The 64,663-nt window shown below is 32.7% G+C and overlaps 3 protein-coding genes and 1 pseudogene across 5 annotated transcripts in view; 2 read left to right on the top strand and 2 right to left on the bottom strand.

The window, feature by feature from the left end:
* The first annotated feature begins 6,849 nt into the window (after positions 1 to 6,849).
* LOC134244380 (mitochondrial inner membrane protease ATP23 homolog) lies at positions 6,850 to 10,744 on the top strand. Its single transcript, XM_062726658.1, has 6 exons — positions 6,850 to 7,033; positions 7,564 to 7,609; positions 7,806 to 7,887; positions 9,127 to 9,258; positions 9,416 to 9,499; positions 10,525 to 10,744. Exons 1-6 carry the CDS (start codon positions 6,850 to 6,852, stop codon positions 10,738 to 10,740), a joined length of 744 nt encoding a protein of 247 aa, XP_062582642.1. The 3' UTR covers positions 10,741 to 10,744.
* Positions 10,745 to 11,525: 781 nt separating this feature from the next.
* Positions 11,526 to 12,434, bottom strand: LOC134244381 (uncharacterized; annotated as a pseudogene).
* A 2,922-nt stretch (positions 12,435 to 15,356) lies between these two features.
* On the bottom strand, positions 15,357 to 30,104 carry LOC134244384 (optineurin-like). Its single transcript, XM_062726662.1, has 12 exons — positions 30,001 to 30,104; positions 29,216 to 29,457; positions 28,667 to 28,842; positions 28,181 to 28,339; positions 27,247 to 27,624; positions 26,651 to 26,824; positions 24,253 to 24,377; positions 23,093 to 23,233; positions 18,121 to 18,229; positions 17,533 to 17,712; positions 15,765 to 16,109; positions 15,357 to 15,545 (listed from the first exon to the last, which is right to left on the bottom strand). The coding sequence occupies exons 2-12, from the start codon at positions 29,424 to 29,426 to the stop codon at positions 15,417 to 15,419; spliced, it is 2,127 nt and encodes a 708-aa protein (XP_062582646.1). The 5' UTR covers positions 29,427 to 29,457; positions 30,001 to 30,104; the 3' UTR covers positions 15,357 to 15,416.
* A 19,256-nt stretch (positions 30,105 to 49,360) lies between these two features.
* Positions 49,361 to 64,663, top strand: part of LOC134244383 (receptor-type tyrosine-protein phosphatase alpha-like) — a 16,218-nt gene continuing 915 nt past the window's right edge. Inside the window, exons 1-14 of one of the 3 annotated variants that reach the window (XM_062726661.1) lie at positions 49,361 to 49,517; positions 57,633 to 57,830; positions 57,980 to 58,162; positions 58,631 to 58,822; positions 59,824 to 60,054; positions 60,477 to 60,573; positions 60,765 to 60,996; positions 61,233 to 61,320; positions 61,449 to 61,525; positions 61,654 to 61,690; positions 62,255 to 62,355; positions 62,550 to 62,669; positions 63,191 to 63,336; positions 64,584 to 64,663. The exon at positions 64,584 to 64,663 is cut by the window's right edge and continues 56 nt beyond it. In XM_062726661.1, coding sequence (XP_062582645.1) covers positions 49,415 to 49,517; positions 57,633 to 57,830; positions 57,980 to 58,162; positions 58,631 to 58,822; positions 59,824 to 60,054; positions 60,477 to 60,573; positions 60,765 to 60,996; positions 61,233 to 61,320; positions 61,449 to 61,525; positions 61,654 to 61,690; positions 62,255 to 62,355; positions 62,550 to 62,669; positions 63,191 to 63,336; positions 64,584 to 64,663 — 1,885 coding nt within the window. In that variant the 5' untranslated portion in view covers positions 49,361 to 49,414. Of the gene's footprint in view, positions 49,518 to 53,184; positions 53,506 to 57,632; positions 57,831 to 57,979; positions 58,163 to 58,630; positions 58,823 to 59,823; positions 60,055 to 60,470; positions 60,574 to 60,764; positions 60,997 to 61,232; positions 61,321 to 61,448; positions 61,526 to 61,653; positions 61,691 to 62,254; positions 62,356 to 62,549; positions 62,670 to 63,190; positions 63,337 to 64,583 lie in introns of those variants that run through there. The other 2 variants (XM_062726659.1, XM_062726660.1) reach the window with 2 other exon arrangements.

The following is a 64,663-nucleotide window of genomic DNA, read 5'->3' as shown; positions in this document are numbered from 1 at the left end:
TCTCAAAACATAGATTGACCATAGAGTATACTAAGCATTCTGACTGTCAAATGTTTCTTTTAATCAAAAGAGTGTGAACTACCCCCAAAAGGGTGCCTATCAAATTTGTTATGTGTCTTAATGTCAATCATCAGTGATAATTTGCTGAATAATGCCCATTATATTATTTTTGTTCATTGAAATCCACTTGCTCACGTGTCTATAAAACAGACATTGGTTACTGTAAATTTCACATATTTCAGTGAATATTTGTGGGATTCTTAACAAGTTTTACAGAAGCTTTATTGAAGCGTTTAATTTCACTCAAGATCATTGATTCTTTACCATTCATTTTTAATGCATTGTCTCGAGTAGCCCTTGTTTTCCAGCTTCTCACATTGAAACTATGTGATGAAAAGTGGACAATAAACTGTTATCAATTCATTAAAGATTTAAACCTGGACTTTAATCTATCGTGTGGAATGGTTGTATATGAAGTTGAAAATTCTTCAGTTTTAATGTTGTAAATTTTGGTAAAGTTTTTCAAAATTTCTAAAAGTCTCTTGGAATTTTTTAGTACTAGTTTTATGTGAAATCTTTCGTAAAGGTATTTTCGTTAGCTTAATCCCAGTACCTACTATATGGTATTTAATTACGAATTCATAGTGTTACATTGCAAATGTGTTGCATGTTTAAATATTAACAATATGTGTATAATTCACTGAAATGAAAACGAAAAAATAAAAAGTAGTTCCAAGCGAAAAGTGCGAATCAAGGGCTGATGACCTGTAGAAAAACTTATTTTTGTTCATATTTGCTGTACAGGGGCGCGTCACCATGATAAATGAGTTACTTGTTGTTTGGTATTGGATACATGTTAAAATAGACAAGGTCAAACACTGGCCTTCACGTAAAAGAGGACTCAACCTACGTCACAACATTTTTCAGCTAGTCGTCTGTCCCATCAAATAAGGATATAATACACATGCCACTACATTTCCTCAAAATTTTGTGTATGAACTAAAAATACTTCATACTATAGGAAAAAAATGTTGCGTATATTTTAAATTCTTAGCAGGGATTTGAAATTGATCGTAAATTTTCTTACTTCCCCTTCCTATGATGAACTTACAAGTTTGTGAACATCATAGTAATTTAGATATTTTAAATCTACACCAGAAGTTTGAATATTGACAGTTGTCAAGTGCCTTTCTCTTAGTATGCTGTATAAAAAGTCATGTAAATATTCAGGTGAGGAGAAATTTTAAAAGTCATCTTTTTATTGTGTCATGATTTAAATGTATGTCCTTTCTATCCCAAAGACGTAAAACTAAAAATAAACTTTATAAAGAGCTTCAGTTGCAAAGATATTGGAATGTCCATATTTTTTCCAACGATATGATCCGTTGAGTAATAATTTTAACACACATATTTGTATCTAGCTTTTCAGGGAAAAAAACAGTCCATAGCAAAATAAAAAGTCGACCATTTCATAGACCAAGTCAGCCTTTTTTATACAGAAAAAATAAATACTTAAGGTATTCAACTAAAAAAAATAATAATAATAGCCCTATCAATAAATTTTCGAACAATTAATGTCAAATAAACTGAAGTTATTTTAGCCACGCCAATCCACTAATCGTGCGTGAACAATAGGAGCCAAGAAGGGCTGTTATAGACCAAAAATGTGGGACTATGACCGTTGAAGAACTAGAAAATCTTCATGGAAAGATTCTTGATGAACAGATCTGGGCAGGTGAGAGATTGACACCTGTCACTGTGGGACCAGACTTGGCCCCGGGGGTGAGGTTTACGATCCTATTGTGACCAGAAAGTGTTATCGTTTGGTCGAGTGTGTACTCCGATTGATTTGAAGTGTATCGATTTATGACCAACTATTCACCGCGGAGCTGGCAGGGAATTGTAACACTGTCCTATACTGAGAATCTAAGAGTACAACATTAAGGAATGAATGTCAAACAAGAGAGAGAGAGAGAGAGAGAGACAGAGAGAGAGAGAGACAGAGAGAGAGACTCGAAAAGTGTTAAGTAAACACGTGCTCGATTCTCTGAAATATTGGGGATCAGATTACGGATTTCTTTTGATAAAAAAAATCTTTGCTCAATTGAAATCTCAAGACGTAATTGTATAGTCAGAACACAGACGAGTCAAATATCGAAATTAAGCAATAAATGTTGATTTTTTATAAAGTATCTGCATTTTCTCAAGAATTTTATAGCGCATACAAGTGTATGTTTATTTTGTTTTTCATCAAAAGTATTTTCCCCCATTTTTTCCCATTGTGTTGACATACTTTTGCTTTCTGACAATGAAAGCATTAAACAGAAATTAAATAACTTTTTTTTCAAATGAAAGTCTTCAATGGATAATAAATACCATTGCTTTCTGGATCAATCTGTCATCATACATCTCTTTAATTAACCCCTTCTTTACTGAGATATAATTAATCAACTTTTTTCACTTAAGTGTTAATAAAATAAAGCCAAGAAAATGTTAAATCAAGGCGGAAAAATTTAGTCGTAGGTAAATTTAATTCTCGCTTAATTAGTTTATGTTGATGATGCAATTGCTCCTACTGTTATTTTGTTTATCAAAAGAAACGTGTTGTGACCTGTAGAAAACGAACAAGAGATAAATTCTCTACTTAGCAGCTTAACTGTAATTAACTTGCTTCTATGGGTAGCCAAATACATGAATGACATGTACTTCTTCAAACTTGTGCCGGAGCAGATGTCAAAATGCAAGACTTCGATCTACAATTTTTTAACTTTTTTATGAACACATACAAGTATTATGTAGAATCCTAATTAAAACAGTCCATATTATGTGTAGCTGTGTATACACCAGTATACTTCATTTCAATTCGCATTGGATACTTAAAATCCTTTATTACACCAGGTCTATGGCACGCCAAATTCACAAAAATGAGATAAACCTAGTTTCACATTTGATAAACTAGGTTTATCGACTGTAAACTATAGTTTACAAACCGTAAACTATAGTTAACGATTCGTTAAGTATAGTTAACGATTCGTTAAGTATAGTTTTCATCTCTAAAACTATATTTAACGGTTGTTAACTATAATTTACGAATGATAATCTAAGTTTATCTGTCTGTAATAAGGGTTAACAATAGATTTTGTTGATAAACATAGATTCACGTTTGTTAACTATAGTTTACAATCGTAAACTATAGTTAAGAGTTGTTAATCATAGTTTCACAAATCGTGAAACTATATTTATCAGATCGTTAACTATAGTTAACGGTTTGTAAACTATAGTATACAAATCGTGAAACTGTATTTATCAGATAATCTATGTTTTGCAATCGCAAATGATTGTTTTCGGTGTTAAGTATAGTTTACGGTTGTGAAACAAAGATTATCGCGTTAATTAACTATGGTTTACAGATGTGAAATATAGATTAATGTTGTTAACTATAGTTTAACTATAATGTATTTCCGCCATTTCACGTGTATCTTGTATTTTATTTTTTGTATATATTGTACATATATTGTTGAACCTCATGTACCATTGATATGGTTTGAGAGAATAAATTGAACTTGAACTTGAACAGTCCGTTAACTATAGTTTACAACCGATAAACCTAGTTTATCGATTGTGAAACTATGATTATCTCATTTTTGTGAATTTGGCGTGCCATACAGGTCCCACCTCTGATGGTTTAAGGAGTCCGTGTTTGCTTTGCTCCAACATGGTATTTAATTTTAATTAATAGTTTCGATCGACTTTTGAGTTTGATTACTGTTCATTATATATCTACATTTTTCATGAACATGTTTTGATAATTGTTAAAATTTTGATTTCACCATATATTTTACATATAAGTAACAGTGAAATCAAAATTTTAACAATTATCAAAACATGTATAATGTATGAATATCAACTGAAAACCTCAACTGTCTGCTTCCTCGGTTTCTAAAACAATCACCTTTTGTAAAAAGAGATTGGCACTTCCTGTTGATATTTTTTTTTTCAAATTAAATGGCGAAGGTCTTAAAATTGCTAATTAATTCAAATCATTATCTCCTATTTTTAATTTTGCGGATTTTAATGTTCAACGTATATAAATTACCCTTAAAAACAATGAAAGTTAAATTATTCCGATGTCGCTAAATTTAATTTTATCAAACGCTTATGTTGAGAAACGGTTGATTTTTAAAATAGTAATAAAGATAGTTATATGACACCGGTTATACTATAACTTAATTATAAAATAGAATTCAATGAATGACTATATATAAATTATACCATATCTTAGAATGACGCACACTGTATGAACTGACCAATAAACATGTAAAGGCACTGTACATGTATGTGTTTTGAATATCATTATTATAAGGATAAACTCTATGAAGAATGAAAGAGAAGACACAAATCGATATTTACGACAATATAGCCACAGTATGTGCATATAACAAACTTTGATACAGGCAAAAGAGGGATGGTTATAAACAAAGTATGTATTTTTACATTACAACGGCTGAATCCAAGGGCTGAAAACATTAGATAGGTCCCAAGTCATTTCATTGTCCTTTTTACTTATATCCTTTAAAAAAAACAAAAGGAAAAAAATACATGTAATACTTCTGGGCCAGTGGGAAAATCGTAAGTGGAACATATTTGGCAATGCCTTCTTTGCATCCGCACCTACGTCTAAGGTTTTATGAGAACTTACAATATAGTCCTTAGACAAAATAACACCTTCTTTGCAATATTACAGACAATATTATTACCTGGTAATAATAACATATATTGTCGGCCATCTTGAAATGAGAAAAATGTGTATTTATGATAGTTGGCGTTACCTCTGGCGCTGAAGAAACAGTCTAATGATTACATTATTGTGTCACGTCACACGAGGAAGTCGTGAGAGCTTTTCTTAATTATCGAATGTCATTATACACATTTCGTCAATCAAATTTGAATTCACTTATTTAAATGGTACTTAAAGAGACATTCAGATTTCGTGTTTTTGGTATAATAATATATTTTTATTTGATATTGTCTTTAACATCAAATTATAATTACATATAAGTATAAATTTATACTAAATGTTTGGCATTTTTAGTATTATAAAACAATATTTCTCTTTAATTTGTTTTTCTCGTCATTTGGCGTTCGACAAGGAAGTCTTTTGGGGTATCAGATATTTAAATTTTTAAATGACTTGAAGATGTCTTCTTGAATCAGCCTTTTCTCCATTATAACAGTTGATTACAAAGTTACGAATCTTGACCGTCTCTCTATATTTTTTTAAAGAAAAGGTACATGTATATACCTTCAAGATACTGATCTACTGATCTACAGTAAGACATTGATCTACACTGTATCAGTGTATCAGTGTATAGATAGATTGTATTTAGTTCATAATCTGTAATTATATTTTATGTGATATACTTACAAACCAAATATTTCGGTAGTTCTTTAAGGTTCTTCTGTGAATTGGTCTATAACGTTAGTGGATTAAATCATTCACATCTACAACCTGTTAATCCAATTAAAACAAAATCCAGAAGAAAATATAGAAAAGAATTCACAGATAACTTCCCTAAAGAATTCACACACTGTTCTTTCTCCTGTCACAGATCCTCAAAAACAACAGTGCTAGTTTTTACTTATCTTTTGCATAGTAAGACCGCAATAATCGCCCGGGGGCCAGAAAATGACAATTTTGATGCATGACTCTATGACAAGTAACAGCGACCGTGTTTTACCGTATCACCAGGTTTTGAGTGTTTTCCTAGCCTTGTTTTGTTGTCTTTATATGTAAAACAATTAACATTGCAAACTACTTTGGCGGATAGCAATCATTAATGTGCAACCCCGCGATGCACTGTGGGCGAATTTTATGATAATTATGCATTTAATATCACATTATACGAAATGATTTGTGTAGATTTGGAGTTCGAAATATTAACGAATGAAAAGAATACTGATGCTTTTTTTGGGAATTCCAGTTCAAAGAAAAAAGAAAATATTGCTGATTTTGGCTAATGACTAGGGATATGTAATAAGGTAAGATATAGGTGGACACATCCAAGGAAATCAAATTCGCTCAAGGGAGGGAATGCAGCTGTCCAGAACATTTAAATTGAACAGAACTTGACCCCCCCTCCATATTTCTCGGGCTGTTGTCTATTTTTGTATTACTAAAGTATTACAAATTGAAAAATATATTTAAAAAAAAATAATAAAACCCTAAAGTAATAACTAGCCAGTTTGAATTTCGTAAAATATTCAAAATAAAAAGTAAAAAATATAATTTATTAAAAACAGTAAAGTTAAACATGCTTGGAAGAGAAAAGAAAATGGAAATCAGTCTTCGTGCACCCATGGAACCGAAAAGAAATTCATCAATTAGCCCCCCTCGCCCACCTGATTTAATACCACCCCCACCCCCACCCCCCAAAAAAATACAAATTAAAAAAAAAACATTAAGGGGACATAGCCGTAAATAATTATAAAATGCAAGACATGAATAAACTTATATTGATACGTCTATAATAATAAAAAATAACATTTTGTAAAATAAGGCTTTTTTTTTTTAATTTTCATAACAAATTTACCTAGCCTATCATATTTTTTTTTGGGGGGGGGGGATACACGAATGTAATACATAAAATTGTACATAAGACAAGCACATTAAGGTAAAAACAATGACGCTTCAGTGAAACGTTGCTAGAAGCATCGAATCATTCCAGTTCTATGAAAGAATTTTAGCAGTCCGTTGTACATGTTGTGGTAAAAAACAGGTGAAAGAGCGAGAAAGAAATGCCCAAATCGACATCTTAAGGAACGAAGTGACAAAAACAAATTATTGTGAACATGAAGGACGAGTCCGATGGAAAATCAACGAAAAATGAAAAACTACGAGAATCATTTGAAGAAGACTACGGGTATCCACTCTACCCAGAGCGAAAAAATCCAGAACTTTATAAAGAATATTCTATGTTAAACAGAAGATCTGTAACTGTGATAGAAAAGAAGATAGTGAAATGTTTTACACATTGTAAGTTCCCGAATTTCCTCGAAGAAATACAGTAAATGGAATAAATCATATAATTCTTTTGAAGGATAGACTCATATACGTGAAAATATGAATAGCATTGAAATATTGAATGAGAATTCTTTATTAGTTCTAACCTTTTTAGGATATGTCTGCAAAAGCTTTATAATTTTGTCACTATATTGGCATGTGACGAGTAAATTCGAACTGCTGTGACTATTCTGTCAGTGTTACATGTAATCAGAGACATGTATGATGTAATTCAGCCATAGATTATCCTGACTCAGCGTATATTATGAAATTCCATCTCTATTTTAAGTCATTGTACTCAATTATCACTGATTATACATGTAAAATTTTGCTAGGCTTAGATATTTTGTTATGATGATTTTGTTTAGTTTTAAAATTCGACGGGATCCTTTGATGGTCCTGTAAAATGCTTTATAATATTGGGGACTTTGGTTATTGCTCAAAATCTACATGTACTGTCATATATACAAGTATATGCTTACACACTTATTTGTTGTATGTAGGCCCAGAATTAAGGATATTAAGAGAAGCTCTTAGGGAGCATGGATGGTAAGTAATAAATAAGTAACACAACAAATAAACTTTCTGTGTGTAATTTACTTCATGATTTCCAGAATTCACATGATTAAGATTTCGTGTAAATGGTTACATTAGTGATGTTGATCGATTCATACAACATAACATACACTTGAAAAAATCCTCATTTATTTAAGATTAATGAATATAGTTTGATTCATTTTTCCAGTGACTTTAATTTGAGAAGAAACATATCTGTTGAGAAATGTGAGAAAAAAGTCAGTGGTGGTTATGACCCAAACACAAATCAAGTAAGAAAAAAAGTTTGGTTGAACACAAACAATGTTAGAAAAATTTAAGGTAGATATGACCCCAACCCCAACCAAGTGCAAGTACAATGCAAGTACTATGCAAGGGATAATATGTTGGATATCACTTAAACCTTTATTTAAACCTTGTATTTCTGTTAAGTGGGAGACTTGTACTCTAATTATTACTAAAATACAGATTCTCCAGAACAGAAATGATAAACAGAACTGTATGCTCAAAGAGGTCAAAGTTTTTTTTGTAGCAGATCTATCCCCATGCAAGTACACGTGTACCCTGAAATGAAATAAGCCTTAAGCTGAAACAAACCTGTAAAGATGGTGCACTTTACCAGAACATTTCTTTAGCATGAGAATCTTTCTTCTTTACTTTTTACATTTTTTACTTCTTCTTTATAATAGCCATGACATCAATTTCAACCAAACTTGCCACAAAGCATCCTCGGTTGAAGGGAATTCAAGTTTGTTCAAATGGAGGTCAACACCTTTAAGGGAAGACAATTAAGAATTTTTGAAAATATACTGTCATCTTTCAAAATCTCAAGAACCATAATGATTGAGCAAGAAAAGTTTCACTGATATGAAACCCTTATTACATAGACATTTATATTCAAGTTTCTTCAGATCATGGCCTCCAGGGGTAGGGTAGGACCACCATGGGGGATCAAATTTTTACATTATGAATATTGTATAAGAAACAATAAAGAGCACTTAACCTTAAAAATCAAGAACAGCAAATTAATGGTCAGTCTTCTTGATATAGAAGCATATGGAAACATTCTCAGGTAGTGTAAATTCAAGTTTGTTCAAGGAATTACTCCCAGTGGTATACCCTCAGGTAGTTTAGATCGAAGTTTTTTTTTTAGTATTTTTTTTTCAAATCAAGACATCCCCCATAGTTTTATTTGTAGAACATTTGATATGAAAATAAATATTGTATTTAAATTTGATTTGGCCATCTTTTAAAATTGTTGGTTGCCCTCTCCTGACCAACTGGATATGAATGATGTTGGCAAGACTCAAAACTTTTTTTTTAACCTCCAGGATTTCTTTAATGTACTCTGGATAATACAATTTTAAAAACTGGCATTGAATTTTTTTTGAAAAAAAAAAATAATTTTCTTAACTACCTCATTTACCTACTGACCCAATATTTTCACCCTAAATTGGGCAACCAAACATTTTTCTAAAGTTGGCCTAATATCTATTTTTTGTCATTGATAGATTGTACTTTGTCACACAAACATCCCTCCCTCTGCCACTTGTAAACTCTTGTTCCATGAAATGACACACGCCTTTGATGATTGTCGAGCTAAAGTTGATTTTACCAAGATTGAACACTTAGCCTGTACAGAGGTATTTCCTGTTCATATTCTAAATCAGTGTTTGTTACCATCATAATTGTTGAGCTTGATTTCATTGCATAGCATGCAAAATGTGCAATTAAACTACCACCATTGTACGAAATTAGAAATGATGTTCTTGATTTGATTGCATTATTTTTGTTTTACAGATTCGTGCTGCAGCTTTTGCGGACTGTGGAATCATAAGTAGCCTCCTGAACAATACGGGTTTTGACATCAGGAACAAACACAAGGTACATGTACAAGTATTGTGGAAGAGGTCTTATACTGTTTTCTGTCTTGGTATGGTTGTACATACAAGTAAATATGGTTTTATATTAAGTGCATGTATTGAAATGAAAGGAACTAACCCTGGTTAATAACCATGAAATGCCTATTTATTGGTTGTCAAACTGGTTATAAAAATCATAACATGTCTGAATTCTCCACATACTTTGGATCACTTTTGAACAAGCAAAAAACATGATCTTAGAATAACTGGGTTTAGACCAGTTCAAATGCATTGTTTTGCACAATCCTCTTCCAAGGGAGATAATTAAAATTTCTTAAAAAAGGGCTGGTTCACTATGTTCAAATTATATTGCTCCAACCATAGGATAGGAAAACAATAGGGGGTTCTATGTTTCACTTAAGAATTTTTAAAAAGTCAGATAAGTATATTTTATTAAAGATGCAGTAAAATCAATGCCCTGTTCACACGGAGAGTTTAATTCAAATTAAACGTAAGTTTACTGCGAATTAGCTTCGCTTAGCGTTCACACGAGAATTTAATGCGCATTAGTTTAATTCGAATTAATTTACTGCGCATTAAATTACTTCGCATTAGCTCCGTGTGAACGCTAAGCGAAGCTAATTCGAATTAAATTTTGACGCATGCGTAAGGCTAGAATTAAGTCACAGGACACGTGTTGGTGGTTATATATAGGTATTTGTGCTATACTTGGTTCAAAAATTGAGGGAAAGTATGTTAATCACTAAAATCAATGAATACCTGTAGCCACTACATGATGTATCAAAGGATGGCTCTGCATATACATGACGTGATTTACAAATGATGTCATAATAGACTTACTGTAGAAGAAGAAATCTAATTCGCATTAGTTTACTTCGCATTAGCTGTCGTGTGAACGCAATTTAATTCGCATTAATTTGATTCGCATTAGTTTACTTCGCATTAATTTACTGCGAATTAAACTCGTCGTGTGAACAGGGCACAAGACCAGCACTAACCTTTGGTTTATTTTTGTACCTTTGACAGGACTGTGTGAGGAAGCATGCATTACGATCCATCATGACAACAAGGAATATCACAGAAGAGAAGGGGAGACAAGTGATAGACAGAGTGTTTGATAAATGTTATAATGACGTCACACCGTTTGATTCTCATAAACTCTCGGATGCAGGCTACTATGATAAATATCTCAGGATGAAAAACCAAGAAGAAAATAGATTTCCTAAATTTAGATTCTTCTAATAAATTTATTAAAAAGGTCATTTGTGTCACTCTGTTTTTTTCGCAGAATGTTTAAATTTTTCAATGAAACTACAGTTACATGCTCTAGAATTATTGTTATAGCAGAGTTTATGTTGAGATCCAGACTGACTATGGGCTCTAGGGTTTGCTTAAATTCATAAGCAGATCATTATGCAACCCCATTTTCTACAATGTTGATGATGAACAGCTAGTTTTTGTCTCCCTTTCCCATTACAAACTGTCAATGAGTGAATTGTTTAATTCCATGTTAGGAACAGGGAAAGACTTGTAAGTTTTAGCAGCTTATGAAAGATGAAGAGACAATCATACATATTTTATAAGAGCATCCAATATTAATCTTGGTTTAGAAATCAATTTTGACGCTAACCATTATATTTCTCTCTATGCAACACAATTTTATGAATCATGGAAACAAAAAGTACAAATTTGAAGACAATGAAAAAATGAGTTTATTTACCCGGTACATGATTGTTCCAAAATGAAGATGAGTACGTGTATGATGAATGAATGGAAATGTGTGTATCATTTGAAAAACATGAAATTTGAATGGAAAAGAAAAAAAATAAATGCTTAATCAAATGAATATTTACAAAAATGAAAAAAAGTTGATTTTAGATTAGATGATGCAAGATTGATGATAATGCTGTTGACTAGTTGAAGATGACAATTGTTGGTCAGTGAAGGTCACGGTTGATTGGGCAGAATCAAAGTCTCTATTTCTAGTCTCTATCTCAATGTCTCTGACAATTCTGCATTTCCACTAGCTAGTTCAAATCATGAAAATTTATCATGAAGAAGTCCTGCGGATCTTGCTGGCCCAACAGCTTTCTCAATTTTATGGCTGTCCTCTCAACAAAGTTCGATCTTCTAAACCAGAATGTGGAGCTTAGTGTCTGTAGCTGGGGATCCTTGTTCAGGGCGAAGTAAGCTCTAGTTTTACTAAGGTGGTGCTGAAATCTTTTGATCTGTAATGATAATAGAATTTAAATCTTTAAAAGCGATACAATCCCTGGATTTTGATTAATATCGGTGAGAGGAAAAAATAGAACTTGTGAATATTTACATTAAAAAATTGTTTCCTCAGTGTCCTCTAAGATTCTTTGATACTTTTCAGCTGCTTCTACGTTGCCTAAATATAAAAATAAAAATTTATTATACAAATAATTTATGTGAATTAGACGTTTCCATAAAATGAAGAAATTATTGGGGGTATTTGATTTCAAAAAAAGTCAAGGAGAACTAAGTACATATACCCGGTTTATTTATACTTAATTAAAATCATGTGCTTTTGTCAATAAAAGTCTATCGTTGAGATTTTCTAAGTCTAACGGTTAAAACAGAAGCCATCGTTAAGAATTGAAAAATAAAGCTATAAATAATTTAAAGATCGAGAAGAATTTAGTGTATTTTTTTTTCAATATCTTGTTGCTATTATGTACACCTGGATTTGAAAACGACGATTTAATATACTTTCTTGATTTTAATTCTACATAGCTCTCTAATGACAGAGAATTATCAACATTAGCCTCTATGTAACATTTACATGTACAAAGAACAGAAGTATATATATATAACTTACCGTTGTTGGCCAGATCTAGTACATGTTAGTCCCACATTCTTTGAAGTGTAAACAAGTCTGTCGCTGTCACAGAATTCTTGTTCAAATCCTCCATAAATAAAAAGGCAAACAAAATGTACTTCTTTTGTTGATCTATAAATAAACGATAAATTAAACAAATGATTAATTGTCTTAAAAAACACACATTTCTGTCAACGCTCGTTGTACAATATTCTTGTACAAAGAACTTTATTTGGTAGTATCCAATATGAATATTTGCCCCTCAAATCAAACTTTGATGGAGAAATATTTTATTATGTTCTTAAACAGGGGAATATATATTGACTTCAAAGCACTGAATATCTTTATAAGAAATGACGTCATATGTTTGTAATGACGTCACGAAAATGATGTAAATTTAAAATTTCCATGAATTCTACAGAAAAATGTATATGTTACGTCGATATTTTGAGTAAAAGTCACCGAGCGCAGGTCTGATCAGGATCAATATTTTGATATAATGTGTAGACTGATAATATCAATGAAATATGTAAACATCGTTCCTGAGCAAGCTTGCGCTCTATGAATTTTAAAGCTAAAATTGTTGAAAGAACAAGGTTCACTTTTGCGTTATTTGGCCCTGTGTATTTCTGAAAATCTGAAACACCATAGTTTATTTAACAATGCATTGAATATCACCTAGATCTTTGCAATTGGTGACACTGAAAAAGTGTACAAAAACGGCCAATTTTTAAAGCTATTTTTTAATATTTAATATAGAGCGCAACCTCTGATCTAAAATATGCAGCTAGTAAATGATAGAACCGTTTCTGGAGATTAAAAGACATTTTTATTTTTTAAATCAGAGAGTGCGCTCATATTATTTTTCTTCCCTGAAAGTCTCAATTATACCTGTTTACCTAAAAATTCAAGAACATAGCAATTTCATAAAGCCAGTTCTCCAAGACTTTTAGGAGATAATTTTCAATACGATATGAAAGCATCAAGTCTCTATTTTATTTCAATGCTTCAAATAGAAAATCAAGTGTTGATCAATCAGTTGGTATATTTACAGGACCATTTTATGCATAAAGTGAACCGACTTCTTTTGTCCATTTTGTCCTCTTTCTGAAAAAATGATATAAAATCGGACTAGTTTGTGACGTCATAAAAACAAAAATTGTCAATAAACTACTTTGAAACTTTAAAATGTTCTGTTACTTTATATATTTCTCATACAATTTATAGAATTCAGCACATATTTCAAGAATTTTTCAAAATTTGACTTTTGTGGGGGCAAAGATATGCAATAAACCGTATATTGTTCTTTTAAACGGTGGAAATTTGATTGATTGATTGATTGTATATTGTTTAACGTCCCTCTCGAGAATTTTTCACTCAAATGGAGACGTTTAAATTTATAGTAATGAATTTATTATATTGTAATTATCGATGAAGATGATAATTCATCATCTATTTTAGATTTATAATCCCTCAAAACGACTTATTTTCAATGTTTTAAGGGAACTATATTTTGCGGAGTAAAAATTAAAATCTTAATTAAAAAATACTTTTAAGGCGTAATAAATTAAAATAAATAATGTTTTCTGATAAGAAATATGATTAAAACAATTATTAATACAACTTTCAATCTTTTACAATTTTTCTAAGAATCTTGTAAAACAAGCGTTGACAAATGTGCATGTGGTAGCAGGAACGACAACTCTGGATCGAGAATGGGGGAGGGGGTCTCCTAGTTCGATATATTTGACATTTTCTAGGCTTTTACACAATTTTGATATTTTGCGTGACAGGAAAACGTAAAATATCAAACTCCTGAAAAAGTCTGGGAAACCGAAACGAAGATATTTCGGACTACCCCCCCCCCCCTCCCCCCCGATACATGTAATCTTAAACCCACCCATTCCTTCGAAAACGCGGACCCGTGTTAAGTGGGTATGAAAAGTCATAGATATAAAGCTTTCGTAGAAGTAAGCGGCCACAATCACACGGACTCTTGACAATTGGGCCACCAACCAGATTGGTCCAGGACAGGACCCACTTCATTTCTTCAAAATATATAATTATTAATTGATTATTTTAATGAAGTAAATAAAATCCAAAGCTATATAAATCAACGTGAAAGTATTGTGAAATATACATGTATCAGTAAGTAAATTTATCAAATTTTGAACTGCTCATGATCAATGTAGTCTTTAAGAGATGCATCAAGAGTATAGATAAGTATTAATAATTTTATTCTCTCTCCGAGTGAAGACACATACACATGTATACAAAACGTACAGTAATCATTATAAAACATATCACAGTTTCCATATAAATTTTGGACACAACATGGAAAAATTACCATTCTTATTCAAAAAATTTTTAATTAATTAAATAACATTTTTTTTCATATATGTAAGAGTTTCATCGGACCAATCACATCTGAGAAGATTCAATAGAAGGAGCTTCATGTAATTCAGTCAGTTTTGTTATAAAGTAACATGGTATATAATATTATATAAATTTTTTAGGTCAGATATGCCACATATAGCTAATAAATGAGTGAATATAAAGGAAAGCAATTAAAATTAACAAAATAAATAATTATACATTGTACATATATGCACATTTTAGATCATATCTGATTAAATTTTTTTTAATAAGCACTTGTCATCAACTTTACTGTAAGTTTGAAAGTAAACATTTTGAAAAGAAATCAAAATTTTGTCAAATTAACTGGTATTAAAATGGATACAAATATGAAAAAAATCACATTATCAGATCATATGTATCAATCTTTAAGGTTTTCATTTATCTCATAATTGTATCTAAAAGGTCGAGAGTTAATCAAGTAAGTGTTATTTCTACATTGTCAAATTTCATGAAAACTTTAAGAGTGATTATGATTTTGTTAACATATTCTTTCTCTCAAGAATCCATTTTAACAGTGTGTATCAGAAATGATGTCACATTTTTATATTGGTTGTACTGATCAATACAATTCAAAATAAGTTTTGCTGTGAGTCAATCAAGTAAATGAAAGTACTGGTCAAGGGTTGTCCTGGTCGATACAGTCCAGTACATGTATCTGTCAGGGGTTGTCCTGGTCGATACAGTCCAGTACATGTATCTGTAGAGTGTCCATGTCAGGACAGGTCTGGTTACACTTTGGACATTCAAACTGATGGGGCTCCTCTCCCTCCTGGGAATCACCATGAATCTAAAAATAAATCAAACCATTAAAAATTTCATATTAAATTTATCGCTTTTGTTTGAATATTGCATATCAGACAAGCAAAAGGAATAAGAATTTATTAATTTCAAATGTTCAAGATCATAACAGCACACTGGAGCTTAAAAACCGCCACTTGAATTTAATAACGCAAAAAAAAGAAATCTACTTGCTATGTGAGAACATGTTCTTCACTTTATATTTTACCTGACTTGGAACAGAGGGAGGAGATCTGCCATCATTATACATTGCCCCAGCCCCTGGGGCCTGGCTTGGGTACCCCTGAGGAGGGTACTGGGGGATCTGGTACGGACTCCCGTGGTTCTGATGCCCCACTCTCAGGTGTTGTTGGAGTGTGTGCTGGTAGTTCTGGCTGGAGTGTCGCTGCTGCATCTCCTGGAACTGTCGTTTAGAGAAATTCTCCATTTCGTCCAGTAGCTGCTGGTTGCGTAGCTGGAGCTGTTTGAAGTCATTCTCCATTTGAGTTTTCTCTGCATGAAGGCGTTCCCTTGCGTCTCTCTCAGCATCAAAATCTGACTTCCATACCTCAGCCTACAACAGAAAGTCATCAGGTTTATTTCAATATTGCAGAGATCTTGCAATTACATTAACAAAGTTTTTTTTCTTATAAATACATGTACATGTATCTATACCTAAATCAAAGTTAATGATTGTACACAATTATTGTGGATCAACCTTTTCCTTATGTCACACTAGACTTTTAATAATTGAGTTCTGAGTAATTAACCACACTGAGTTAAGAACCTGAGCATATAGATTATATTAATTTACACACCTAAGCACACTTAAAATTATATTACACACCTAAGCATATTGCCTTAACACACCTTAGATTTGAGAATGGGACCTACATTTTGGAGTACATCAGATCGATACCAGAATAAATGAATTTCACAAGGGACCAAATTGATGAGGTAAACTATGTATATTCTTTTGAAAATTGACAAGATCAAACATACACTCTTCTATATTTCATGGCCATTACATATGTAAAGCATGAACTTTGAGCACAAAGACCACAATAATGAGTCATAAATCTGAGCCTTGAGAACATGAATCACACCGTTGAGATGTATACACACCTGAACCTTGAATACATGGACATCATTTAGAATTAAACACCTGAGCTTTTAGTACTGGGTCCACATTGTTGAGTTACCTGAGCCGTACCAAAGGGGGCCACATTGAGTACCTGAACCTTGAGTATAGGAATCTAATTGCTGAATTACCTGAGCCTTGGATACAAAGAACATATGGTGGAGTTATCTAACCCTTGAGTACAGGGATTACATACTGAGTTACAAACCTCAGCTTTTAGTACAGGGTCCACATTGTTGAATTACACACCTGAGCCTCAAGTACAGTGACCATACTCTTGAGTGTTCTGAGCATCTAGTACAGTGACCACATTGCATTGTTGAGTTTGCGTAGCCTTGAATACAGGGATCATACTTAGTCTACCGAATTACAAATCTGACCCTCAAGTACAAGGACCACATTGTTGAGTTACCTGAGCCATGAGTACAGGGACTACATTGTTGAGTTACCTGAGCCTTGAGTACAGGCACCACATTGTTGAGTTACCTGAGCCTTGAGTACAGGAACCACATTGTTGAGTTACCTGAGCCATGAGTACAGGGACCACATTATTGAGTTACCTGAGCCTTGAGCACAGGCACCACATTGTTGAGTTACCTGAGCCTTGAGTACAGGAACCACATTGTTGAGTTACCTGAGCCTTGAGGACAGGAACCACATTGTTGAGTTACCTGAGCTTTGAGTATAGGGACCACATTGTTGAGTTACCTGAGCCTCTAGTACAGGAATCACATTGTTGAGTAATCTGAGCCTTGAGTACAGGGACCACACTGTTGAGTTACCTGAGCCTTGAGTACAGGGACCACATTGTTGAGTTACCTGAGCCTTGAGGACAGGGACTACATTGTTGAGTTACCTGAGCCTTGAGTACAGGGACCACATTGTTGAGTTCCTCTGTGATCTTTTTGTTTTCCTCCTGTACTTTGTTGAGTTTCTCCTCACGGTAATTAATGGCCTCCTCCCCGGCGTACACCTGGGCCGTCAGCCGACCGATCTGGTCCAGTAACTTCTGTTTCTCTGTCTCTGTGCAACCACCCTAGTACAAATAATATAAAATGATTACAAAAATTTAATATTGTATTTATAAACAAAATTTTAATAAACGATTAGTGCATAATTTGCAAGAGGGTTCTAAAGATCAGTAACATTTTATATCGCTAACAATTCATTCTATTTCAGTAGAGATGTCTACCCCTTATGGCAGTATAAAATGGTTAAAATTCCTTCTCCTTGAAAATATGTACCAATTGTTATGCATGAATTGCAAAATTTGCATCTAAAGTCTTGCATTACATTCCCCTTATATGGTACATGCATGTAAGTAGAATGTAATAATTTTATATAATACTAAGGAGTCAATGCATTAAGGAAAAATGAGTTTCTCTAATTTAGTTAAATGTAGATAACCATTATAAGTTTTATGTAAATTAAAAGTTATATATACCTGTGGTCGTGTTTGTTCTTGCAGCTTGATTCTGTCATATTTCTCAGACAAATTCTTGTGGTCTGACACTAGCTGATTAAATGACTGTCTCAGATCAGCTGATGTTTTCCTACAATGTCCAAAATAACATCATAGCTACATCTGTATTCAAACTATGAAATAACCTTCAAATTACACGTAACATTGCAAGTATTTATTAACTCAACTAGTCCCATCAATGAGATTTTTTTTTACAATATCACACTTCAAATTTTTAAAATCATGAGTACCACATTTTTTTCTTACATGTCACATTTGTTTGGTTTTTTTTTTCAATCACTAACATCATACTTTTTTTTACTCTCTTTCCACTGATATCACACTTCGTATTTTTTTTTTTAATTTACACTTAACTAAGTCTTTTAGTTATTTCTTACATATCATACTTTGATTTTTTTGTTAAAGTGATACCATTCTTGGAATGTTTTTTGTTTAGATATCAACCTTGTTTGTTTTTACACTGTTATAATTTTTGCACTGTTTTTATAAACATAGGTAATCAGAGATTACAGAGCTCACCTCAACGAATGTTGTCTTTAAGTAAGGCAAAGTCACACAATTAACCAAAAAAAAAAAGTGTACATCCAGAAATGCAAAATTTATGCAATATCGATTTGATACTTTGGAATAGACCTATATAAAACTTCAAACTAGTTCTTCATCATGAAAACGTAATTAAAATCCAGCATCTGAAGCAATTTTGAGAGTTTTCATCCCTTGATGCATCATTTGTGCAAGTTTGGTTTATATAAGCTTTACAGTTTCTTGGTAATAGACCTGCATGCATAACTTTTATGAGGTCCATTATCTGGAAAATGTATGTCAAATTCAGCATCTGAAGCAAGTCCATTAGTGTGCAACCTAAGATGTATCATCCATGCAAGTTTGCTCAACATAGAGCTCAAAGTTACTTGGAAATGAAACCTGTATAAAAAACTGACCTTTTCACTAATGCAGAAATGAAACCTGCACCAAAAACTTTAATCTGTTCACTCATCCAGAAAATGTAGGTCAGATTCAGCATCCAAAACAAGTCTGGTAGTTTGCATCCTAAGATGTACCATCCATGCAAGTTTGGTCATTATATGGCTCATAGGAACTTAGAAATGAAACATGCACCAAAAACTTTAACCTGTTCACTCAACCAGAAAATGTAGGTCAAATTCAGCCTCCGAAGCAAGTCTTGTAGTTTGCATCCTACGATGTACCATCCATGCAAGTTTGGTCGCTATAGTGCTCATAGTTACTTGGAAATGAACCTACACCAAAAAATTTAACCTGTTCACTCAACCAGAAAATGTAGGTCAGATTCAGCATCTGAAGCAAGCCTGGTAGTGTGCATCCTAAGATGTACCATCCATGCAAGTTTGGCCAACATAAGTCTTATAGTTACTCGAAAATGAGACCTACACCAAAAACTGCACCAAAAATGTTAACCTGCTCCAAAAACATTAACCTGGTCATTCCTTTGCTGAAATTGCAGCATCTGAAACTTTGACTGGTACAATGAAACACACTAGAAACATCTTCCATGCATGTCTAATCAATATAGGACATAGAAGTACTTAAAAAGAAAACTGCTCCAAACAAGAGGTCCATGGGCCACATCGCTCACCTGAGTAACTTTGGTGATGCAGTTCTTTACAAGATTTCCCCTGCACTTACCAAGGTACATCTATTGTGCCCCCTCCCCCCTACCAACCCCAATCTTTATTTTAATAATTTAGAATCTACACTATCCCAGGATGCTTCCACATAAGTTTTAGGTTTCCTGGCCCACTGGTTCTTGAGGAGATTTTTTCCTATGTATTTCTATGTAAAACTTGGATTCCCTATTGTGGCCCTGCCCTACCCCCAGGGGACATGATTTTTACAATTTAGAATCTACACTACCTGAGGATGCTTCCACATAAGTTTCAAGCTTTCCTGGCCCACTGGTTTTCGAGAAGGAGATTTTTAACGATTTTTCCTGTATATTTCTATGTAAAACTTGGATTCCCTATTGTTGCCCCGCCCTACCCCGGGGGGTCATGATTTTAACAATTTGGAATCTACACTACCCCAGGATGCTCACACATAAGTTTCAGCTTTCCTTGTCTACTGGTTCTTGAGAAGAAGATTTTGAAAGATTGTTCCTATATATTTCTATGCAAAACTTGGATTCCCTGTTGTGGCCCCTCCCTACCCCCGGGGGTCATGATTTTTACAATTTAGAATCTACACCATCCCAGGATACTTCCACATAAGTTTCAGCTTTCCTGGCCCACAGGTTCTTGAGAAGAAGATTTTTAAAGATTTTTCCTATATATTTCTATATAAAACCATGACTCCCTAATGTGGCCCCCCCCTACCCCTGGGGGTCACGATTTTTACAATTTAAAATCTACACTACCTAAGGATGCTTCCACATAAGTTTCAGGTTTTCTGACACACTGGTTCTTGCGAAGAAGATTTTTAAAGATTTTTCCTATATATTTCTATGTAAAACTTACATTCACTATTGTTGCCCCGCCCCACCCCGAGGGGTCATGATTTTTAAAATTTAGAATCTGCACTACCTCAGGATGCTTCGACATAAGTTTCAGTTTTTCTGGCCCAGTGGTTCTTGAGAAGAAGATTTTTTAATGACCCCACACTATTATTGTATTTTCTTGATTATCTCCCCTTGGAAGGGGACCTGGCCCTTTATTTTTAAAATTTATATCCCCCTTCATCCAAGGATGCTTTGTACCAAGTTTGGTTAAAATTGGCCCAGTGGTTCTTGAGAAGAAGTTGAAAATGTGAAAAGTTAACAGACGGATGGACGGACAGAGAGACGTTCGGACAGACAGAGGATGACGGACAATGGGTGATCAGAAAAGCTCACTTGAGCTTTCAGCTCAGGTGAGCTAAAAACTTAACCTTAACCCGGGACGCCAACACCGACGCTGAGGGTATTACATAAGCTCCCCAAACTTCGTTGCTGTGACTAAAAAATCATACATGGTATTTTGGTGTTCCTTTCTCTTTGCTGTTAGTGTATCCTACTTGTATTTTACACTATATAATAATTTTTGGGAATGCTTTTTTTTAAAAATATAAATTGTACTTGGAATTTTGATTTTCCTCTCTCTCCATTTTTTTTTACACAATTATAATTTTTGGACTGTTTTTATATAAATCATACTTGGTATTTTAGTGTTTCTTTCTCTCGGCTGTCAGTGTATCCTACTTGCTTTTTTTTTTTACACTGTTATAATTGAAAATGGTTTGCTATAAATCATACTTGGTATTTTGGTGCTCCTTTCTTTCCATTATACTGTTATATTTACATTTGCAAATGTTTTCCTTTATATAACACTACTGAAAGGAATGCGTATCTATAACTGTATAAATACAGGTATGGGGTCAAGAGGTCATAGATGCGCAGCACATTTAAGGTTACAAAAAGGAGGCGGAGCCTAATTTGTACGGGAAATCTTGACTATGACATCATACACAATATACGTCATACAACATTTCTTTAAAATGCCACAAAATGAGTTTATCAGCTAATTTAACCAGTAAGAAATCATCAAACTACATAAAACCTTACTACAGCGTGTTGTTTTTTCGTTAGTTAAATCCCACATAACAAGTAATAAACAAGTCACTGATCGCAATACACTTGTCAATATGACGTCATTTCTTACAACGTGACGTAGTTTGTATGCAGTGAGACACAGATCAAGTAATATTTTCTCAACAAAATATGTATTTTCTAATTAAATAAAATATTATTTACAGATATTCTATGGGCCAATAACCTGAATTTAATGTCTTCTTCGCTATTTTAATAATATATTTTCTGTACATTACGTATTTAATTGACACTGCCGTATATTTGTATGCAAGTACATCGGAGGGTAATGTGGGGGGACTTAATAAATCGATGTAGTGCAAGGGCATACACTCTATGGATCAAAGTAAGCTTTTACATTTCAACTATAGAACTATTTAGGTATCTGAAAAGTGCTGCGATCCTGATGAAATCTTAAAAACAGTTTATTTATATCAATATTTCATGCCGCTGACCAGCAAAAAATATAGCATTCTGTCATACAAGTATAATTTTAACAATGAAATTGCAGAATTTAGACAGGATCGCAGCACTTTTTAGAAACTACAATACGCGTTGAAAATATTTATATACTAAACTTGGAAAATTATCTTGGTTATGCCCTTGCACTGGTGACATTTATATGTATCATCAATACTTCAAGTCAATGTGCTAAAATCGCGTGACTGCCGCATCACGTGACTAATCTAAATATAAAATATAATCGTCCTCGACATGTAGTTATTAATCATAATTACAATTATCCGATATAAATAATGTACTAAAAATAATCGCCATCCCAATTACGAATACATTTTTAAATACAAAATTTAGTCGATATTTCCATTGCGCACCTTAACTGTACTGCGTGTGCGTATGGATAATCGTTTGACGTAATTTCTCAGTGACGTCATAAAGGGTCGACGCGCGTTCAGTGGATTACAATACTTGCCGTTTGATTTGAAAAATAATGCATTTCACACGTTAAAAGTCACAATCAGACAAATATAAAGTATGAATAAGTCACAAATGTAAATATACGTAATAAGGTATCATTTTAAAACATCTATCGGGCTATAAATACGGGTTGGTACGAGATTAAATTCATCATAAAGCCCTTCGGGCTTTATGGAATTTAATCTCGTGACCAACCCGTATTTATATCCCGATAGATGTTTAAAAATGATACCTTATTTCTTAAATAATTTTTGCGATGTTTTTATATAAATCGTACTTGGTATTTTGGTGTTATATAAATCGTACATGGTATTCTGGTGCTCCTTTCTCTCCGTTTTTTATTTACACTTTTATAATTTTTATATAAATCGTACTTGGTGTTTAATATATATATCGTACTTGGTATTCTGGTGCTCCTTTCTCTCAGCTGTCAGAGCGTCCTCATAACTCTTCAGTGACAGTCTCAGAGTCTCCACCAGGGCGGCGTCCTCAGTGTGCTGTCGACGGAACTCCTCCTGTACGTGCTCCACTTCCTGTAATCTTTTATGAAAAAAAAGAAGAAAAGAAAAATATGGTAATTTTCAAGCTAACAATAAGACTTTTTAATATTCTGAAATAGGATTGTAGTTTTTTTTTGGTCTATACCAAATTTTGAGTAGTCAACTAAATATAATGGGGTTACCATAGATTTTTTCACTCAGGCTGCTATAAAAAAAGACTTGAAAAAAGAAAATCCAGTCACTGTAGATTTGCACAGCAAGAAAAAAAGGTCAGTTTTAATATAATATCTGATGTACATGTACAGATGTAATACTTTATACAATATCTTTGTATATACCAGTAATGGTTACAATAACTTGGGAAAATTTTGTTTGAATAGATTATTTAACAGTTCAAAATTATATATAGAAAAAAATTAACTACATGCATGCCTATTTTTGCATTAAAATTTTTACAGTGTTTTATGTATGTAGCAATCTTCTTCAAAAAAATATCTTATGTAATTGAGTAATTCTTATGCTTGGGGTTTATTTCGGGAATATTTTACAACTTCCTTATTCCCCTTCCTTGTAAAATGGAAGCTTCATTTAAAACAATGGGACTTTACAGATTGCTTCCTGTTTGTTTTATTCAAGTGTGACAAAGTCCATAAGTTTTAAAATGATTTTTCTTCCCTTATTCTCAATGCAAATTTGTTTTAATATTGATTGTGTATACATAGTTTATACAATAATGTACTAGACAGTAGTAAATGTCATATCTGAATTCACTGCCAGCCAGAATTTACAATTTTGAAAGATTTTTCTTTTATTTCTATTGCTACAATACATGTACAAAATGATGATTCAAAATGTTCACATATTAAATAAAAATTAAAGGATTTTAAGGTCTAACTCAATTGTTTTTTTTTCAATTTAAGAAGTCATCTAAGGTTTACTTACAATTGTAGTTGCTACTCTTTTGTTTAAGAAGTCACTTGCTACTCTTCTGTTTTAAAGTCATGCAAGGTCTCTCAATTGCTACTCTTTTGTTTAAGAAGTCATGAAAGGTCTACTTACTTGCTACTCTTCTTCTCCAGGGCCTCATTAGCATCCTCCAATCTTTTTTGGGAGTCATTGACCTGGGTAATCAGGGTCAGGACTTGGCTGCGCAGGCTCTGTACATCACTCGTGTAAGCCTTTGTCTGGAATTGATCAATAAAAAAATCATAAGAATTCTTAATCAAACTCATATCAGACAGCATATATCAGTGCATGTACATGAACACAGTTTAAAAAGAATTATTTTTAACTTCAATTCTACAATTTTTGTATAAATTGTCTCAGAATTTTACTTTTACGAGGGGTGATCAAAAAGTTCGCAAACTATCTCTATAACTAGAAAACCACAATTCAGATTAGAATGAAATTCAGTACACACATAGCCATACACATGTTCTATAAATAGCATATGCTGAATAAAGTTTCTCTGTCTCCTTGTTTGTGACGTCACAACGTGAAAATGACGTCACTATTTAGGTCACTTGTGACGAAAAATGGTTGTCTCAGTCGAACTCGTTCAACAGACTGTACAATTTATTGTATATCTTAGAAATCCCTCTACAGTATCATATAATAATTTGTAGACAGTTTATTGAGATAAATTAGTTCCTATAAATTCAATTAATGATTGGATTAATCGATTTAGTGAAGGAAGGCTGATGGTTAAAAATGATACTTGTCATCTTGCCCAGTGAAAGCAAGTTTGAAAAGATATGTATTTTTAATTAAGCAATTTGCAATCAAAGACCTCCAATTAGCACTTTGAAAAATAGTTGAATATTTGAAAAATGATACAAGTATTAAATACCTAAGATATCGTTTACTTTAGATTTTAAACATATTAGATATGATAAAAAGGATGCACCCATTCTCTATCCACCTTGAATAAACGTCTCTCCTGAGACAGAAGATTTGTGTTTTAATGGTCGCCATGCTTATTTTTGGAAAGGATATTATTATCCACCCATTCTGTTGGCGAGATATGACCATTTCTGACAAATAACTGTTCTTGTCATAAAAATTAACTCACATGGAAAGAAATATAAAACTCAGATTAAGGCCAGGTAAAATTAATCTTTAGATTCTCATCCTAATTTGCTAAAAAATTGGGGCGGGTGGGCGGATTTTATTTTTTATTTTTTATAATTGTTAAATTGTAAGTATCAACAAAACATGGACTCTTCGTACACATTTTTTCATTATGTTGATGCCAATATGAATATATTTTATTTTTTTCAAATTCTTGCTTAAATTATTAGATATTTATTGTTAATTAACAAATTATCAAGTACACATATACGGCACATGCAAAACAAAATGAGGTGGGGTTCTGATACCAATAAATTTTGTATGCATGACTTCTCATCAGCCTTTCCCTAAATACCCTTGAGTTTTACCTTCAAATCCCTCTGATTTCTGTGAAATATCATAGATTTCCACCTTCCTAAAAAATTGGATCGTTCTAGAAACTTGACATGTTCGACAATAAAATAGGTCATATTTACAAAATCTATAAAATATTCTAATAAAATATGCTACCGAAAAAACCTAGGCCTGAACAGTTTTAAGATTTAACATTTTCTTAGCACTAAACATTCTCTAAAGTCTGCCTACCATGTTTTATTTTTTTTCAAATCAAAATCACACACAGTTGGAGATCGTTAAAACTTGATCAGGTGTCATTTTCCATGTCTATTTTTATACTTAGTTTTAAAAAAATCTTTATAAAAACTTGCTCATGCCAGTGATGGTATCTAGATGTGTTTATGCTATTATTTTTTCTCTGCCTTCTCTATACTGACAAATAATCTTTTCCTTACATATTTAAACTGCTTTTATTGCCGATTTTTCTCCATTCTTCACATGGCTCTTTTGCTATAAATAGCGACACGCGACTTTTAATACAGACGGGAGATAACTCTTAAACTTCACCCAAATTCTTACTGAATAAAAATACATGAAAATGCCTTTATTAACACTCAAAAATCAAAATAAAAACGCCGGGGCGGGAGACTTTGAGAGGGGGCGGGCGGGGATGAGAATCTAAAGATTAATTTTATCTGGCCTAATCTTTCAACTTTTGTGACAGAACGCTATGGAGTGGGGTCACGTGACTGCCAATATCACGTGATTCGCGCATGCGCAGAACGGTGGTTGATGTGCATTAAAATCGGGGAGGATTAATTTAAAATATAGTCAATATTAAAACCAAATATTGTTTCTTGTATGGAAGTTATTCAATTAGTTTGCGAACTTTTTGATCACCCCTCGTACTTACTGATAATACTACAGCAGCTGCTATAATTACCGGTATTTTGATCTGACATACGTATATGGGTGTAATACAATTCCACAAAACTAATTTTTCCTACCATAAAAGCTAAATACAGTAAAACTTATTGTAGACAATTAGAACCTGTTCATCTTTGGTCTGCTGTAGCTCATGTTGCAGCACATCCAGTTGCTGCAGCAACTCCTGCTTCTGTTGCTGGTGTTGCTTGGTGAGACTTGATATGTGTTGCTGCTGTTGCTCCTTGTACCAGGCAATCTCTTCTTCTTTCTGTTTCAGTCTCTGTTTGAGTTCTCCCAACTGTAGGCATGGTAAGAATAACAATTATGCCACCTTATGGTATATGAAAACCAAAATTCCTTATATCATACTAAATACTGCAGAAAAATTTCTTATTACATACTAAAGATAGCACAAAAAAGAACAATGTATGGTAATCCCTAATGTCTGAATTTGGTCCATTTAATGAAAAAAATGAAAGTAGAGCTATAATCGCAATCCTTTGCTGTAAACAACATATTAAAATGATGCATGTTTTAAACTTTAACATATACTTTACCTATAAAGAAGCAAAAAAGAACATTATGAAGTAACTCAATTTAACTTCTATTTATTACATAAGTATAAATGTATTCAACTGATTTTAATATTTCTCAATTCATGTACTATATAAATGCAAAGAAGACCTTAAAATTTAAAACGTATTCAGTGTAAAGCTATACCTCTGTGTGAGCCTCTTCTGCCCCCTGTGTTTTCCTGTCCTCCTCTTTACTGACCGCGAGGTCCTGATAACGTGATGCCTCTTTCTCCAGCTCCTCAATGCGGCCCCTCAATACCCTCACCTCTGATTTCATGCCCTTGTTCTCATTCAACAAGCCTTCAATTCTCTGTCCAAGCTCCGTATTCTCTCGCTCCAGTTTTGCATTTTCTACCTGAAGTTCTTGTTTCACATTTTTGTAGGAGTCCAAGTCCCTTATTAAACTCTCATTATTTTCTCTGAATTGTCCGAGCTGATTTTCTAGTTGTTTTATTCTAGTTTCTAAGCTTTCTTTTTCCTTTTCTAGTGCTTCTGTTTCACTTCTGTCTTGATTCACAAGTACCTATATCATGTATATGAAACGAAGAGAAATTTTTCAGAAAGATTTCAATATTTGATCAAATTGATTGACATTCATATTTACGCTGATGGATAATTAAGAATAAGACATAACTCCTGTAATTTGTACATTTTCAACTTATCAAATAAATTTCTAAACAGATCTCCTATCCATTTTCATATAGAAAATGTAAGAGTCAATCAAAGTTTTATTGTTAATAAAGAAGAAATCCTTTGTACTTTAAATTTACAGAATTCTTTGATTGCTATTGTTTGTTTTAAATAAAATTCAAGTTCAAGTGCACTGTGACAAATCTTCACAGAAAATTTATTATTGTGAATGCAGCATAAATTAATCCCACTTGGAAACAATTATTTACAGAATCAACACAGTATGAGAACAATGTTTTACCATTTCAACACTAACAGTCCAAGTTAGTTAGACTTTGAGTGACATTTACCATATCAATACAGACCCTTAGTCAGAGGTTGAGTGACATTTACTGTATATATACACATGGTCATTGGTCTGAGTTAGTTTGAGTTTGATTGACATTTACCGTATCTACACAGTCTGAGGACCTGTCCAGTGATTTACTCTCTAACTTTTTCTTCAGCTCCTCCACTGTCCTCACCAGCCCTGTAACAGCTTCCTGCTTGTTTCTGAGCTCAGCCCTGACCTCCTCAGCTGACCTTTCCAGCTGTGTCATATTGACCGCCTACAGTAAATGGACCAACGTTCAAGATTAATGAAATCTTTTTGTCTGCTGTGTTTATTTATTGAACTGAAAGCCTTGATGTCAACAGATTTTGATTTCAATTGGTAGAACTATAGTATAAGTTCTTGCCATGAATAATTTTAATGAAAGCTTAACACTAGAGTTTCATGAATTTTATCAGTGGCATTACAAAGCAATTAAATAAAATCTGGGTACATGAACAAACTTTTGATAGATGGTCAAAGTTAACAAAATTATTTTCCAATTACATTTACATGTACCAATATCTATTTTTTAATAAGGTACATGTATCATGAAATTCTCTACCTTTTTGGAGACTTCCCGTTTGAGATCTTCATTCTCTTTAGTCAGGGTCTGGACTACCTCCTTAGTTTGGTCAAACTTTTCTTTGTTTTTCATGTTGTTGCTGCGGATCTTTTCCTTCCACTCGGCCAGATTCTGGTATTGAATCTTCATCTTCTCATTGTTGTCCCTCAGGTAATCTAATGGAGTATAACAGCCATAAAATCAGAGTAAAACAAAATTCACTATCTTACTTGACAGAGATGCATTACATGTACATGGATAATTGAGGTAATTGTACACGTAAATGTAAAATTCCATGTTTACTTCTTTGTCTAATCAAAGAGTAGATGGTTATGAGTATGATAACTTTTTTAATAATATATTCTTTTTAAAGATATTTTTTTCCATTGACCTCTACAGTAAAGCATAACCAGTATTAATTTGATTAATTTGCATACTTTCATAAATCTATTATAAAATAATAAAGTTAAAAAAATTAAGTTTAGTTTTGTGCAATAAAAATATGGGATACTCCAACTATTAATGTACATTAAGAAAGAAGCATGTTACCTCTGAGTTCATTATTTTCTCTGTGAAGTTCCTGAATTCTCTCCAGTGCCTGCTCCAAACTAACATCTGTCATTGACATCTGACCCAGGCCTTGACTCAGGCTCTCCCCCTGTGTACTCCGTATACTAGACGGCATTGGTGATATCACATCATACGACACAGCACCATTCCTTGTGAAATTTACTGCCGGGGTATGAGTTCCATTCATCATAGCTTATAATCTTGGTTTCATTGCCGTTTTTCTGTGGAAGTTGAAAATTGTAAAATGAGAGAGAAAACAAAAGTGGTAATATGACATAATGTGATTTTCCCCCTTGAATTTAAATAAACATTGAACCAAGAAAAAGAAAGAATTTCACATATTTTTATAACTTGTAAGTTATTTCTCATGACTGGTCATAGTAAAAGAAGCAGAAAGTGAAATTATATGTCAAAAAGCTGACAAATACAAGACCACGAAGACAATATTGCAAAAACATTTGTTTACCAAATCTCGATTTTGTTATATACAGTTTTCGGAAATTAAAATTGAATGCTTCGAAGATTCTTCCCCAAAACAATTCAAAAATATTAAATTAACTTGAATGACTTTTAACAGGCAAATTAAATTCTAAATCTTAAGCTACAATATTGATATCTCACTTTGGTTAGACTGTGAATCGACAGAAAAAACGAAAGTACACATTTGTCATTGTTTACGTCAAATTATTATCAAGAAAAGTAACGCAGTTATGTGAATTATATACCTTTGTTTCTTACAGATAGCCTGAAGCAAGATTAACCACAAATGTTAAAGAATCGCCAAAAATAGAAGTCAGTATTTCCGAGATGAATACAAGTAAGGAAATGCATAGTGCCACATAATTTTAAAGTCGTCTAAGTAGAGTATGTATATCCGGGAGTATAATTACGCGACCACAACTAACTCCTACACGAAAACGAGTCAACAACAAAAAAAAAATGAATAAGTTATTCAATTAGATAATTATTTTGAAATTTGAATTGAAATCAAAAATAATTAAGTATTCAATACAATTTATTTATTCAATTTGACAAAAAAAACCACACATGTGGCGCAAGTCATACATGCCGTCACAGGCACATGTTTCGTATACGGGGTAACCCTTACTTAAATGGTAAATATAAGTAGCGGGTATCCCGTATACGAAACAAGTGCCTGTGCTTACAGTAAAAAAATTAAGAACGAGTCACCTACATATTAACGCCATTTTCATATTGTGACATCACAATGATGGATGTATTTATAGAACATGTGTATGACTATAGGCGAGCCAAATTTCATTCTAATCTGATTCGCGGTTTTGTAAATATAGAGATAGTTCGCGAACTTTTTGATCACTCCTCGTATTGCACTTATATTCATTGTATAACAAGTAAAATTGATGCAAAGCATCAAATCGGCCGCTAACAAAATCTAACATTTCTAAAAGTACTTTCACAAATTTATGAAAGCATCCATGCAAAGAAAGCACTTGTCAAGATATTCAAAGCTGAAATAGTGATCATTTTTAATTCAGGCTGTCTTCAAAGCAAAATACTAGTAAAAAAATATATATATTTTAAAAATAATAAAAATATATATTTTTTAAAAATAATAAAAATTTTACTGCATTTGCTTATCAGTTGGATTCATCGATGCCATAACGTCAATGATTAATGATAAGAAATTATTGTCATCAAAATGATGATGTAGGTCTCTCATGGTGAACCAAGTGCTGATACCATAGATCTTTGTCACGTGAAAAAGCATATGATTTCTGCAGAGTAGGTTATGCTGCACGGCGCGGTGCAAAATGTAGAAAAATAATTCTTGTGTCATTCGTAAGTGTAGCATATTCAAATCAATTTTTACTTGTTGAATTTTTTTCAATTTTTATTCATCTTGCACTTTTATCACGTCGTTTTTATCCGGAAAAACCATGACGATTGCCTTTCGTATCTTACACACTCCCAAGATGGGGAGTATCTATTGTAAACTCTATTTATTTAAAGCTGACATGAACTCTTAAAAAGGCATCAGTTTTCATCTTTGTACGACTTACTACATTCCTGTACGCCCTTGTCCGACATATTTGTTCGATTCCGCCATATTTAATCGAAGATTTTTGGCCACCTGTACCTGCTATATATAGCCCTGTAGAACTGTTTCACTTGAGTGATTTTCTAGCCTGGCTGTCGACATGTACACATCTCCGATAGCATAGTTTTTAGAAGTCCATAAACTGACCAAATACATGTTTGAAAAGAAAGAATTCATCAAAAAATAGAACTATACCGAGAGTTAAATTATTTTTGAATGCATTTGCTGCAATATAGAAAATACACTAACACGGAATACATTCATGTACAGGAAAAACCCATGCAGGTCGAGAAAACGCGTCAAACGCAGTAATAAAACATTTACCTGAATATACTGCTATCGTAACGGGGATGTGCACATGTCGAAAGAATTATCCCATTTTACTTTTATTCAAAAATGCAACTCAGAAGTCGTGTAATCCATTGCTAACTCAACAGTAAAAGATGCTTGGACACACGTGGTCCATGCCGATCATTTTATTTGGTCAGGGAAAATATCAAAGGTTGAAAGCTCAGTGGGGTTGATTGAAAAAAATGCAAGTAATTTTTTCAAAAATAAACATTACTAAATGTTGTAAATAAAATTTATGATTACATGGTTTAACTCCATTAAATCTATAATAAAGCATGCATTATTACGAATCATTCACCTTTTGAAGATATTTTCCTGTGATAGGAGGGGGGGGATAAAACATGCATATTAACATTCTCATAAAAATAATTTAATAAAAACGTCTGAAACAGATTGGATTTATTTATGATTAATCATTATCAAATAAATACTGTGTATTGGCTTTATTAGACCTAATATAATTTTATTCAAAGTGATTTATAATTTCATGCACAATGCCGGGAAGAAAAGGTGAGCAAGTTCACAAACCACACGCTTCCCCAAAAGTCGAAGTGTTGTTTGCTTGTAATATGTACATCTATACACATTGTGTCCTAAATATCTGCAAAGTTTGACGAAATTATTTGCAGCGGTTTATGAGGAATTGCGCTGACAAATTGCTCATCTCTATATTCAAGATTCGGCCAAAATCTAAATGTAACAGTGCGGAAATTCCCGAAAAAATAAAGATTCGGAATTTCCTGGTGATGTGCAAATCCACATATTGTCTCCTATAAATATGGTTTATGATAAGTTGCGCTGACCAAAAAAAAAAAAAAAAAAAGACTGACTGAGGGGTCAAAAACATTATACCTCACGCAACTTGTTGCGAGGGGTATAATAAACGAGTTTGATTCTGTGGTACAATGATAATGAAAATAGAATATAATTTAATGTGAATTAAATTTCTAGACATAGATAATTAATGATTATTAGAAAAAGCAGAGAGAGAGAGGGAGCGAGAGAGAGAGAAAACACACCGTGAGAATTCCACATCCTATCTACAACTAGCTTTTTAAAAATTCACTAGTCTGTTGTCCAGGCTCCGGGATCATGAACCTGTCTGACTTTAATTTAAGACAGGTTCATGTTCCTGGAGCCAGGTCTATGTTCGACACGTACGTTTGAGCATAGGCGTTGGAACCGGGGGGGGGGGGGGGGGGCTTTTTTACAGATATATACTTACATGTAGTATAGACATTGAACATTGCTGCGTAGGTTTAGCCCCCCCCCCCACTTTCCAAAGACAAGTCGCAGCATAGGTTTAAAAGAAAAAAAAATGAAAGTGTTGGTGTTTGTAGAACAATTTTAAATTCAAAGCTACCCTCCCCCCCCCCCCCAATAGAATTTTCGCGTTTTGGAAAAGGGCATTAATTTTCTTTTTTTTTAAGCTTGTCAGATTTTCTTGAATGTATGAAAAAAATTCTTTGCACTTAGCCCCTACACTTTCAATTTGCTTCCGACGCCGATGCGTTTGAGAAGGTATTTGAGAAAGTGCCCAATGTTCCCATTCATGTGATGTATATTTCACGTTTATTATATCCCCCGCTTGAAAAGTTGGAGGGTATATAGTAATCGTTATATCCGTCCGTTTGTCTGTTACGCTTTGGGGTACCCATCTCTTATCCGCAAATCTTCTTATAACACTTAGTGAAATTTAATGAAACTTCCACAGAATCTTAGATTTATTTCATATTACCATTGTGCACCTCCTATTTAACTTTTTGACCCGACAGGTATTTGGGGTTTAGCAACAACAGCAAAATATGGACTTTGCCATTATAACCATATGGGAAGGCGGGGTATCATTTAGTGAGCTCATTGCTCACAATATCTCTAGTTTCTCTTTCAAATTTGGCGTTTGGATTAACTTCTTGTCCAAATTAAAATTATTGTTGAATTTATGAAGTTTCGACATCCCGCCTGAAAACAAATCCTTGATCTGTCCTAAAGCTAAATAAATGGTACAGCACAAAATGCGTAGGATCTTATACCTTTTATTGCCCTAACGGGTGGTTACAGAGAGAGAGAGAGAGAGAGAGAGTTCAATATACAAAATAGTAAATAAAAATTATCCGTATTCAACCAGTGTCAAGTATCCCTACCCTAGCTTATCTCCCAAATATTCCTACAGAAATTATTTTTATATTTAAAAAAATAGCTAGACTATCAAGCAGGGATACTGAAAACTCGAAAGACTCTCTATAACAACATAATTATTAAACAGTTACATTCCTCAAAATGCACATACTTTGTGGTCGGAGTGACACATTTTAAAAAAAATCTCAAAATTGAATTCGGTAGAAATGTCTGTCTTCCAAGAATATTTAAATAAGCCCCCCCCCCCCGCCTGAAAAAATCAAATGCCTAAATGTCAATCTGGACAGGGGATGGCCTTTCTCCGTGTGTTTGTGTGTTAAAGTGATTAATTGCTTTTAAGTAGGGATGTCAACGAATATTCGAATATTCGAATATTCATTCGATGAGTTGATATTCGAATATTAATTCATGATTCGAATATTCTTTTTTAAGTATACAAGCATTACAAAGAGAAAAAAAAAACCTGGCAAGTTTTATTAGAAATTGAATCAAGTTTGTACAAAATTAAAAAAAAAAAAAACACTCCTCTTGGATTACCTAAAAGGTGTGAAGAGTGTATCTATTAAAGTAATTGATTTATTTGTTCACTTAATTAGTGGTATAATAGTGTCCAGTACTTATAATCAGCTTGTATTGTTGTAAGGACACAATTTTACAGTATACACACGGACCCTTTGTTTATGTAAATATCATTAAAATCATTATCAGGAAATTAAAATTAGCAAAAAGTAATTGTTTTAAATATTTCACCGTTAGATAGTTGTTCTGCTAGCTATAAGTTTGTAGGAGTTAATGATGTAGACTTTAGTAAGACATCCTAAAGAATCCTTTGAATTTTCAAAAAACAATCATTACACTTTGGATATATACTATTCAATAATTTAAAAAAAATGTATAATTGCAGTGCATTTACCGAACTCTACATGAGTGTTTTTATTCCAAAATAATGCCATAAAACCTATACTACTTGACAGAAAACTGAAGATACATATATTTAATAATGCAAGATGTATTTTTTTTATCGAATATTCGAATATATTCGAATACTTCTATCGAATATTCGAATATCAGTTATTGACAATTTTGACATCCCTACTTTTAAGATTTGAAGTAAATAATTACCGTATATCAAATTACTTGGTTTTGATTTTGTATTTTATTTGAACCAGAGACATTACATCTCATAGGTATACAATATTCATACATAAGATTTGTACAGGCTATACAATATACATGTATTAATTGCATAACAATATCATTTAATTATTATTTAGAACATCATTTCTTAATTGATGAGAAAAATACAAAAATTTGCCCGGGTTACATAGTTCTTTAGTATTTGTAGAACTCAGTAGCTGTACTAATTTAAATTTGAGATTAGTACTAAAATAATCAGTTATAATTAAAAAATGAATTTTGCGACGCAAACCAACTGCAGACTATACACATGACTTTGTATAGAATGTATATTAGAACTACATGTAGATAGACAATTCACAATTATAGCTCATGAACGGCAGTTATAACCCCCCCCCCCCCCCTTCAGCCGCGCAAATACCAAATAACTTCTATTTCCACTTGTGATATTTTCCCTGACCAAAATCTGATCAGCACGGACTAAGTGTATCGACTTGCTAGTCTGTACAAAGTAATGACAGTGTGTTTACCTGTTTACTATTGAGCTTTTACGGAGTTTATTTCTTTTTTGTGATGCATATTTCAATAAATGGAATTCAGAGTGTATATCACTTGACTTGTGCACATCTTCGAACCGATGCAGTAACCTTATTACCAGGTATGGGTACGTTTACAGCGTTCGCGGCGTTTTCTCGATATGCATCAATTGCATAGGAGCTGCAAATCAAAGACGTTGGTTGTTTTGTTCCATTTAAATGATATGATTTCAAAATGTGTTTGCACATTTTACTGCTATTTATTTCAAGTTTATTCTGCATAAACTGGTGCACTGTGAAAATACGTATTCGTGCATCTAAATTTCTCTTCCACACTTGCATCTTTTTTCTTTTGATTCAAATCAATAATTATTCAAAAATATAATTATTATGTCGTTTATTGTAGTTTTGAAATGTCTTGATCACCTCATGTGTTCTCATATGCTTTACCATCGGAGATGTGCACAAGTCGATACCCAAACCAAAAAATCATTCAAGTGTAACGAGCGCTTTGGGGTATATATCGTTACAATGAGACAAGGTATCTGAAAGAAATATGGCGGAATACGGCTATAGTTGATATGAAACAAGTCGTACATAGATGAAAATGTTGCGTTTTTAAGAATTCATGTCAGCTTTTAAAGCTGACATGAACTCTTAAAAAGGCATCAGTTTTCATCTTTGTACGACTTACTACATTCCTGTACGCCCTTGTCCGACATATTTGTTCGATTCCGCCATATTTAATCGAAGATTTTTGGCCACCTGTACCTGCTATATATAGCCCTGTAGAACTGTTTCACTTGAGTGATTTTCTAGCCTGGCTGTCGACATGTACACATCTCCGATAGCATAGTTTTTAGAAGTCCATAAACTGACCAAATACATGTTTGAAAAGAAAGAATTCATCAAAAAATAGAACTATACCGAGAGTTAAATTATTTTTGAATGCATTTGCTGCAATATAGAAAATACACTAACACGGAATACATTCATGTACAGGAAAAACCCATGCAGGTCGAGAAAACGCGTCAAACGCAGTAATAAAACATTTACCTGAATATACTGCTATCGTAACGGGGATGTGCACATGTCGAAAGAATTATCCCATTTTACTTTTATTCAAAAATGCAACTCAGAAGTCGTGTAATCCATTGCTAACTCAACAGTAAAAGATGCTTGGACACACGTGGTCCATGCCGATCATTTTATTTGGTCAGGGAAAATATCAAAGGTTGAAAGCTCAGTGGGGTTGATTGAAAAAAATGCAAGTAATTTTTTCAAAAATAAACATTACTAAATGTTGTAAATAAAATTTATGATTACATGGTTTAACTCCATTAAATCTATAATAAAGCATGCATTATTACGAATCATTCACCTTTTGAAGATATTTTCCTGTGATAGGAGGGGGGGGGGATAAAACATGCATATTAACATTCTCATAAAAATAATTTAATAAAAACGTCTGAAACAGATTGGATTTATTTATGATTAATCATTATCAAATAAATACTGTGTATTGGCTTTATTAGACCTAATATAATTTTATTCAAAGTGATTTATAATTTCATGCACAATGCCGGGAAGAAAAGGTGAGCAAGTTCACAAACCACACGCTTCCCCAAAAGTCGAAGTGTTGTTTGCTTGTAATATGTACATCTATACACATTGTGTCCTAAATATCTGCAAAGTTTGACGAAATTATTTGCAGCGGTTTATGAGGAATTGCGCTGACAAATTGCTCATCTCTATATTCAAGATTCGGCCAAAATCTAAATGTAACAGTGCGGAAATTCCCGAAAAAATAAAGATTCGGAATTTCCTGGTGATGTGCAAATCCACATATTGTCTCCTATAAATATGGTTTATGATAAGTTGCGCTGACCAAAAAAAAAAAAAAAAAAAAAGACTGACTGAGGGGTCAAAAACATTATACCTCACGCAACTTGTTGCGAGGGGTATAATAAACGAGTTTGATTCTGTGGTACAATGATAATGAAAATAGAATATAATTTAATGTGAATTAAATTTCTAGACATAGATAATTAATGATTATTAGAAAAAGCAGAGAGAGAGAGAGAGCGAGAGAGAGAGAAAACACACCGTGAGAATTCCACATCCTATCTACAACTAGCTTTTTAAAAATTCACTAGTCTGTTGTCCAGGCTCCGGGATCATGAACCTGTCTGACTTTAATTTAAGACAGGTTCATGTTCCTGGAGCCAGGTCTATGTTCGACACGTACGTTTGAGCATAGGCGTTGGAACCGGGGGGGGGGGGGGGGGCGCGCCACCCCCCCTCTTTTTTTCCAAAGATACAATTAGTATATACATTTAACATTGCTGCTTAGGTTTAGCCCCCCCCCCCCCCACTTTCCAAAGACAAGTCGCAGCATAGGTTTAAAAGAAAAAAAAATGAAAGTGTTGGTGTTTGTAGAACAATTTTAAATTCAAAGCTACCCTCCCCCCCCCCAATAGAATTTTCGCGTTTTGGAAAAGGGCATTAATTTTCTTTTTTTTTAAGCTTGTCAGATTTTCTTGAATGTATGAAAAAAATTCTTTGCACTTAGCCCCTACACTTTCAATTTGCTTCCGACGCCGATGCGTTTGAGAAGGTATTTGAGAAAGTGCCCAATGTTCCCATTCATGTGATGTATATTTCACGTTTATTATATCCCCCGCTTGAAAAGTTGGAGGGTATATAGTAATCGTTATATCCGTCCGTTTGTCTGTTACGCTTTGGGGTACCCATCTCTTATCCGCAAATCTTCTTATAACACTTAGTGAAATTTAATGAAACTTCCACAGAATCTTAGATTTATTTCATATTACCATTGTGCACCTCCTATTTAACTTTTTGACCCGACAGGTATTTGGGGTTTAGCAACAACAGCAAAATATGGACTTTGCCATTATAACCATATGGGAAGGCGGGGGTATCATTTAGTGAGCTCATTGCTCACAATATCTCTAGTTTCTCTTTCAAATTTGGCGTTTGGATTAACTTCTTGTCCAAATTAAAATTATTGTTGAATTTATGAAGTTTCGACATCCCGCCTGAAAACAAATCCTTGATCTGTCCTAAAGCTAAATAAATGGTACAGCACAAAATGCGTAGGATCTTATACCTTTTATTGCCCTAACGGGTGGTTACAGAGAGAGAGAGAGAGAGAGAGAGAGAGTTCAATATACAAAATAGTAAATAAAAATTATCCGTATTCAACCAGTGTCAAGTATCCCTACCCTAGCTTATCTCCCAAATATTCCTACAGAAATTATTTTTATATTTAAAAAAATAGCTAGACTATCAAGCAGGGATACTGAAAACTCGAAAGACTCTCTATAACAACATAATTATTAAACAGTTACATTCCTCAAAATGCACATACTTTGTGGTCGGAGTGACACATTTTAAAAAAAATCTCAAAATTGAATTCGGTAGAAATGTCTGTCTTCCAAGAATATTTAAATAAGCCCCCCCCCGCCTAAAAAAATCAAATGCCTAAATGTCAATCTGGACAGGGGATGGCCTTTCTCCGTGTGTTTGTGTGTTAAAGTGATTAATTGCTTTTAAGTAGGGATGTCAACGAATATTCGAATATTCGAATATTCATTCGATGAGTTGATATTCGAATATTAATTCATGATTCGAATATTCTTTTTTAAGTATACAAGCATTAAAAAGAGAAAAAAAACCTGGCAAGTTTTATTAGAAATTGAATCAAGTTTGTACAAAATTAAAAAAAAAAAAACACTCCTCTTGGATTACCTAAAAGGTGTGAAGAGTGTATCTATTAAAGTAATTGATTTATTTGTTCACTTAATTAGTGGTATAATAGTGTCCAGTACTTATAATCAGCTTGTATTGTTGTAAGGACACAATTTTACAGTATACACACGGACCCTTTGTTTATGTAAATATCATTAAAATCATTATCAGGAAATTAAAATTAGCAAAAAGTAATTGTTTTAAATATTTCACCGTTAGATAGTTGTTCTGCTAGCTATAAGTTTGTAGGAGTTAATGATGTAGACTTTAGTAAGACATCCTAAAGAATCCTTTGAATTTTCAAAAAACAATCATTACACTTTGGATATATACTATTCAATAATTTAAAAAAAATGTATAATTGCAGTGCATTTACCGAACTCTACATGAGTGTTTTTATTCCAAAATAATGCCATAAAACCTACACTACTTGACAGAAAACTGAAGATACATATATTTAATAATGCAAGATGTATTTTTTTTATCGAATATTCGAATATATTCGAATACTTCTATCGAATATTCGAATATCAGTTATTGACAATTTTGACATCCCTACTTTTAAGATTTGAAGTAAATAATTACCGTATATCAAATTACTTGGTTTTGATTTTGTATTTTATTTGAACCAGAGACATTACATCTCATAGGTATACAATATTCATACATAAGATTTGTACAGGCTATACAATATACATGTATTAATTGCATAACAATATCATTTAATTATTATTTAGAACATCATTTCTTAATTGATGAGAAAAATACAAAAATTTGCCCGGGTTACATAGTTCTTTAGTATTTGTAGAACTCAGTAGCTGTACTAATTTAAATTTGAGATTAGTACTAAAATAATCAGTTATAATTAAAAAATGAATTTTGCGACGCAAACCAACTGCAGACTATACACATGACTTTGTATAGAATGTATATTAGAACTACATGTAGATAGACAATTCACAATTATAGCTCATGAACGGCAGTTATAACCCCCCCCCCCCTTCAGCCGCGCAAATACCAAATAACTTCTATTTCCACTTGTGATATTTTCCCTGACCAAAATCTGATCAGCACGGACTAAGTGTATCGACTTGCTAGTCTGTACAAAGTAATGACAGTGTGTTTACCTGTTTACTATTGAGCTTTTACGGAGTTTATTTCTTTTTTGTGATGCATATTTCAATAAATGGAATTCAGAGTGTATATCACTTGACTTGTGCACATCTTCGAACCGATGCAGTAACCTTATTACCAGGTATGGGTACGTTTACAGCGTTCGCGGCGTTTTCTCGATATGCATCAATTGCATAGGAGCTGCAAATCAAAGACGTTGGTTGTTTTGTTCCATTTAAATGATATGATTTCAAAATGTGTTTGCACATTTTACTGCTATTTATTTCAAGTTTATTCTGCATAAACTGGTGCACTGTGAAAATACGTATTCGTGCATCTAAATTTCTCTTCCACACTTGCATCTTTTTTCTTTTGATTCAAATCAATAATTATTCAAAAATATGATTATTATGTCGTTTATTGTAGTTTTGAAATGTCTTGATCACCTCATGTGTTCTCATATGCTTTACCATCGGAGATGTGCACAAGTCGATACCCAAACCAAAAAATCATTCAAGTGTAACGAGCGCTTTGGGGTATATATCGTTACAATGAGACAAGGTATCTGACAGAAATATGGTGGAAATAGTTGATATGAAACAAGTCGTGCATAGTTGAAAATGTTGCGTTTTTAAGAATTCATGTCAGCTTTTAAAGCTGACATGAACTCTTAAAAAGGCATCAGTTTTCATCTTTGTACGACTTACTACATTCCTGTACGCCCTTGTCCGACATATTTGTTCGATTCCGCCATATTTAATCGAAGATTTTTGGCCACCTGTACCTGCTATATATAGCCCTGTAGAACTGTTTCACTTGAGTGATTTTCTAGCCTGGCTGTCGACATGTACACATATCCGATAGCATAGTTTTTAGAAGTCCATAAACTGACCAAATACATGTTTGAAAAGAAAGAATTCATCAAAAAATAGAACTATACCGAGAGTTAAATTATTTTTGAATGCATTTGCTGCAATATAGAAAATACACTAACACGGAATACATTCATGTACAGGAAAAACCCATGCAGGTCGAGAAAACGCGTCAAACGCAGTAATAAAACATTTACCTGAATATACTGCTATCGTAACGGGGATGTGCACATGTCGAAAGAATTATCCCATTTTACTTTTATTCAAAAATGCAACTCAGAAGTCGTGTAATCCATTGCTAACTCAACAGTAAAAGATGCTTGGACACACGTGGTCCATGCCGATCATTTTATTTGGTCAGGGAAAATATCAAAGGTTGAAAGCTCAGTGGGGTTGATTGAAAAAAATGCAAGTAATTTTTTCAAAAATAAACATTACTAAATGTTGTAAATAAAATTTATGATTACATGGTTTAACTCCATTAAATCTATAATAAAGCATGCATTATTACGAATCATTCACCTTTTGAAGATATTTTCCTGTGATAGGAGGGGGGGGGGATAAAACATGCATATTAACATTCTCATAAAAATAATTTAATAAAAACGTCTGAAACAGATTGGATTTATTTATGATTAATCATTATCAAATAAATACTGTGTATTGGCTTTATTAGACCTAATATAATTTTATTCAAAGTGATTTATAATTTCATGCACAATGCCGGGAAGAAAAGGTGAGCAAGTTCACAAACCACACGCTTCCCCAAAAGTCGAAGTGTTGTTTGCTTGTAATATGTACATCTATACACATTGTGTCCTAAATATCTGCAAAGTTTGACGAAATTATTTGCAGCGGTTTATGAGGAATTGCGCTGACAAATTGCTCATCTCTATATTCAAGATTCGGCCAAAATCTAAATGTAACAGTGCGGAAATTCCCGAAAAAATAAAGATTCGGAATTTCCTGGTGATGTGCAAATCCACATATTGTCTCCTATAAATATGGTTTATGATAAGTTGCGCTGACCAAAAAAAAAAAAAAAGACTGACTGAGGGGTCAAAAACATTATACCTCACGCAACTTGTTGCGAGGGGTATAATAAACGAGTTTGATTCTGTGGTACAATGATAATGAAAATAGAATATAATTTAATGTGAATTAAATTTCTAGACATAGATAATTAATGATTATTAGAAAAAGCAGAGAGAGAGAGAGCGAGAGAGAGAGAAAACACACCGTGAGAATTCCACATCCTATCTACAACTAGCTTTTTAAAAATTCACTAGTCTGTTGTCCAGGCTCCGGGATCATGAACCTGTCTGACTTTAATTTAAGACAGGTTCATGTTCCTGGAGCCAGGTCTATGTTCGACACGTACGTTTGAGCATAGGCGTTGGAACCGGGGGGGGGGGCGCTTTTTTACAGATATATACTTACATGTAGTATAGACATTGAACATTGCTGCGTAGGTTTAGCCCCCCCCCCCCCCCCCCCCACTTTCCAAAGACAAGTCGCAGCATAGGTTTAAAAGAAAAAAAAATGAAAGTGTTGGTGTTTGTAGAACAATTTTAAATTCAAAGCTACCCTCCCCCCCCCCCCAATAGAATTTTCGCGTTTTGGAAAAGGGCATTAATTTTCTTTTTTTTTAAGCTTGTCAGATTTTCTTGAATGTATGAAAAAAATTCTTTGCACTTAGCCCCTACACTTTCAATTTGCTTCCGACGCCGATGCGTTTTAGAAGGTATTTGAGAAAGTGCCCAATGTTCCCATTCATGTGATGTATATTTCACGTTTATTATATCCCCCGCTTGAAAAGTTGGAGGGTATATAGTAATCGTTATATCCGTCCGTTTGTCTGTTACGCTTTGGGGTACCCATCTCTTATCCGCAAATCTTCTTATAACACTTAGTGAAATTTAATGAAACTTCCACAGAATCTTAGATTTATTTCATATTACCATTGTGCACCTCCTATTTAACTTTTTGACCCGACAGGTATTTGGGGTTTAGCAACAACAGCAAAATATGGACTTTGCCATTATAACCATATGGGAAGGCGGGGGTATCATTTAGTGAGCTCATTGCTCACAATATCTCTAGTTTCTCTTTCAAATTTGGCGTTTGGATTAACTTCTTGTCCAAATTAAAATTATTGTTGAATTTATGAAGTTTCGACATCCCGCCTGAAAAAAAATCCTTGATCTGTCCTAAAGCTAAATAAATGGTACAGCACAAAATGCGTAGGATCTTATACCTTTTATTGCCCTAACGGGTGGTTACAGAGAGAGAGAGAGAGAGTTCAATATACAAAATAGTAAATAAAAATTATCCGTATTCAACCAGTGTCAAGTATCCCTACCCTAGCTTATCTCCCAAATATTCCTACAGAAATTATTTTTATATTTAAAAAAATAGCTAGACTATCAAGCAGGGATACTGAAAACTCGAAAGACTCTCTATAACAACATAATTATTAAACAGTTACATTCCTCAAAATGCACATACTTTGTGGTCGGAGTGACACATTTTAAAAAAAATCTCAAAATTGAATTCGGTAGAAATGTCTGTCTTCCAAGAATATTTAAATAAGCCCCCCCCCCCCCCCGCCTGAAAAAATCAAATGCCTAAATGTCAATCTGGACAGGGGATGGCCTTTCTCCGTGTGTTTGTGTGTTAAAGTGATTAATTGCTTTTAAGTAGGGATGTCAACGAATATTCGAATATTCGAATATTCATTCGATGAGTTGATATTCGAATATTAATTCATGATTCGAATATTCTTTTTTAAGTATACAAGCATTAAAAAGAGAAAAAAAAACCTGGCAAGTTTTATTAGAAATTGAATCAAGTTTGTACAAAATTAAAAAAAAAAAAACACTCCTCTTGGATTACCTAAAAGGTGTGAAGAGTGTATCTATTAAAGTAATTGATTTATTTGTTCACTTAATTAGTGGTATAATAGTGTCCAGTACTTATAATCAGCTTGTATTGTTGTAAGGACACAATTTTACAGTATACACACGGACCCTTTGTTTATGTAAATATCATTAAAATCATTATCAGGAAATTAAAATTAGCAAAAAGTAATTGTTTTAAATATTTCACCGTTAGATAGTTGTTCTGCTAGCTATAAGTTTGTAGGAGTTAATGATGTAGACTTTAGTAAGACATCCTAAAGAATCCTTTGAATTTTCAAAAAACAATCATTACACTTTGGATATATACTATTCAATAATTTAAAAAAAATGTATAATTGCAGTGCATTTACCGAACTCTACATGAGTGTTTTTATTCCAAAATAATGCCATAAAACCTATACTACTTGACAGAAAACTGAAGATACATATATTTAATAATGCAAGATGTATATTTTTTATCGAATATTCGAATATATTCGAATACTTCTATCGAATATTCGAATATCAGTTATTGACAATTTTGACATCCCTACTTTTAAGATTTGAAGTAAATAATTACCGTATATCAAATTACTTGGTTTTGATTTTGTATTTTATTTGAACCAGAGACATTACATCTCATAGGTATACAATATTCATACATAAGATTTGTACAGGCTATACAATATACATGTATTAATTGCATAACAATATCATTTAATTATTATTTAGAACATCATTTCTTAATTGATGAGAAAAATACAAAAATTTGCCCGGGTTACATAGTTCTTTAGTATTTGTAGAACTCAGTAGCTGTACTAATTTAAATTTGAGATTAGTACTAAAATAATCAGTTATAATTAAAAAATGAATTTTGCGACGCAAACCAACTGCAGACTATACACATGACTTTGTATAGAATGTATATTAGAACTACATGTAGATAGACAATTCACAATTATAGCTCATGAACGGCAGTTATAACCCCCCCCCCCTTCAGCCGCGCAAATACCAAATAACTTCTATTTCCACTTGTGATATTTTCCCTGACCAAAATCTGATCAGCACGGACTAAGTGTATCGACTTGCTAGTCTGTACAAAGTAATGACAGTGTGTTTACCTGTTTACTATTGAGCTTTTACGGAGTTTATTTCTTTTTTGTGATGCATATTTCAATAAATGGAATTCAGAGTGTATATCACTTGACTTGTGCACATCTTCGAACCGATGCAGTAACCTTATTACCAGGTATGGGTACGTTTACAGCGTTCGCGGCGTTTTCTCGATATGCATCAATTGCATAGGAGCTGCAAATCAAAGACGTTGGTTGTTTTGTTCCATTTAAATGATATGATTTCAAAATGTGTTTGCACATTTTACTGCTATTTATTTCAAGTTTATTCTGCATAAACTGGTGCACTGTGAAAATACGTATTCGTGCATCTAAATTTCTCTTCCACACTTGCATCTTTTTTCTTTTGATTCAAATCAATAATTATTCAAAAATATGATTATTATGTCGTTTATTGTAGTTTTGAAATGTCTTGATCACCTCATGTGTTCTCATATGCTTTACCATCGGAGATGTGCACAAGTCGATATCCAAACCAAAAAATCATTCAAGTGTAACGAGCGCTTTGGGGTATATATCGTTACAATGAGACAAGGTATCTGAAAGAAATATGGCGGAATACGGCTATAGTTGATATGAAACAAGTCGTACATAGATGAAAATGTTGCGTTTTTAAGAATTCATGTCAGCTTTAAGCATGAATTATCAATTATCGGATGCGAAATGATAATGTAATTGAAACATGATAACAGCGATTAAAACTTAGTTTAAAGCAAGTTTTAAAAATATTTTACTCATGATTTTGTTCATGTTAATGATTTTCTAATATCATTAAAGAACTAAATCACTTTGGATAAAAATAATATATTGATTAAGAACAATTGATTAGAAAATATAACAAAATCAGGGAGCTCTCAATTCATGGCCTGCACCTGGCTTGGCGGAAACGCGGGAAGAGAGAGAGATATGGGCTCCCGAGCCCGAACCCAATTACAAATTAAAAACACCCCCCAAATACACTACATTCCCCCCCATTTTGTGGAGGAATGTCCCAATTCCGACCAAGTGGAGGCCATTTACAATATAAAATAAAATAAGATTTTCACACAAATAATAATGATATTTAACCTCCTGTGATGTACAATACTAATTGTTTACACAATATAAACTTAAATAAATCATTTTAACACTATTAAAACAGTCTGAATCATGATTGTCTCTGGAAACAGTTCACCACAGTTTCTTCCAGACCATCCGCTACTGGCGGTATTGGCGAACACGCCAGCATGGATCCTCCCTGGACTCCTAAAACAAGGACCACTGACATCTGGACTTGAACATCGAACATCAACTTCGAAATAAAGGCGGTAAATCCAAGTCCTTTTTGGCCCGCTCAGAGGGCAAGGGGCAAGAACATTCTACTTATCAGGTGGAATCATTTTCCCCGGCCCAACACAGCGACAAATCTTGGATTTGCGCATAGTTTACCCCTGGCCTGCAGAGGCAGATAACTGTGTTTGAGAGGGAAATACTTTATAAACTGTTTGTGATTTATTAGAGAAAAGGAGCATTAATCAGGTTTACTGATTTTAAAGCCGTATATTTTTCTTTACTGAAAACAAGAAGCTGCGTCCTTATGTAAGTCAGGATTTCCTCTGATATTCTTGAAAAAAAATCAAAGAATGCAAATATAAGTAATAAACAACGATTATTCAGTGAACATGGCATTATGAATAGCAATAGCTCTGCTGGCATATTTTCCATGATGCGCTAGCGCGCATCATGGAATATGCCAGCAGAGCAATTGCTATTCATAACGCCATGTTCACTGAATAACGTTGTTTATTTCTTAAATGGACCGATAATATGACGCTATATTTTAAAAATATATGAGACCCGTAAAACGCGGGAGTGGGTGGTGTTTGGATGGTCCATGAGTATTAATTTAATTTGCTATTGTTAATTGCTCTTGGATCTATGCTGGCTGTTTCGACACTTTTTGTAAGATACAGCACTTGCACAATCCAGGATTAATATTTGTACAGTTCCAGGATTAATGTTTGTACAGTTTAATTGAAGTTTCAGAATTTATTTTTTTTAAAGCTTGCTTAAGTTGTTACAATGTAGGTTACCAGTTCAATGAATAATTTGGAAATGACAAGGTACAATATTTGGTCAATCAGTATTGAGGGGCATTCTACAGTGATCTTTGTCAACACTTACTAACTGGTCACACCTTGACACGTGATCAAACAACAGGAATCTGTAATAGCTACACTCGTGAGTTTTATTGAAAGAGCTGCGATCGAAAAATTCTACAGATTCTATTTTGCTTGGTTCTAACCCAGATAGCAGCACATCGTTGGCCCAATCTTATATTATGGTTGTATTATCGCTGCTGGGTTACCTTTATTGGGCCAACGGTTGTCCAACCTGGAATAATGATAGTTGGTGATGGATCATGGGGCCAATGTTGGGCTAACTGTTGGCGTTCTATCATAAATCTGATGTAATGAGAGAGAATATCTGTAGGGAGATCTGCATTGGCCCTAAGTTGGCCTAATACCATATATCTGGCTGAGCATCATGGGTAGGTAGCATCCGGGCTACATGTACTTGTAATATCTGCGCCATTTTTGCGCCGAAAACAAAGACATTGAGAATACTATCAAAGAATGAACTGAGAGACAAAATATGTTACAAATTAATTTCATTTTCTCTTTTTCCTCAGGTTTTTCTTTTTTTTTATAAATGTTGAGCTACTTACAATGTATTTCTTGATGATGGTAAACCTACGAGATATACAACTGGCAAATGAGTTGTTCCGATGGAGACCTAATAAGATACAGACCAACGTTGGCCCCAAAACAATGTTTTCCTAATATCGAAAGAATTTATAGCCAAACAATGGCTCAATAATATCCATTCCAGTGGTCCAACAATAAGCCAACAAGTTGGTCTGATTAGGGGCCAATGAGCAAATTACCGTTGGCCCAATATTATTTGCTAACAATGGCTCAACTTACAAAAAGGACATTTGTCCAATATTGAAAGAATGCATTGGCCCAAAAGTGCCCCAATTTTGTCTGTTGCATTGGCCCAACAATAAGCCAACAATTTGGTCTGATTAAGGGCCGATTAGCACATTACGGTTGGCCCAATGTTAAATGCATACGGTGCCCCACCATAAGGAGCATTGTTGGCCCAACAAAGGTCCAATAACATCCTGCTATCTGAGAAGTTAATTCAAGGTTTAATTTAATCAATTATATTTGAATGGAAGAATAAAAAAAATGTGAGAATTTTCTTCCTCTGGAGTACTTTACCTTTAATATAATTGTAAATCTTATTCATGAATGTACTGGTATTGTATAATATTATTTTAAAAAATGTATTAAGCAATAGACTACAACTGATGTTATATTTATAACAAATGCGTTCCCAATGTTAGTCTCAAATGTTTTTTGTTAAAACGATCAAATAATATCTAATTTAATGATATTTACAAGAAAATTAAGCCTTTGTCGGAAATTAAGTCCCAATTACAACTCTAACGTTATGCTTTTCTCAAAATATTTTGAATTAAGATTTAATCTGAAAATATTTCAATTAAGATTGCTTATGAAAAAGTAGTGGGTGACTTTTCTTTTGAAAAAAAAATCATGCAAAGTAATCATCATATCTATTAGAATAATCAGATATTGCCAATTGAATATACAGACGTGGCGACCCTCAGATAAATTATTTTTTTTAACTAGCTTGCACCTACCGAGTTCCGTAAGAAGAGGGTATTAGAATAAAATTTTTAAAGGGTATGTTTGTAAAACTGTTTGAGTATACTCCAGTTAATATGAATCGTAAACAGTTAATTTCTGTTATTGGAAAATTATTGAAGTTTATTTTATTTGACTTCACCTGGCTTAAGTATTATACACTAATTTTATCAATACTTCATAGTGTTGTACCGGGTAGGTTAAAAAATTATGTTTTTATTTCTTCTATTTCCTTCTAAAATGTTTAAGTTGAATTGAGATGAATTTGACCATAACGGATTTTTTTTCACAAGAAATTTCATAACTTTCAATTTTGATGTAAAGGCTTCGTTTTCTTTTTGTTGTAGGATTTTCATCATACATTATATGTGAAGACGCTGAACAGTCATCTACAAATGACTCTTTGGTCGCTAGTCTTAGTTGTGACGATGACATGGAAACGTACTCCCTGACCAATGATGGGAATAACCAGTCGTGGTCTGTAAAGCTGGATAAAGTGTACAGAGTTGATTGGATCTTTCTGAAAATTAATTCTGGTATTTTTTAAAAGTATATATCTGTAAAATTTGAGATCTTGATAAAAGCAGCAAAAATTTTTCATACATGAATATGAATGTTTGATTGTATACATACAGATGCATTCCAAGTCTTTGTTGACCTGAATAAAGCAGCTTCTGTAAAATGCGCGGAGGTCCTTAGACCAAGAAATACAGACACAAATACAAACACAACTTCTTCAAATCAACTAATACTATGTAAATATCCAGGCCTTTCAACAACAAAAGGCAACAGAATCAACATCATTAAAATTGGAAATGGACCACTGAAAATATTTGAAGTGAAACCAATCGGTATGTCATTTCACAGTCAAGTTAACTCATTTTATTATAATTATGTTTGTCTAATGAAAATTAATGATAACGTTTTCATTAATTTTTGTTTTTATATCCTCCATAATAAATTGCTGAAAAAAATTCGATAATATTGATGAAGTTGCAAATGATAAAAATTTAACATCATCTTTTTAGCACCTACTCCATTAATACCAAGCATAGTAAAAAAAATTTCGGATTTTTGGGAACCAGTATCCAGGGCTTTAGATGGCAACATGGACACTTACTTCCAATCAGAGAAAGGAGACAATGCTTCATGGATATTAAGATTAGACAAAAGTTATGAAATGAAATGGATTCTCGTTTCAATAAGAGGAGGTAGCTATTATTATTTTATTAATAGGGTAAATGCTTTAAACTTTAAAATTTGAGTTTTTGTACAATCATTTAATATTGAATATAATCTTTATCTTGAAAAGTTTTATTCCTGAGAAACAACTGCCTTTAATTCCAATGGAACCCACTGTTCTTTCCTCATGTTCCTTGAAATAAGTTTTAATAATATCATAAACTACGTAATACTAAATGGATAATAAAGCTTACTCTTCTTTGTTTTGCATCTTTTTTAATTATTCTAATATGTACAGATAAAATACTTTGGAAAATTCAGAGATGAGTACATCTATTTTACGGTTTTTCAAATACACTCTAACAGTAAAATACCGTAACTGATTCATTAAATAAAAGTATAGTGATAATCTGTCACAGTGTGGTAGGATTACCAAAATGAAGGGAAAATTTATGGCCTGTCACAAGATATTTGTCTTTATATGCAATGTAGTCATTATAACAATATCAACAGAGACTAAATCTGCCAAATGCTTTCCAAATATAATGTCTTCAACAACTACACTATGTTGTCACAACCTATGTCACTTGTAAGAGATAGAATTAGCGGGAAAAATTCTTGTACATATGAAAAGCAGATAGTTCAATGTTTTGTGATGGATATCGATTTTTTTCACAGCATAGATAGGGTTTTTTATATTAATTTTTCACTTTTACTTTGCACTCGTGAAAAAACAAAATGACCTTGTCCCACTCATGAAACAACATTACATTTACATGTTTACATTCGCTGTGTTTTTCTACTAAACCAACTGTGAAATTGATGTGAAAACCATTTTCTTGTATACTCACTCGTAGAAATATATACGGAACAACGTGCGTTAATGTGACGTCACAATGAGGCTGCAGCGACGTTAATAAAAATGCAACGATATAGGGCAGCGAGAAATTCAATTATTGAGTACATTTCAGTTGCTTCCAAACATGTAAAATGTAAATATAAGGAATGTTTTTTAAGTTTAGTGTGAATTATTTGTGTGTGAATCACACAGACTTGCACGTAGGCATATTTTTTATGAAGCGCTAGCTCGCTTCATGAAATATGCCTACGTGACAAGTCTGTGTGATTCACACACCAATAACTCACACAAAACTTAAAAACATTCCTTAAACGTAAACTTGTTTGTTTATCTTGGATATAATTTTGATTTATAACTTAACCTATACCATGGACTTCTACAACATTTTCCCTATATATATATATATATATATATATATATATATATATATATATATATATATATATATATATATATATATATATATATATATATATATATATATATATATATATGACAATTAATAATTTTTATTATGTTTAACTAGGTACTTATGAAGTGCACATTAAAGAAAGTAATACACCCATGAATGATTTAACGCTATGCCAGTCATTCACTCTGTTTGGCTTAATACACATGTACCACAGAAGAAGACATTAGAGTGTCACAGAGAAATGACAGGAGATACCATTGTTATCAATAGGACATATATATATGAAAGCGCACTGAGACTGCATGTTTGAAGTGTATCCAATAAGTAAGCATGAAGCTTTGCTTTTCACTTTTTCTCATCATTAGATTCTAAAAAGAATATTATTGAAGAGAAAATTCATTACATCTTGCGCTAACGACTATCAAACATTCATAACAAGGGAAGCAAAAAAATAGCATAGCTTGTATGTTAAATTATTTGCACAATGCCAGAATCATTTATCATTCAGTTTCTTTTTTAATTACAGTTTGTTCTTCAAGCCACAATAGACCAAACTGCGCTAAATGTAGAAGTGAGTGCGAGTCGTGTAATTCAATAACTGGTGTGTGTGTGATCAATGTCCAAGGTCCTTCTATAGTGACTTTTGTCAACTACGGTTTCCAGCAAAGTGTCAAAACATAATATGTGACCAAGCTACAGAAGCCCCTACCAATTGTAAGTTTTGGTTTTATGGAAGAAGTTGTGAGCAAGAGATTACAACAGTTTCTTTATGACAAGGTTTCCATTAACTTAAGGTTCATTTGCTTATCTGATTGGAGAAATGAAGTAATAATGTGTCAAAACTTTTTTTTAAGCGTCTCTTATTCTTATTAATGTGATATGCATTTTGTAACAAGTATTATGAAAGAATGGTAGGGGAATTTTAAAATCCGTATAAGAATCTAAAATTCTCTGCTTTTATGTATAATCATATTCATTCATCAATCGCTTATGTACAACAAAGTTAAATTTTTTTTTCCGAAAGAATGAAAAATGCGTACCAAAAACGATAAAAAAAAAATCAAAAGGTTTGTTTTAAATGACATTAGAAGAGAAGAGGAACGTTATATGAAGAATATAAAGGTATGTGGATAACTTTTTCAATCTCATATATGTAGTAAAGACTGTAGATCGTACACAGTTTTTTTTAAAGCTTTTCATATATATGTAATGAATACAATTATGTCATGCATGGACTTATTTGTAGTTTTGTGTTTTTGCCCTCCAATAAATTTAGCGCTAAATTTTATGTTTTCTGAATGATAACTTTTATTTTACAAACAATTGTCTTAATTGAGCGCATTTTTCTGTAATTAAACAACAATGAATTGGGTGCGGATAAGGCAATATCAAAGGTGAACATGAAACACGAAAAGGACAAAAATACATACTCGTTTACATTTTAACGCATGAACAGGACGGAAGTCCAGTAATTCAATTTCCAGTCATTATCAAACTTGTAAAAATCATCCAAAAAGAATTTTGATAAATTTCAGGAAGATTGTTAATTTTATCTATTTTTTCTCTCTAACTATTCCAATTCTTTAAAGTGATTGAAAAGTTATGAAACTCGACGATGTTTGGATGAAATTTTTAACGCTTATTTTGCCAATAATAAATAGTTTTGGAAGAGGTATGTAATTTTAAATGTTTCGATACATTTTTATTTGATCTAAGATTTCTTCAGTTAAATTTGAATTCTTACGGCCTGGATTTTCTTCTTATTTTTTTCTTTAGCTTAAAGACATTAGCAGTAAATAGAGTATCATTTTCAAAATATTGCTTTTTATTCAGAAGTGAATTACTTTATTAAACGACGAATTGTCACATTTATTTGCTTTAGGAATTTTATCTCAAATAATATGTGAAGAAGCTGAACAATCCTCTACAAATGGCTCGTTTGTCGCCAGTCTGGGTTGTGATAATGACATGGAAACATACTCCCTGACCAATGATGACAATAATCAGTCGTGGTCTGTCAAGCTGGATAATGTTTACAGAGTTGATTGGATCTTTCTTAAAACTAATTCTGGTATGAAATATTTTTTCTAAGTATATTTCTGTAAAATGTGAGTTCTTGATAAAAGCCACTGAATTTTTCAAACAATGTCATATATTTAATGTTTTGATTGCATACATACAGATGCATTCCAAGTCTTCATTGGCCTAAATGAAACAGCTCTTGTGAAGTGCATGGAGGTCCTCAGGCCTAGATATACAAACAGAGAACTTTGGCATCAACTAATATTGTGTCAATATCCAGGTCTTTCAACGTCAAAAGGCTACAAAATCACCATCATTGGAAATGGACCATTGAAAGTGTTTGAAATGAAGCCAATTGGTATACATTTCATTAAGGCCTAATAGAATTATTTAATATGTTTGTCCTATCAGAATTTAATCCACTTCTACATGTTGTATATTACTCAATATTTTTTTGGTGTCCTCTATAATAAATTAGGGGAAATGATTGAAGTATAATAATTATTAAAAATGTGGAATATCATGGATAATGAGAAATTAAACGATGAAAACTTTTCACAATTTTTAGCACTTTTTCCATTCAGACCAAATCTGGTACAGAATTTTTCGGATTTTGGGGAACCAGTATCCAGAGCTTTAGATGGCAATATAGACACTTACTTCCAATCAGAGAAAGGAGACAACACTTCATGGATATTAAGATTAGATAGACGCTATGAAATAAAGTGGATTTTGTTATCAATTAGAGGTGGTAAATATCAAGTTGAATGTATAATATTTGAGAAAATTGAAGTTGTGTTCAATCAAAAGTAAAGCACTTGAAATATCCTTTTTCTAAAGTTGGTTTTGTACGTGTTATACCCGGTATATAATTTATATGCTTATAGGACAAAAAAGTGTGTTTTTCTCCAAATAAGGTTTCTAACATATATTTTTACTAAAGACAAAGGTTTATTTTTTCGACTTTATGAATCCCCTTAAGAATATAACCAAAGCAATGTTTATACATAATTTTACAATAATTATTACTAATTTATATGATTAACAAAATACAAGTGGGCTTGTGTGTCCCCATAACTGATATTGGTCTCAACAGACAACCTGCTCTTTAAATCAATGATTTTTATGTGTGTAGACTTTATTTATGTCAGAATGCCACTCTTGATATGATAATTGATGAACTATTCTTTCAGTTTGTATAATGTTATATTGATAAGGTACTTATGAAGTTCACATTAAAGATAGCGATACAGAAATGAATTCTCTAACGCTGTGCCAGTCATTCACCCTGTTTGGATTAAATGAACAGAAGAAAGCAATAGAGTGTCATAAGAAAATGACAGGAGATACAATTGTTATCAAGAGGACGGATGAAGGCGCACTGAGACTGTTTGAAGTGTATCCAATAAGTAAGTGTCAGGTGATGCTTTATCCATAAAAGTATAACTATAATTGTAACTTACAAAATTATGTCATTAGATGTATTAATATTCCGTGATTAGGCAACTTACATGTATCATGAAACATATGGAGATAACGAACAGTATTCAAGATGAAAAATCCATAAAACAGTACAAACAGGAGCAGAGCAAACATGGACCTCCTAAACATCGAAGGTGGGATCAGGTACCATTTAGGAGTGAGCATCCCCTGCCGACCGGTCACACCCGCCGCGTGCTCCTTGTCATGATCGGGAATTCACGGAAAAATCCGTCGTCAACGCAGTGTATAAATAATGAACCGGACAAACAATTAGTATGATAAATGTCAATCAGCATTTGACTCAATGATTAATTGCTGACAAGGTCATTGTATCGGCCATTGAAGTTACGAAATGATGACTTTAAACGAGACTCCTGATAATTGTTTGTCAATAATTTACCTTTTTAGAAACTATTCATACATAATGCATGCTCTTGCGTATCGAATTAATTGAGATACATAAACTCCGTATGCAGGTTATGAAGGTATATTGCTGCCTAAGTAAGGGAAGTGGACTATAGAAAAGTTAGGGTCAACACGTTTATCATAGAACTTGGTTGTTAAATCACCATTTACGCCTTTTTCAAATAAAATTTCCAAGTATGAAACAGATGTGTCAGACTCTGTAGTATCTTTTATCTCAAGCACCAGGATATATCGTATCTACGTAGGAATGGAAATTACCATTGTTAATTGATTATACGATATATCTAAATGTCGAGTTGAAGGCCACAGCAAGTGTTTTCTTCTTCTCACGCAAAAAATGTTGCACAAGTTCTGCTTCATATGAATATAAAAATAGGTCTGCTAATAACGAATCGCATAGCTGATATTCTAAACCATTAGTACAATGTTAGAATCATTTATCATTTAGTTTCTTTTTTAATTACAGTTTGTTCTTTAAACCACTATGGACCAAGCTGCGCTAAATGTAAAAATGAGTGTGAGTCGTGTAGTCAAATAACTGGCGTGTGTGATAAATGTCAAAGATCTTTCTACGGCGACTTCTGTCAGCTCAGGTGCCCAGCAAACTGTCACAACATGATATGTGACCAAGCAACAGGAGCCTGTGACAATTGTTTGGATGGATTTTATGGAAGGAGATGTGATCAGGAGATTACAACAGTTTTTACATTACAAGGTTTCTATTAAGGATTTATTTTCTTATCTACATGGGAATATGATTGATTGATTAATTGATTAGTTGTATGTTGTTTTAAGACCCATTCAAGAATATTTCACCCATATAGATACAGCTAAAAAATGAAAAAAAGAATGTTAAAGCTTATTTTTTGAAAGGAAACTAATTCATATTGATGTAATATGTATAATGTCGTAACAAATATAATGAAAAATGGCGGGGGAATTATTAAATACGGATGGTGTTACCTACTGGGTATATTAGACATTTGCTGAATGCAGCATCCTTCTGAAAAACGGATTTAACGATAACCAAAGATGAAGCCTAAAAATAACATCTTAATTCCTTTATGTCTGTAAACGTATTCATTCACCAATTGCTTGCGTACAACTAAGTTGAAGGTTTTTTCCGAAAGAATAAAAACACACGTTATAAAACGATCCAAATTAAAGAAGGTTTGTTATAAATGATATTGGAAGAGAATAACGTTGTATGAAGACTATAACGGTATGTGGATAACTTTTTTAAAATCTCATATATGTAGACTAAATATCGTACTGTGTACACAGTTTTTAGAGATTTTTCTTCATGTATATGATGATTACAGTTATGACATGCATGGGTTTAGTGTATAGTTTGAGTTTTCGCCTTAAATAAAGGTTGAAGTGTTTAATATATTGTTTCATTTAACCAGTAGTTTTCTTAATTGAGCGCAATTGTTTTGTAAATAAACAACAATAAACTAGGGGTGGATTAAGGCAGTATCAAAGGTAAACATGAAATACATATAAGGCTAAAATACGTACTAATTTACATTTTTTAGCCATGAAACAGGACGGAAGTCCAGCAATTCAATTTCCAGTCATAATCAACCTTGTAAAATCATTCTAAGAGGATTTGATAAATTGAAGGAAGCCTGTTAATGTGATCCTTTTTTCTCACTATTTCAATACTATTAAGTCATTGGAAGGTAATGAAGTTTATTCCACTTGACAAAGCCTGGGTGAATTTTTTTACGCTCATTTTGCCAATGATAAATTGTTTTGTAAGAGGTATGTATAAATGTTTCCAATTACTTTTATTTGGTTTAAAGCAATTTTCTTCCTTGTTAAAATTTGAATTCGTATTTACCGGAAAAGGTTTATCTACTTAATTTCAAAGCTTAAACACGATTTGGATTAAGTATCTTTTAGAATTTTTTACATGCAGCTATGAAATTGATTTAGACGGAAAGTCGTCACATTTATTTACTTTAGGAAATTTATCTCACATTATATGTGAGGATGCTGAACAATCCTCTACAAATGGTTCTTTCGTCGCCAGTCTGGGCTGTGATGATGACATGGAAACTTACTCCTTGACCAATGATGGGAATAACCAGTCGTGGTCTGTTAAGCTGGATAATGTTTACAGAATTGATTGGATCTTTTTCAAAGTTAATTCTGGTGAAAGTTTTTTTGTAATTTAAAAATAAATATCCTTTTTACATTGACTCTTGATAGACAAACCCAATAATTCATAATTATACTTATGTTGAGTTTATGTATTTCAAGAAGCATACCAAGTCTACATTGACTTAAACGAAGCACCTCCAGTAAAATGTGCGGATGTCCTCAGGCCTATATATACAAATACAGCATCTTTGCATCAACTAATATTGTGTGAATATCCAGGTCTTTCAACGACGAAAGGAAACATAATCACCATCAAAGGAAATGGACCATTGAAAGTGTTTGAAATGAAACCAATAGGTATATATTTCATTAGAGTCAGATGAATTCATTTGTTATGTTTTTTTTAATTCTATGCTAGTACTTAGCTCAATATCTTTTTATGTCTATTTTCATTTTTCTTCATAGTATTGGATTAAAATATAGAATTTACCATAATTTATTTTCAGCTCTTTCTCCATTCAGACCAAATATGGTACAGAATTTTTCGGATTTTGGGGAACCAGTATTCAGAGCTTTAGATGGCAATATAGACACTTACTTCCAATCAGAGAAAGGAGACAACGCTTCATGGATATTAAGATTAGATAGACGCTATGAAATGAAGTGGATTTTGTTATCAATTAGAGGTGGTAAATATCAAGTTGAATGTATATTTTTTAAACTAAGAATCTGAGGTAGTGTACTATCAAATGTAATGCCTTTGGGATGTTGTTTTCCTTAGTTCTATTTTTCTACGTAAGTAATACATAATTATTTAGACCTATAGCTAAAATCGACAGTGATCACAATCATAATTATGTAACAAATATATATTTTACTACATTTAATTTATGACGCTCTCTCACTTTTCATAAAATGTATATATACATTTAATACACATGAAGAATAATTTTTGTATATCCTCGAAAATGACTACCGTTGCATACCAAGACTTTATGCTAATTGGTGTGTCTCCTAAATTGACATTGCTTTCACCAAACCTGCTCTTAAAATTATTAATGGTATTTTTTGGTGTGGATGTTATTGATGTTAAAATACCACTATTGATATTAGAATTAATTAACTATTCTTTCAGTCTGTATTATGTTTTTAACTAGGTACTTATGAAGTCCACATTAAAGATAGCGATACAGAAATGAATTCTATAACACTGTGCCAGTCATTCACCCTGTTGGGATTAAAGGAACAGAAGAAAGAAATAGAGTGTCAAAGGGAAATGACAGGAGATACTATTGTTATCAAAAGGACAGATGAAGGAGAACTGAGACTGTTTGAAGTGTATCCAATAAGTAAGTGACAAGTTTTGACAAGGCTTTCTCAATTTATGCAATATAAACATGCTTAACTTAAATATGCTTAATTTACCTAATAGTGTAAATATATGTAAAGTAGGTAACACCAAATATGAGATAAAGAGGAGGACGCAGTGTGTAAGAATAATTACTGACTATTCATTAGAGAATCATAAATTTGTAAATACGGGGTTATGATTAAAATGCGCTTTTAGACAAATTATCATGCCTTCATTGAAAAAGATACAGTTGATACTTCACTTAATCAACAATTAAGTTAAAAAACTAGAAGTACTGTGAGCAAGGAGCGCACTAAATGATATCCCCCATCCCCGCCTCCCATATGAATATACTGGAAACCCAAAATATGTGTAGGATCAAAAAGTAAAATAGGGGGTGCACAATGACAATATGTACGCATGTAATGAAGGTTCTGTTAGTTTCATCAAATTTCATTCATTGGTATGAGAGGAGTTGCGGAGAAGAGATGGGTACACCAAAGCATAAAAGACGAATGGACGGACATAACGATTACTTTATATTTCTATTTTTTAATGGAGAGGGTATAAAAATGGTTCATCTGCGCGCCATCTTACCTAAAAAAAGAAAATCAGGAAATCGTTCCGGGTACATTTCTGATTTTTCAGGGTTATCTCTCCAGTGGTAGGTTGCAACTTTGAGCAAATTTTTTTAAAAGACACAAATCTAAACATTTTTGAAACAAAAGGAATAACAAACCATCAAAACAATGTAAACAGGAAAGGAAAAAAAATAATTTCTAGCAAAGCTGGAATATAAAATGATTTAAACAGGTCATATGCATTACTACATCTAATGTTGAAGAAATAAATTTCTTCAAATTGGGATAATGATAAAAAGAATACATGTATACAATGTTTATTTTATTACTTTATTATTTTGCAGTAATTTAAGGAGTCACCCCTTAGGCTTGTATTTAAACTTACAGAATGTTTTCTGTTTCATTGTTTCAAACATAGTTTGTCCCTCACACCATTATGGACCAAACTGCGCTAAGTGTAGAAATGAGTGCGATTCGTGCAGTCAAATAACTGGCGAGTGTCATCAATGTCGTGATTTGTTCTATGGCGACTTCTGTCAGCACGAGTGTTTAGAAAACACTACATGTGAGCAAACAACAGAGAAATGTACAGAGTGTAGCGATGGACAGTGTTGTGGCCAAGACGTCATTACAGAATTTATATCAAAAGGTTTTGTATTTCAAATTCTATCGCATAAATATATATGCCATCTTTTTCCACTTTGAAATGAACAGAAGAATTTTTCCTGGTATTCCCCTACTCCATCGAATGTTATTTTGAAATATTCATGAATAAAAAAACTCTTTGTCTGTTCTACATTGTATCACTAAACAAATAACCAAATAACGAGGGTGTCTTTATTATAAAAAAAGGAGGGTGTTCAAAATAGACTGTATTTCCTACACAAAAATGTGTCAGTTAAATCTTATTATGTGCCATCATTTTTTGATTTTTTTAAAAAAAGACTAATAATTTATGTTATAATATACAGTAGAGTATCTAACCACTGGGTCTGGCAGTGATTTAATGTTTTTAATGAATTTATAATTTAAAACAAATAAGAATTTTTAAACTTATTTTATAAGTTAAAGATGAAGAAGACCCTATCCAAACCACACTACTACTGGCTGCGCTCTTAGGACTGGTTTTCATTTTGATCTCCGTTGTGTTTGTCATCTTCCTAAAAAGGTAATCCTTGGTTACTGAACAATTACTTGATTACTAATGAATATTTCTTAAACTGATAGTGATAAATTATACAGTGTAGGAGTTGTGTTTTAACAACGTCAAATTTCAGCGAAAATAAAATATCCTTTTCTTATTGTTGACTTTTATTCAGAGGGTTTAAATCCAATAACTTATTTTATTTTTAAATTAAGGACAAAAAATATAAGCAGCAAGGAAATTGGAATCTCAATGGAACTTCAAAGAGTTCTGTCAAATGATATGTCTGAGTTAGAAGAAATTCCTCAGAACGAGGCAGATTACGTAGAAGAGGAAGCCATTACCGTAGAGTATTGCAATCTGACGTCACGAAGGGTCTCCATAGAGCAATTCATTAAAGCGTTACCAGAGAAAAAGCGCAATGGTACACTGAAGAAAGAATTCGAAGTTAGTTACAGAATCATAGTGCTACGCACTCTATATTGGTTAACTTTTTCTCTTTTGTGTATGTCGAACCTATTTAGCGCCTAATGAATCAATTTAAAGTTATTGAAATCAAACAAGTAATTAAAATGTAGCGTTCAAATGATTTGTCAGAAACTTTTAAAAGAAACAATTAGAATTCAGAGATGTAATTAAAAAAATTAGAAAAAAATGATCAATTTGTTTTGGATTCATTGCAGGATCTTCCTTTTGGATTACTGGAATCCCATTCGCAAGCTCTAAAAGCTCAAAACATAAGGGATAACAGATATAAAGGAATTTATCCTTGTGAGTTTTTAAGTCAAATTAATATTTTTAAATGAATCAATAAACATTTGTGAAATTTGATTAAATTGATGTACATAATTAAAAAAAATCTTTTGTTATTATTTCTAAACGAAGTCTTATTTTTCCAGATGACTATAATCGCGTGAAATTGATCAAACCAGATGCAGCAGAAAACGATGATTATGTTAATGCATCCTACATTTATGTAAATATAAAACTACAATATCTATAAAAAATATCTCTGCAAATAGTTTTAATTGATCAAATTATGAATAAAAGATTTCATACTTTCGTTCTGGTATGCGATAGAGTGAACCCTTATGTTTTTTATAGGGATTCAACAGAGAACGTTCATATGTAGCTGCACAAGGTATTTTTATTCTACGATAATAAACTTTTATTTTCTTAAATAACCCCATGGTTTAAATGTATATAGCGTTTATTTAAAATAGTTCTATAAACGCCCTATGAATATAACGGAATTAAGGACAGATGATACAAACAAAAAAAATTATGCCTGGATTGATATACATGTATATTTTTTGGCCTTATTTCATTGCAAATGATGTAAATAACAAAGTTATAGAATATAAAAAAATTGTAAAGCTTCTGTGACGTTCAAGGGTCTGCCATTCTGAAACCATCCTAATTAACCTATACAAATATTTTTTTCACTTCAAATCCCATTTTTGTGAAATTTTGAATAAAAAATAAATAAAACTTCGCGGTAAAACTTATTCATTTTACTCATTTAAATATGACTCAATTGTTATTTTCAAATGTTTTGAAATAAGTTTGGTTGTATCATCTGTCCTTAATATCATTGCACTTATAAAACAAATCAAAGCAAAATATAAATATCTTTCATGTACATGTAATGCATTATTTCTATAGCGAAAAAAGCTATATTTATCAGTTATTATACATGTCATAGGCCCCTTCAATCCCAAGACATTAGAGAATTTCTGGAAGATGATATGGCAATGCAACTCCACAAGAATTGTAATGCTGACCAATCTGTACGAAGGCGACAGGGTAAAATTCTTATATCTATGCTTTATCATATGCTCAAGCTTGAAATAAAAAAAAAATCACCTCTCCAAAATCTTTCGAATATGTATTTTTAAATGATTTAAATAATGCGCGCACAGTAATTGATTTCAAGAGTAAACAATATCTTAGTTGAGCTGTGATTAAACATAAACTTAAACATTTTCTCTTTTTTCTAGATGAAGTGTCTAAAGTACTGGCCAGATACAGAGTTTGATATTGGTCCCTACACTATCAGACTAGACTCCTCTGATGTCTTCAATTTTTACGTTATACGTCATTTGGTTGTCCAACACAAGGTTTCCTTTTATTATGCTATTGATATCATTTTCCCTTCAATGACATAAACATGTCTATTTTTGTTAGCGGAAAAAATATTTTGCTCAACTTTTATATCCTCCATTTTAATGTTACTCGTTTTCTAAGGCAGAAGATGTTTAGAGCTACCGAAACATGCTTAAACAAAAAGTGTATAGAACAAATCCAATCGAATTTCATTTTTGTAATTGTCAGTAATGAACAATTGCCCAAGAATGCCTATGCCTCCATGGGACCTGATCCTACCCGCATTTACCCTTTTGATGATTTGTATTGAATGAATGAATTTTCAAGCTTAAAAAGTGTGCGTTATTTCCATATTTCATCGAAGTACTTCAATTTTCTCGGATCCCGATCCAAGTGTATTTAGACAAAGAAAAGACAAAGACACAAAATTCAGTAGTTTAAAAAAATCTCAGGACAATATCAGAGTATTTTATACAAGAATGATATCAAAGGTTAAAAAATATGTCCTACTATGAAATTGTTATCTTACCTTTAGGAGGATATTAGGAGAGTGACGCAGTTTCACTTCACCACGTGGCCTGACAACTCAGTCCCCGAAAATCTGACATCACTCATCTGTTTCCGTAACCTGGTCAAGAATGGTCTGACTTCAACAGACGGGCCCATTGTCATCCACTGCAGGTAAATATTAATTTTTGATTTTTATACGTGAACATTTCAATAAAATAGTATAATAACATAACACATGCTTTGTAATAAAGCATTGTTTAAATTGTAAAGATCGGTCGACAAATATAATTGAAATAAGCCTTGTTTATAAAAGCATGCACACAAAAATCTCTATCAAAAGGAAAACTTGAATGTAGTGTAAGTCAAAGCTAATTTCAGTAATAGAGGGACACTTCTGTCGTCATCTGTTGCCCAAAGGCTCAAAATCAAAAAAGAAAAAAATCACTGATTTTCAATTTCAATTTATCGTTGAAAAAGACAGTAGAAGATCGATAATTTGACTGATGTAAACTTTTCTCACAACACCATATCGGGGAATCAGCTTCCAAATAATTTTATGCCATAAATTTTACTGAAAGGAAATAAAAGTCTACTGAAAGGTAAGGAAATGTCAGAGAGTCATTGAGTGACAATTTGAGACCTTATCTTGATCATTCAGTAGATAGAATGGTTTAAATATCATATGTAAATTTAGTTTTAAAAATCCAGTCAGCAAGTACCTTCAGAAGCCAAAGATTAGTACTTTATAAAAAATATCCACAGCATGGATTGATACATATATAATTTGATTGTCAAATCCGAATCTAGGTTCATAGTTCTTCAGCAAAGGAAGCAATCCTTCGTCAATAATTGCTGTAAGACATGTCTCTCAAATTACGGCGAAATAAGTTGTACATGTATTTGCAAATAAAGTCATGAAAACAACCGTAGAATTTTGAAATATTGCCATAATCATATTTGCAGTAGCATGCCTCACTTAAATAATTGATAGCGCTCAGGAAACACTTTGAATTTGCGTATATAATAAGTTTGGAAACAAAAGAATTATATACATGTAAATTGTAATGATATTACATAAGTAAGAAAAATCGACGATGAAAAGTTGCATGGTACCATCTCGTTTGTCATATATACATATGAATGTACCTTAGTTGTTTTGGACATTATTATCCATTAGTCAATAATACATCCAAAATATGAAAATGATAAGGCAGACCCTGTGATGTCTTCACTTGGGCATATTGAGTCGACAATGAATTAAATAAGCTATTGTTTATTGACAAAATGTCGTCGATATATATACCTGTCGATTTAAGTCCAATCTACGTATGTCTATTTACATTTTTTATTTCATTAGTTGTAGTTAATAGTTTTCTTTTACTGAGTTAACATATATAAAGAACGTCATACGTTTCTAGTGCAGGGATAGGAAGGACAGGGACATTTATCGCCCTTGATTATCTCCTGGAAGAGGGCGCTGCTGAACATACAATTGACG

The sequence above is a fragment of the Saccostrea cucullata genome, unplaced genomic scaffold (genome assembly GCF_032062105.1).
Source record: "Saccostrea cucullata isolate Sc308-1 unplaced genomic scaffold, CSIRO_AGI_Scuc_v1 ctg7686, whole genome shotgun sequence".
In the NCBI taxonomy this organism is placed as follows: Eukaryota; Metazoa; Mollusca; class Bivalvia; order Ostreida; family Ostreidae; genus Saccostrea; species Saccostrea cuccullata.
The sequence above is the reverse complement of the archived record's forward strand: the minus strand, read 5'-3'. Positions and strand labels throughout refer to the sequence as shown.

Coding starts and splice junctions, on each gene's coding strand:
- LOC134244380 (XM_062726658.1), top strand. CDS start 6,850: ATGAAGGACGAGTCCGATGGAAAATCAACGAAAAATGAAAAACTACGA. Junction 7,034..7,563: donor AGTGAAATGTTTTACACATT/GTAAGTTCCCGA, acceptor TGTTGTATGTAG/GCCCAGAATTAAGGATATTA. Junction 7,610..7,805: donor GCTCTTAGGGAGCATGGATG/GTAAGTAATAAA, acceptor TCATTTTTCCAG/TGACTTTAATTTGAGAAGAA.
- LOC134244384 (XM_062726662.1), bottom strand. CDS start 29,426: ATGATGAATGGAACTCATACCCCGGCAGTAAATTTCACAAGGAATGGT. Junction 28,340..28,666: donor AACGGGAAGTCTCCAAAAAG/GTAGAGAATTTC, acceptor CATTTACTGTAG/GCGGTCAATATGACACAGCT. Junction 16,110..17,532: donor TCCCTGTACTCAAGGCTCAG/GTAACTCAACAA, acceptor TTTCTGTTGTAG/GCTGAGGTATGGAAGTCAGA.